This window comes from Ruditapes philippinarum, unplaced genomic scaffold (genome assembly GCF_026571515.1).
Source record: "Ruditapes philippinarum isolate M1 unplaced genomic scaffold, ASM2657151v2 ctg172_1_1_1_1, whole genome shotgun sequence".
Taxonomy (NCBI): domain Eukaryota; kingdom Metazoa; phylum Mollusca; class Bivalvia; order Venerida; family Veneridae; genus Ruditapes; species Ruditapes philippinarum.
In genome coordinates this window covers 312,181-368,621 of record NW_026851682.1, presented here as the reverse complement: position 1 = coordinate 368,621, position 56,441 = coordinate 312,181, and the positions used below count along the sequence as shown (strand labels likewise).

Genomic DNA, 56,441 nt, shown 5'->3' with positions numbered 1-56,441 from the left:
TTTTTTTGGGCCCCCCAAAAGAATTTTTTGCCCCCCCAGAAATAATCAATTTAAATTGGGTGCCAATTTGACATAAACAAGAGGGCCATGATGGCCCTGAAGGTCGCTCACCTGTATAATAGCCCCCCCCCCCCAGGCCAATTTTTTTACCCAAGGGCTTTTATTTGAACAGAACTTGGTAGACACCCCATAAGAAGAAGATGTTTTCATGCTAAACATCTAAGTTCTAGCTCATTGGGTTTTTTTTTTTAAAAAGAAGATTTTTTTAAAGTTTTTAACTATATGCATATAAGGAAAATCAATGACCCCCCCGGGGCGAGGCCAGTTTTGACCCCAAGGGCTTTTATTTGAACATACTTGGTAGACACCCATTAGAAGATGTTTCATGCTAAATATCTTAGCTCTAGCTCTTTGAGTTCTTTAAAAAAAGAAGATTTTTTAAGTTTTTACTATTATGCATATAGGGGAAAATCAATGACGCCCTGGGGCGGGGCGCAATTTTTGACCCCAGGGCTTTTATTTTTTAAACAAACTTGGTAGAGCACTCATTAGAAGATGTTTCATGCTAAATAATATTAGCTCTAGCTTTTTTGGGTTCTTCTAAAAGAAGATTTTTTAAGTTTTTACTATATGCATATAGGGAAAATCAATGATCCCCTTGGGGCGGGGCCAATTTTGACCCCAGGGCTTTTTTATTTGAACCAAACTTGGTAGAGACATTCACTAGAAAGATGTTTCAAATGCCAAATATCTAAGCTTCTAGCTCTTACGGTTCTTTTAAAAAAGAGAAGATTTTTTAAGTTTTTACTAATATGCATATAGGGAAAATCCTATGACCCCCTGAGGCAGGGCCCAATTTTGACCCCAGGGCTTTTATTTGAACAAACTTGGTAGACACTAAATAAGAAGATGTTTTTTAATGCTTAATATCTTAGCTCTCAGCTTCTTTGGGTTTCTTTAAAAGAAGATTTTTTTAAAGTTTTTTACTATATGCATATAGGGAAAAAATAATGACCCCCCGGGGCGGGGGCCCCAATTTTTTTGACCCCAGGGCTTTTATTTGAACAAACTTGGTAGACATTCCACTAGAAGATGGTTTCATGGGCCAAATATCTAAGCTTTAGCTCTTACAGTTCTTTAAAAGAAGAATTTTTTAGTTTTTACTATATGCATATAGGGAAAAAATCAAATGAACCCCCCGGGGCGGGGCCAATTTTGACCCCAAGGGCTTTTTATTTGAAACAAACTTGGTAGACACTTACTAGAAGATGTTTCATGCCAAATATCTTTAGCTCTAGCTCTTTGGGTTCTTTAAAAGAAGATTTTTTTAAGTTTTTAACTATATGCATATAGGGAAAATCAATGACCCCCTGGGGGCGGGGCCAATTTTTGACCCCAGGGCCTTTTATTTGAACAAACTTGGTAGACACTCATTAGAAGATGTTTTCATGCCAAATATCTTAGCTTCTAGCTCTTTGGGTTCTTTAAAAGAAGATTTTTTAAGTTTTTACTATATGCAATATAGGGAAAATCAATGACCCCCTGGGGCCGGGGCCAATTTTGACCCCAGGGCTTTTATTTGAACAAACTTGGTAGACACTCATTAGAAGATGTTTCAATGCCAAAATATCTAAGCTCTAGCTCTTTAGGGTTGTTTAAAAAAGAAGATATTTAAAGATTTTTCTTTCGGTTTGCCCATGGCAACCAGGGAGTTCTGCATGGAATTAAAAATTCTTTTGAACAATTTTTTAAAAGGGTGACCACCAAAGGAACATTCCTGGGAAGTTTGGATGAAATTGGGGCTCAGTGGTTTATGAGGAGAAATGTCATTTAAAGCAAAAGTTTACGGACGGACGGACGCCGGACGAAAAGCGATCACAAAAGCTCACCCTGTCACTTTGTGACAGGTGAGCTAAAAATGAGAGCGATTGCAATACTATTAACTCAATCTATGGGTAAAAATCTCACAAAAAATGTCAATTTTGGATTTAATTTGGAGAATATTGCTTAAATATCTTTTGCACATAGATTTTGTATTTTTCAATTAAAAGTACAACAGTTAAGCTGTGTATGAATTTTCATTTTTTTTAAGCCAAGCTCCTTTAAGGTTAACATTGTAAAATATATACTTCTTACTCTATAACAGCATATGTCATAGGAAACAAACTGATAAAAAGGTTGAGAAGCAGTAAAGCTAGGTAGAAGTTTCCCGTACTGGAAGCTCGGAACAACTGTTGTGGCGGTACCATAGCAACCTGTAACAAAATGATAAATAATCTTGAAAGGAGCATTTTGATGGTGTGCTTTTGAGACCATGGTTTCAAAAACAAGAACAACAAAAACAACATTATATCAAATTTTACTACACAAAATATGCAAAGACATATTCAAACAAACTTCTATAGACAGCATTCCTAAAACTGTGACAGTCCTTTTACCATACACTGAACTAACTCAACAAACATTACCATGTGATAATTTTGATTTATGCATAAAGCTACATTAAAGCTGCATTTGATTATAACGTTGAATACCTAATTTCATTATGTATATCATATATCTATATTTTATTCCATTTTCCTTAATTTAACTAAAACAATGGCTATAATTATGCTGTAATAATTTTGATTTATTTACAAAGCTTCAACCATTTAATTAGTATGCTGAATAATTTCTTTTACGAGTATACATTATATGAAACTAAATGTATGTCAAATATCTGTATCAAATATATATGTGCACATGCATAGCACTTATTGATCTAACAAGTTACTGTAATCAAGTTTATCAAGCTCCGAAACCTTCCAAAATATATACAAATTCTCCAAAATATAAACAAATCTTCATAAAATGTATACAAAACTCACCTTTGCTATTAGGTATCTGAAGTAGAAGACAATGATGAGTTTAAAGACACTTATAGCAGCCAGAAGTGGTGAGAAATACAGACCTAACCATACCAGACATTGTCCATATACCACATCTAATACACTTGATACAACATCAAATTTACTGTATCCTATCTGAAACAGAAAATATATAATTGAGCCGCGCCATGACAAATCCAACATAATGAGTTTGCGACCAGCATGGATCCAGACCAGCCTGCGCATCCGCGCAGTCTGATCAGGATCCATGCTGTTCGCTATCAGTTTTTCTACTTGTTAAAGGGTTTGTAATCGAACAGCATGGATCCTGATCAGACTGCACGGATGCGCAGGCTGGTCTGGATCCATGCTGGTCGCAAACCCATTATGTTGGTTTTGTCATGGCGGGGCTCAAATAACAAAATTGAATAGGAGTCATCCATTGGTCATAGGGAATATCTCTACAATATTTCACATCTGAGGCATTTAATATCTTAATAGTGTACTTTTTTTTTTGATGTTTTTATACAAAAAGTCACTGTAATCGTCACCTTGACCTTAAGTTCAATAGGGGTCAATCACAGGCCATAAGCAATATCCCTACCAAGTGAAATAAACCATAACTTACACCTTCTATAGATAATTAATTCAATTTATTGAACAAGCATAACAGACTGTCTGGATGGACTGATATATGGCAAACACTTGAGAGTCAGATCCTGTTCCCCCATCGCCCTGGCTTAATCTGCCCCTATGAACTGTTAACCAAAAACTTTTAACACAAATGGGGCATCTGTCTTAATCATTTAACTTGTTTTAAAACAATTTTCGCAAAAACTAAAAACTCCCATTTACCATCAAGTTTTTAAAGTTCTTATGTTCTTTCAAGGATATCCAAACAATATGAAACATTTATGTATATTTGATTCATAAATTGTAAAATTATGGGTTTAATTTTTGCAAAACCTAATGGTTGCTACCCGAAATAGTTGTACTATTAATTGTCACAGTTACTTAAGAACAAATATTATGCTGCCATTTTGAGAAGGTTTTTTTTTCTGGTTTTCAAGCATTGGCCAATTTCACTCTTAAGGAAACATACAAACATATTTCTTCTATACAGGTATTTTGGAACTATTGTATTACAAAATTCAAACAATAATTTTGTAAGCTACATGCAGCAGATATGTTTAGCTTTTTAAATTTTCAAAACCTCAAAATGTGTTTTTAAGCCCACTTTCATAAAGGCATTTGAACTCATTAACATTATTTACCAATCATCAAAGACTGGAAAAAAAACTAACCATTTTACAAGTGCAGTTTACCCACAATGCCCTGTGTAGATGAAATAGGATACCAACAGCAAATAGTATGCCTAGGTCAACCAAAACGACCTTGAAAACTTCTTCTCCTACTTCATTCTCCCAACAAGATGATGTACTGTTTCCTGTCCCAGCAACCTGAAAAAATTTTTAATTTAAGTCACACAAACACTGTAAAGGTAAAATAAAACTTTCCAGCTATGCTAGAAATACCTCAGGTGCCCCATCTGTAAATTATTTGAAGCGCAAATGGCCACCTGAGAAGAACTGCTGACATTCTGTAAGTTAGCTGGATAGCTTCCTCACATGCTAGAATCCAAGACACCGGTGGGACTTGAACCCAAAGCAGTAACATGCTAGTGGTTTTACGTCATCAACATTAACAAGTTGGCTATCCACTCTTCTTATTCTTTAGTATACAGAATTTTCTGTCAAGACTCACAGACATGACTTATGATGCAACACTTTTATGTAGAATGGTTTCCTTCATTTTAAGGCAACTTCCAAGGATTTGTTAATTTTAAAGTGCAGCAAGTCAACTGTCCTGCAAAGTATGGTATAGCATTTGCTTCATCACAGAACAAGGGAGGTAACTACCAACAATAATAATATCTGTAAGCTTACTTAAGTTGTTAACCATGGCAATAAAGTCAAAATTATAGACAACATGTCCAACTTAGTTTGAAGAGTGACCATCCTAGTTTGAGTGTTTATTTAATATTAAAAATTTACAGTTAAATTTGTCCAATATATGAAAACAGTGAAATTGACATAAAGTATCAATGGTTCATGGGATTTTTTCCCTGTACATGTTTATTATAATACACATTATATCATTGGCCATCAACCACACTAACTGAAAAACTAACCAATACAAAAAAATTTGCATTTATTTTTAATAAGAGAACCAGCAATAAGCCAGGGGCAGTGTGTATGCCATATCTTCTACAGTTAATATTTGGCCATAAACACTTTTATCTTGGTTAGGTTGTAAGTCACACCAAATATTTAAGATTCATATGGTGGTTTTCCAGCTTTACTATTGGAGCGCCACTTGTAATTAAAGTCCTGACCTAATTGGAAGACTACCTCATACGCCCTTCAATGCTTTACTCTGGTCTTGAGTTGACACCTAAGTAGAACCACTGACATTCCATTAGCTCGCTAAATATCTTGCTCTTATTAAAGAATTCAAATTTCCTGGCAGTATTCAATACCTGCAGCAGTGTTTGGTGAAGGTACTGAAGTCAGCAACCTACAAAACAAACCTACCTGATTTGAATCAGAAGAGAGGTCACCTGTGACATCATACAATGATGTCACAAATATCATTAAACTGGCAATATAGAACACTGTTGTCCTGAAAACAAAACAATAAATCAACTAAAGAAAACTATAGAGCACTGTTGTTCTAATACAAGAAATTGAGATTCAACGAAACACCAGGGAACAGACTTATCATCTTGGCAATATTTTTTAGTCATGTCTGTGTGTTTAGAATCATATGTAAGATGCCTTCACTAACATATGATGAAGATTTTGTGACAGGTTTTATGACCCAGAATTTATGATTACACAACAAATAAACATCCATATAATTACAATGTATACCATCCATATAACTGTGTATAGTTTTTGGAACAAATTTATGATACTGTGTAATGGCTTTCTTTTAACAATGGGGCCATGATGGCACTGTGTTGCTTACCAGAAACAAATGCTTTTCAGTGTTGGAAATTATCCAATATTTTCTAATATTAAATCTGAGCATAGAAAATGATTAAACAATAATTTGAAGAAATGACATGACCTGGGGCATTTAAGCTTTAGCTTAAACAGGGCCATCAAATTAATATGAGTAAACTTGATAAAAGACTACCTAAGAATGCTACAAAGTTTGGTGATCATCTATCAATTATTTCAGTAGGAAATGATGTTCAAAGGTTTTTTCTATTTTTAGCTTTAGTGGCCCCTAAAAGGGGCTAATCAAATTAATATGAGCAAACTTGATAAAAGACTACCTAACAATGCTACGGACAAAGTTTGGTGATCATTCATCAATTAGTTCTGTAGAAGAAGATGTTTAAAGGTTTTTCTATTTTTAGCTCTGCTGACCCCTAAAAGGAGCCAATTGAAATGACATGAGCAAAGTCAAGTGTGACTGTTACAAGGATGCTACAGACCAAATTTGAAGTAAATCTGCCCTGCAATTTCAGAGAAAATTTGACACATAAATATGCAGCAACCATTTATATGTTTATCTATAAAGAATATTGACAGGTTATTTGGCCTATATAAACTGCATATACACAGATATGACGGCTGGTCTTGGTTGATCTTGGTCTGCACTAGTTACATTGGTATATTCTGTTGCCACTAGCAGGCTAAAGGTTAAAATATGTTGTAAAACGCATTTTAGAATTTTACATATCACTTAATTATTAATTTACTTTTTCTCCTCAATGCAAAAATTTGTTTTCATATAAACAATATATTTATACACAAAAACACATCCAGTTTGCAAATGTGTCAATGATTGTTACTGTTGAAAATTTTCAAGCTGTTTTAAAGACAATATTTTCATTAAGGGACTATGTTAACCCTCATATTAGAGAAAAATGCTACAATTTGTAACCCTTAGGGTATATGAGTCACTGATGAAATAATCTCTGTCATCTTACCTTGCTAAAGTGATTTTGGTTTCAATCCTGGGATGCCACCCTTCAAGTCGTACCAACTGCTCAAACACAAGGGGAACAAGAAGCTTGAGCCCTGCCACAGTAGCTGTAAGCTGAAATTATCACTTACCGTATTTCAACATATCAATTAAATTGTAAAGTTCATGTACAGAAGTCTAATGCTATTCATTATGTTTATCACATAGTTTTCGTTTTGTCTACAATAGACTTTAATGAACTGACTCAAAACAAACCAGAGTCTAAAATTTTCATACAACAGTGTTGTTTTCATAGCTGTCCAAACTTTTCTGTTAGTGATACTGATTAACAACATTTAAACTTTGTTGTTTTTAGTTTTTTATTGTTGCACCAACAATGTATAGGTCAAATGGTGATTTTCCAGTTTTACTAGTGCCTCATTTCAGGCACAAATGAGCATCTTAGTAGAAAACAACAAATTTGTAAGCTAGTTGGATAGCTTCCTTACATGAAAAAATCAAAAGTCCCTGGGAAAATTTTAACTCACAGTGGTGATGGGTGAGTGATTTGAAGTCAATGACAACCACGTGGCCACAAACGCCCCTCAAGTTTTAATACAGAACTGTAGAATTTGATGCTGTAAAATCTTAAAAGTCTGCCATGCAAAATACTTCAGAACATAAAAAGCAATTTTCTTTTTAATGTATTTCTTAATATAAGAGCTAAAAGTATTCGTTCTACTTTATTCAAGTTTAGCTACTCATGTAAATTACCTGATATTTTCTGACAAAATCAAAATCAGCAACATCTTTTAGAAGATCTTCATTATCAGCTACTTCATATATCAGGAATCCACTTCCAACCAGTAAACCCAGTACTACAAGGTTACTAAAAATCCTTCCCATATAGTTCCGAAACCTTAAATAAAACCCAGACATAATTCTTATATGCACACTGCAGGTTTGTAATATTACATTTTATAAATCAGTCAAAAATTTGTATCATCAATATACATGACTGGAGCAAAATAATCATTTATTTTCAATCTGAATTAAAGAAAGCAAACTTTTAAAATTATAAATTTGTTTCTTGTAATGACCTTGGACAGGTTATATGGCTGTGTATATATGGTTAGCCCTCCTATAAAACCCTCACATAATTGCTTCATTAATATCACTTTTATTATAACCATTTATATTGGCCATATGACCATATTGGCCATATGACCTGCCAAAAAAACGTTTATAACTTAAAAATATAGTTAACAAATGACACTACAGGATAAGTTAACACATGGTTTAACTATAACTTAGTTAAATTATACTGCACTTAAAATAGAACAATCATCTTTAAATGAACATAACTGACTGGCAAAAATATATCAGATTTTCTACATAAAATGCTTACTATAAGTAATTTAAAATTGCTTAAAAATGAAATAATGATCAACTTTTACTACCTCTTTTGTACACTTTTTATATGGCATACCATGAACCAAACTAAGGCCTAACAATTCTGGCAAAACAATTCCACACAGTATACGATCATAACACTATATAATTTCCAATTTTAAAATAATACAGCGATGTTAATTGCTTTACATACCATATGGTAAGCAGTAACTAAGTAACTCATTTGTCATGAGTACACACTTATTTCTCCACAAATAGTTGCCAAATTCTTGGTAAAACAAGTTCAAAAGGGGCATAATTCTGGAAATAGTCTTGCTAGAGTATTGAACACTCACAAATGTTGAGTGATAATAAGAAACATTTATATGAAGTTTGAAGTAGATACGTTCAGAAAAAAAGAAGTTATTAAAAAAAAACAATGTTTTTTTCATGAAAATTTTAAGTTCCAGGGAGGTAATTCTGATAAATTTTGTGCTAGAGTTGTAAACTTTGTCACATATGATGTGGTTGATGACTAGCAACTTATATTTAAAGTTTGAAGAAAATACCTTTAAGAAATAAAGAACTTATAGTGAAAAAACTGAAAAACTAGAATCAGAAATCTTGAAATTCAGTCTATTTGTTGCCATAGCAACCAGAATTTTCAATACAGGAAGATAAGAAAAGAATGTGCATAATTTTCCATACTGCCATCTACCAATATGTCAAGTTTCATAAAAATATTTTCAGTAATTTTTGCGTTATCACTGGATCCAGGTTATGTGTAAAATTTGCCATATTTTCAGTCTATTTGTTGCCATAGCAACCAGAATTTTCAGCATAGGAAAAAAAGAAAAAGACGTGCATAATCTCCATACTGCCATCTATCCATATATCAAGTTTCATAAAAATATTTTCAGTACTTTTTGCGGTATCGCGGGATCCAGGTTATGTGTAAAATTTGCCATATTTTCAGTCTATTTGTTGCCATAGCAACCAGAATTTTCAACATACGAAGAAAAGAAAAAGACGTGCATAATTTCCATACTGCCATCTATCCATATATCAAGTTTCATTAAAATATTTTCAGTACTTTTTGCGTTATCGCCGGATCCAGTTTTGTGGACGAACGGACTGACGGACGGACGGACGGATGGACGGACAGACAGACGGACGGACGGAGGGTAAACCTAAAGTCCCCTCCGGTAAACCGGTAGGGGACTAATAATTCTTAAGCAGTATTGAAAGCTGAAAAGCTTAATAATTAGAGCCTTCAATACATCCGCAAAAGATAACAAACTCACAAATCTTAGGTTATAAAAATAGACAGGACTGATTTTGAGAATTTGGCTCTCTATAAGATGCTAGAGGCATTTTGTAGTACAAGTGGTATCTTGGTGTATTTTACCTATTTAAGGTATGCTGAATCCGATAAAGGTGGATACCAAACTGAAAAACTTGATCTTGACCATTGAAATGGCCATTTAAAATGACCACTAAAATGGCCGCCACATTTCTTTATCATAAATGGTTGATATATCAAAAAAAAACTTTAATGAAAGGAAAAGCCAGAAATTTGTCACAAAGCATAAAATTATTTAGGTAAAAACAAATAAGGCACCAAAACAGAATTGAAAAAAAGCCAATCCAATATGGCCGAAAAAATCCAAGATGGCGGACATTTTCTTAAGGCCAATATAGGAACCGCCAAATTCTTTATCATAAATGGATAATAAATATATAAAACTTTTTAAAGATAGGAAAAACCAGAAATTTGTCACAAAGCAAGTTAAGGTAAAAACAAAGACACCAAAACTGAATTTAAAAAAAAAACCAATCCAATATGGCCGAAAAATCCAAGATGGCGGACCTTTTTGCTATAGGCCAATATAATAGAAATATAGAAGTAATATTTAAGATAGTACTGAATATTTTAAGGCATTTAAACATAAGAGACTAGAATGTAAGAGATAAAATTGCTAGAAAGTCCCTACTCCTTTGAACCATCACTATATTTAGGGTTTACGCAGCGAACACTACACTCTTCCCTGCCCTATCTGCTAAAAATATAGATATTTCATGTATTTTATCTGGCACTTTATTCAAGCATATAGAGTGGCTACTCAGATTCCTACTTATATTTGCATAGCACTATATGCCAGTATTTCTTTCAACAAGGTTTTTAAACTTGACTAACCACCTAAGAAATTTCTAAAAAGTTTACTCTTACTCCTCAGAGCTGCCCAATTCAATTCACTTATTGCGATATTGAAATTCAGGAAATATTAAGTAGGATGATTAATATTGTCATTAGAAATTTAAAACCAAAAACATTTATATAACAGCTTAGATTTAATTTTGCTTCACTAAAGGATTTCTTATTACTGTCAAACAACCCTATCCTCCCATGCATGCACTGGTTTCCAAGTCAGATGTCAGTGAATGAAGCCGGTGCTAGGGGGCGTGAGGGATGTTGCACTTATTCATTATCGCTCATGTACAGACTCAGTCAAACCGAGTCTGCAATTCTTATGGTATTGTGTTTGTGATTAATGCTTCCGAGGGATCACTTTGTTTCCAGAATTTCATATTTAGACTAATGCATCACCTAAATACACATCTACATATCTACAAGCTGAACTGCATGAGCATCTAGAGGATTATATTTTGATCCCAGTTAAAGTGCCCTATCCAGCAACTTACAAATTTTATTTATTGACCCATATGCATCAACATTAGGAAAAAGCTGTGTTACTATGATGTCAATAATTGGAGTTTGTTTTCATAATGACATTGTTATAAAGCCACAGGATTCAAGCTAAATAAGAGTACAATTATGAAAGACTTTAATTATTATAAATAACGAAATGGCATTGGATTGTTCAATGTTTAGCGTGAGCTTCATAATGGCCATGTTAAAAAGTCAGTCAGAATGTTTTAATCATATAACGGCCGACTTTTCTCGGTATGGACGTGTTTTTTTTTCATAATGGCTGAGTTTTCTATCCTTAATGTCATAGTGAAAATGCATCAGCTCTGAATTGCAAGTGCTTATGCGCCCAATATTGCACAGTTAATTAATAATGCATATTATAAAACTCATGAATCAAAAACCTCCGAACCCTTGGGCCAGACTAAGAAAAAAAGTTTTTTAGTTGGCAGCAACATTTATTGCCCTGTGACTTTGTCATTGAATGAGATGTCATGGTTATGACTTCAAATTCTGCTAAATGCTCGTTTTATTTTCATCACAAGAAACCCTATACCACGCAATTTATGAATAATTAACATTAAAAAAGCCATTATATTATGCAAACGTTTTGGTTTTCTTTTTTTTAATAACAGTTACTTGTACTTGAAGCTTGCACAAAGTAGGTTACGACAGTGTTCTACTTTGATGTCAGCCAAACAGATTAACTACAACATGCATATCAAGGCTAAAATTGCCATTGACCTTCTAATCAGAAGTTATCATAATTATTCATGAAAAAAATATAATGTTATTCTGTCAATCCCTGGAGAAAAGTTAGAGTAATTTATTGTAACTGTTGTAAAAGAATAAGAAATAATTGTGTCTTAATCACTTACTTTTTAAAGTAATTTGCCCAAGGTCTGATTGTGGCTACTACAACCCATAAGATGTAAAATTTGAGTTATTTGTTTCTAAATGTTATGATCCACTAATTCACCGGGTATACTTATATAATTCAGGCACGGCTTTTCTTGCAGTTTTCCTTACTCCCAACATTACTAAATAGTCAGAGGTTGAGCCACTCTTAAACTACTCTTCCCCCACCATTACTCACTGGGAAATTGCCTTTCCTATAGGTACCATAACCACCACTATCGCTAAACCTAAGTCTCCAAGATACTCAGCATCAACGGCAACATTATAGAGCGAGCTTCCCATATAAAAGTTGTAGGGGAGTTATCAGAAGACTGGTATGACCGTATGATTGCTTATCAGTTCTTACCATCACTACTCCATCACTACTCCCTAACCATCAAACAGTTTCTGCTTTTACCCCCCAAAAATATGGACAAATAGTCCTGTCGGTATTTACTGAGCGATGAGATGGCTTCATTAATTGTGTTGGGATCACTTATGTTAATTTTAAGCCACCCGTTATAGATTAACTTGTCCTAATATACTTGTTTTAAAACAAGCCACGCTTATAAATGCTAACAACTTTCTCAGCTCAAGCATATAACCTGTTTGCCAAAAACTTTAAATATTCACAAGGTTCTCAATTGCGTTTTAGCTGATTCTTGTGGGATTTGAAAATGAAAGCGTTACATTTGCGTTTGCTATTGAATAACCAAAGCTCAAATTATCGACAGCTTTGACCAAACTAGGTTTTAAGTCAATTGAGATCATGGCATGATAAGCTCATAGCCTTAGTATTTTACAGTGGAATCCATAAAATCCTAAAATCAAAAAGAATGTCTCCCAAGTAATCTCCAACCCTAATTTTCTTACAAGTCACTGGTTTACATTACCTTACCTTTTGTTCAGGAATGAGGCTTTTTTCACGATTTGAACTTTGAATTTATTTCAATCTGCCCTTTAATCGTTTTTTTATTTGTAAGACCGTCAAAGCCTTTATCACATTTTTGAGCAGTAAACAAAATCAGAAAACAACATATTGAAAGACTAAACGACTTAACCAAACCAATGCTTCAGACTGTGACAAATACTGGCATGTGTACATAAAACGAATGGGCACTCAATTCATGAGTGTGATGTAATATTTACATATAAAACAATATTGAGAGCTTTATTGCATAACACAGTACAGTTTTTTCAAAGCTTCAGTATCAAATTTATTCAGTAAATTCTTAAATATGATAAAAGTATAAAAACGAAATGTAGTTTTAGCTTACATGATAATAATAATCATGCTTTGCGAAATAAAAATATGACCTTGTTTTTGAGTGATTTTTACGTGTTAACCTGATATATTACTATAAATTTGTTATTAATTAATTTAATAATTGTATAAACTTAGAGAATATTGATAATCATTTGATTTTGACAAGAATAATTTATTGCATCATATTGTATCATAGTTTTAATGACCTATTTTAGTATTTTTAAGCGGCCATTTTGAATTGACCTTTTGAAGGTCAAGGTCAATTTTATTTTCTTGGTATCCACCCTCATCGTCTTCAGCATACTCGTATTAGGTTAAAACACTCAAGATATTACTTGTACTATAAAATGCCTCTAGCATTCATATTTTCTTAAAACCAGTCCTGTCTAAAACCTAAATTCCCCCATAATGAGTAAGAATTGATCAGATGGATTCAAATATCAGTAGATCTTTCCATTTAAAAATCATATAAAAATAATTCATTTTGATGGAAACAAAATAACACTCTTACTTGGTACAAGAATCCACTCTAACTGAACTCTTTTCTTCCCTTACTATCTCCTGAAAAAGTTTCATGTTTCAAAACATAATTTAACATTTTAAGTTAAAACGTTTCCAGATCAAGCTCAACAAGAACTGCATGTTGAACTATTCTCAGTGCTCGAGTCTGAATAATGTAGAATTAATATTCAAGAAGACATGTGGAAAGTTGTGAGAGAATACCTTAATTCAGTGATTTAAAACAGAGAAAAAAACCGTGCATTCAGACCAGAAAATGTAGGGCCGATGGTCACATATGTCAGGTAGCTATTTAATTCAGTTCATTTTGGTACGGAATATTTTGGGGGCACTTGAACCAGGTCAGATAAAACAGAGTAGCTCAGGCAGTATAGATGTAGTGCTTTGACAAATTTTAAGTAAAAACTTCACTCATTCACCTGGCATGCCGTAGGTATAGGGAGGTCAAGGTTGCATTTTTCTGGTGCATTATGTAAATTATATAATTGAAATGACTTCAGCACAAGGGCTTTTAAGCTTATGCTACATAAAAATTACTGTTTAATATTTCATTTCATTCCTTCAAAAAGTAAAGTTTTCAGTCACAAGATTTATACAATAGTAAAATTTTGATTACTTTTATATCAGTTTTTAAAGATGTCCTAAAGTCAATAACGCCCTGTCTACTAGTTACAGAATGATCCCAGGAGCAGAAAGTACGCCAAGCAAACTTGTACTCATTTCCTCTGTCATCAGCTAACTTACTTCTGCGATACCTCACTATCATTCTGAAATACAATTAACATCTAAAATTCTTTATCTAACCTGTAACTATATAAAGTGATTTAGTATATTATTTGTTGTAAAGATATCGAACAGGTTATATAGGAGGGCTGTTCAAAAAGTTCTAGGACTAAGAGTCTTGCATCTTCATCTTCAGCGATCGTAAAATGTTTTCTACAATTTGAGTATGAGTTTATTAAATTCTTGTGCTTAACACGTGCTGCCTGTTATATTGAATGACTATGTTAACATGCACTTGGCGTAGCACATCAACAAAGTTATTAAAGCTAAGTTGTACTTCTAGTTTATTCATAATTTATTTTATATTTTTCCATACATTCCACCAACACGTTTTATTATATTAATGTGACATTATGCCCAAAAATGACGTCATTCATACATGAAATGGCTAAATTTTCAAGTTTTGAACAGCAGTGGTCATAACGTTAAATGTAGAAATTCAACATTCGTTGAAAAACTGAAAATGTGTGGGATCCTTAAACTTTCTATGTTGTCTATATTTGATTAAATCCAGAGATTAGAATATTTGGGGGAAATAACTAGCAATAATTTTATGTGTAGGTCTAGTAGAACATAGTGTTTTTAAGTAATGCTCATGTTTCTTCAGTAAACTATCTAGGTCCCTTTCTTCTTACATATCAAGCCAATGCAGCTCAACGGTCACTTTTATAAGTGTTCCATCTGTATGTACATGTATTCCAGGCTAAATAAGGGTCTATCCCGCCTTTCAGGCACTGAGAGTGCAGACCTCAGACATGATACCATTCATTTCCAGAAACATTATGGTTTGCCAATAGGTGACCTATCAATTTTGATTTGACTTAAAAACCTATTAACATCCCAAATAGAAAATACTTTACAATAACTATGTGCTCGACAACGCCACTGTACTTACATAGCTATGATGTAGATGAAACAAACAAGATTGGCTGATAACCAGGTCAGGAAGTATGCTAGAGGTAGATTGTAAGACAGCCCAAGATCCTCCGTGTACAAACCATAAAACATGAAACTGTTGGACAGCTCACCCTGAAAATAAATAAAGTTAATCCTTCTTCCATTTCCCAATAAACAGTGTTTATCCAAAATTATAGCACTATGTTTTGTGTCTGAAATTATCAGTCTTTATTCAATTAAAAAATAACAATGAATTGCTGTTAGTTAATTAGTCTCAAATATAAACACTGATTGGAAAATTACTGAGGGCAGATGATTCTTAGGTAGCCTCTACGCATTATGCAGCAGTAGAAGTTCTAGTTAGATCGAATACATTAACATTTTCTAAGCTGGAAATCTTAAATGGACTTGTCTATCTTTCAATCCAAACAAAACTGATCATTTTTTGGGGAGAAAAAAGTCATATATGTACTGAATGAATAGCAAACAGTGCTCTTATACATCAAAACTCTTCTTGAATACCTTTCCTGTAAATGGTCTCTATATTGTGATATAACTGGACAACATAATTTAACCCTAACCAAGCTAATATTAAAATGTTCTTGTCCATCAATCTTACAATCTGGACAAATCACTAATAATTATTTGCAAAAATTTCAAATTATACCATGACTGAATAGTGAACAGTATAGACCATGATAACACAGCAAAGATGTGCCAGCTGACTGGTTTGCATTTGTAAACTAGATGTATACATGTAGGTAGAACATAAGTTGCATGCAGTTAGAACATTGAGGATTAATGAATTAATTATTTTAAAGCATGAAAATATAGTATGCTATTGGATGTATATGACAATTATATCTGATATTGCATCATATAATCAAGCATGTTTTGTCTTAACAGCAACGTCTTTCTACTACAAATATACATTAAGAATATACAATGTTCAACTTACAAAATGTCCTCCATAAGTCACATCGGTCTGGAAATTACCCTGAATTATCTGAAATAGACAACATTGAATAAGACTGCATTTACAGCCAAGTTAGAGCATAACTTGCCTTTTAGTTGTTGTTCCAGGAAGCACGCTGTCATGTTATTAACCAATACACCATTAAATATTTTGTTAATGTTTACATCTGGACAAAACCATTCATCAATTTTAGGAACAATTACAAAATAATAATGTATTGAACAGTACAGACTATGCTCATACTGTACAGATGTGCCAGCTAGTCTTGGTCTGAACTAGTCCCATGGGTAAATTCAGTTGCCAAAAGCAGGCTTTAAGGGTATATATAATTTTTAAGAACTTGTTATATTTTAAAACATAAATAAATATTTCTGAATAAAATAAGCTTAATAATTTTAGTTTAAAGTCAGTGACCTTTATCTCTCAACCATATACAAGTGTAAGATTAATTATTATTTAAAACTGGCCACATGCCAGAGTGGTAAATGTGTCTGACTAGTAATCCAATGATCGCTAGTCACTTGAGTTCAAACTTTGTCAGGGACATGTTATTGTTTCCTTGGGCAAGAAACTTTACACTCATTTCTCTGTACTGGTTGGTTCCAGGAACAGTCTATAAGGTTATAGCCTCCAACACAATCAAACTAAAACATACTCCGTATAAACCAAGTGATAGAAATATAACTGACACTCAATACTTACCTCTGGTACAATAATAAATCCAACCATCAACATCATCATCATTATGTTTATGTATAGAAGAGTCCTCACAAACTGGAAATATGAGGCTACATTGCTACCAAAATATGCTGAAATACAATAATTATTATGTCACTATTTTTGAGATTATTTTTATGTATACTCATGTATATATATCATTTATAATCATAATTTTCTTATGTTCATGCCATATACATGTATACGTTTAAGTACTGATATCCTTCAAAATTTATAACATGTATTATGCTGAAATAAATTGTCTATAGACAGACAAAATGACGCCATCCGAAGACATACATGTCCCGAAGACATATCTTCAGACATTGTTTTAAATGAAAAGGTTAACTAAAACACCAGTGTAATTCTGTATGCAATTTCTGAAGAGCAAAATTGTATCAGTAAATTTTGCCCGAAACACAAGTCCTAATTTAGGACTAAATTTCAACAAATTTTAATCAGTAAATTTTGCCTGACACACAAGTCCTAATACTGGACTAAATTTCAACAAAATTTATTATTGGCGGGACACACAAGTCCTAAATTACATCAGCAAATTTGTTCTATTACAGTCATACAAAAGTCCTAATGTCCTGAACACTTTTTACCTATGTTTTTTAAATTCTAAACCTACTGAAGATATTCTATAGTAAATAAGTTAGTTTTCAAGTCCCCAGAAACATATTGTATTGCTTAAAGTTAAAAACAAAGATTAAAACATTTAGTAATTAGGCCGCACCATGACAAAACCAACATAATGGGTTTGCAACCAGCATGGATCCAGACCAGCCTGCGCATCCGTGCAGTCTGATCAGGATCCATGCTGTTCACTATTAGTTTCTCTACTTGTTATAGAGTATGTAAGCGAACAGCATGGATCCTGATCAGACTGCGCGGATACGCAGGCTGGTCTGGATCCATGCTGGTCGCAAACCCATTATGTTGGTTTTGTCATGGCGCGGCTCATATGTCAATATCCCTCTTATGATTGAACATACCTTGTGCAATTAAGAAAGAAAGTCAAACGCATGAACAGTCACTACACATTTAACAATAACTGATTTAAAACTAACCAGAAATCTTTTTAATTGTTTCTTCCCACAGTGCAAACATAGCCAAAACACTGTCAGCACCTTTTCTCTGTAAAATAATCCAAAAACAGTTATATGTCAAGATTTATTTGTATTTCTACATCAACAAGTATGACAAAATATGTTTCTCATTATAATTATAGTAGGTTTTAAAACAGGCCGATTTCCAGCTTTACTAGGTTCTAAGTCTCAGTTTAAGTTATACGGCGACTTTCCAGTTATATTGGTGGAGGAAGACCTCTCAGATGCTCTTCTGTTCTTCATTCCCAATCAGACCAATCTACCATCAAAAGACTTGTTGCATAGCTTCTTTAAATAAAAGAGTTTCTGTAAGAGGAGAAGTGACCTAGTGGTAAGGATCAATCATTCAAACCCTAGCTGGATTATGACCAGATTTTCTCCAATGATACCAGTACTGGCATGTTCAAGGAAACATGTTTCATACTTATATATGCTTCAATATTTCTTAAATACAAATGCTTAAGCTAAGAGTTCGCCTGTACGAAAAATCAGCATGGCTTTTATGAAAAACAGGACCGATTCAGGCCTGTTTTGAACCAGAATTGGCAAAATCAGGGTGAAATAGACATGGACCCTGAATTTTCAAGAAATCTCACATGGGAATTCAAGTTTTTTCTACCCCGACATCATCTTCATTTTGGTAAAAGTCAGGGTGGAGGCAGGAATATTTGCACTTTGAAAATATTTTGACACAGATTTTACTGACTTTGAGAAATATAAGCAAACTCTACCCAGATATTTCAAAGTTAGAAAATTTTCAAGAACCGGTTTCAATACAGTCCTTAAAAGTTCTTCAATTCCAGCCAGATTTTTCTTAGTTAGAGTTATTAGAAATGAATATTGTAATACACTAATAGTACAGTTTACATTGCTGTTAGACAAAATAAAAATTTTAATTCAGAAGAAAAGATATTATAGTATATATTTCTGGAAAGTTTCAGTTGATTTATGGTATACTCCATTTAACAAAACTTCTTTTCATTTACTGAATTATTCTTTTATTATTTTTTTTTGAAATTATGTAGATTATTTAGCTCAACATGATTTATTGTTATATATAAAATTGATAATTGTTACTACTAATTGATTGTTTTTATATTTAACTGATGACAAAAAATTTATTATTTAATGCATTTATTGGTCAGCAATAAGACTAAGTAATGTTCAAGAGTTTTAGTTTTTATCCACCATCTCACAATCTGCACAGAATCTCCTACCTCTAAGGTCAGCTTACAGTTTATATAAACAAACATCCTTCAAGTGGAACTTTATCCAGTATTTCAAAATACTTTATGTTAAACTGGGCTATCTGGTAGATGAAAATAGAGAAGTTACCACAGATTGACTGACAACGGTTTAAAATGCCGAACAAATATCACACCCTGAACATTATTTCCAGCATGGTTATTTTCTAAAGAAAGATTGGAGGCTTTAGTTGTGATTTTAATTCAAATAAATCAACTTACATTTATATATTAATACATAAATGAGTTTTGTTAATTACCTTGAAAATGAAATTTTAAGATTTCAACTACCCCAGCTATACAGAACTTTCTTGGGAAATTTATTGTGAAACTTATATATAAAATGGAGCATAATAGATGTGTTAAACTTCATTATTCAATTTGAAAACATGGAGGGAAATTAGCAGCCAATTGTAACAGATCAATGGTAAGTTATAATTGAATTACAGTTCTTAATATTTTTTAATTTTTCATAAAATAATGAATTTTTGTAAGCTCAGTATTCTGAAAAGATTTTAAATAAATTTCCAGGACACCTGTTTTAAAATATGGAGGGAAAATGAAATAATTCTTAATATTTCTAAATAAACTATACATTTTGTAGAAAAAGAAACTACTGAAGTCTAAAAATGTAATAAAAATGATGACATGATTGATAATTGTTTTTTTTTTCTAATTCCAAAATTTAGGTTGAAGCCAAATATTTCAGTAACAATTTGTGACAAGACGATGAAGAAGAAGAAAATGGTGTAGTTGGAACAAAATAATACAATAGAGGAAATATTACTGGTAATTTTTACTTTTTTCATTTTCTATGAAAATTAGTTTCAGTTTTAATTATTAAAAGCAATTATTCCTGCAATTTTTTTGGAATTAATGACTTCATGAAGTCAGTACATATATGTTTATAATGCTGTATCTTCTTTAAAATAATTTCATCAATCATTTCTTCTTTTGATTTTGATGTTTTGATTGCAATTAATGAAATATTATACCTTTAAAACTACACTGTATGGACATATTTCTCTATATTTAGGTGTTACATTTTCTTTTAGATTGATATATAAATTGAAAGTTGTCTACAGAATATTCCTACACTGCTTTCATATGTTTACAGATTGTGTGGTACAGATACTATAGTGTGGAATTATGTAATACAGTGTGCAGCTAACTAGTGGAAATATCAAACAAGAATGACTTTTGAAATGTATTTAATTGTATGAAAATCAAATACAGATAAGTGAAAAAAAAATCTCAATTATTATTTTGTCAATTATCAAAAAGAACAGGAACCTGGGCGGATTTTTATTTTAATTTCAGGGTGGGATTCGCAAAATTTTGGGGCAGGATAATAACAGGAGGAAAAAAGTCTGGCCTGACTTTTTAAATAGAAATCAGGGTGAATTATGGCTCATTTAAATATTTCAAATAAATCCCACCCTGAAATTGCTCTTAATTTAACTAGAAGTAAATCTATTTTTAGAAATCTGTGTGAGTGAAAATTCTGCCCTGGATTTCCATTTCAGGGTGGTATTTTTTCTGGCTCATTTAAATATTTCGTTGAATCCACCCTGAAAACACTATATATTGTATACTAAAAAATCTAAAAATAGATTTCTGTCTTCTCTATAGTCAACTGAATAGTAAAAAAAAACTGGCTGGGAATAAATTTCTGATCCCATGTCAAATCAGGGTGTAGTCAGGGTAGGCATTTTCGTACAGGCATGTAGAAGTGGGGATTTAAATCAATGAAGAAAAAATCAGCAGACAATTGTAACCCACTTGACTACCCAAGCAAAAAGATGTTGAAAATATAAAGTACCTTTTGCATTTTTTGGTCTTTTCCTCTCCTATATTTAATTTTCATATTTCCCTCTCTGCGTAATAACCTGCAATATTTAGAAAATTAATGTTTCAAACATCATTTCTGATTAGAAGAAGCAAACGTTGATTTTAATCTAACTTTATCTGGCTAAAATACACCTGAAGTGTATAAACAAATCTACATCCAGTTACCACACATTAAAATATATAGGCTCCATTGAAAGGTTCAACAAGGACTGGAAGTAACAGGTGTTCATAATTGCAAGACATGGTATGCATTGAATAGTAAAAGGCTCCCAAGACAAGGTACAGTGATTTAGCTTATTTACTGTGAACCCGTTACAGCATTTTTCTTTACGGCTAGATAATTTTTTTGTTGGGTTTTAAGTCTCACCAACACAGTATAGGTCATACGGCAACTTTCCAGTTATACTGGTGGCTGAAGACCTCATGTACTCTTCCCTGCATCATTTAAGGCACTAATAGGCATCTGAGTAGAACCACCAATGTTCCTTTACGCTAGCTGGATCGCATCTTCACATGAAAGTATCCAAAGTCCAAGTCGGGGTTTGAGCCCACAGCTGTGAGTGGCAAGTAGATTGAAGTCAACATCCTTTAAACCATCTGGCCAGAGATGCCCCTTTATGGCTAGATATACATATCAACACTTTATATTGTTTTCAATATGACAAGAAGGTTCTTTTATCTGATTAAGGCAAATTAACTTTACCTTGATATTTCTAGTTTTTGTTGAATTTTCAGTGGGTAAGAGTTTAGACCCTGTAACAGTATGTCTATATCATCTTCATCACATTCCTGTAACAACTGTTGTATGTCTGCCTCTACATTATACCTAGACACAAATCAAAAATGTTACATATTATACTTTATACATGAATCTTTTTTAGTTTGTGTTGGAAGCTATATGCTTATAGAAACATTCTGAAATATATTCCTGGAACCTACCGGTAAGGTAAGTTTCTCACTCAAGGAAACAACAATTTATTTGCCACTGACTTGGTTTGAACCCATGCAGCCAGCAAGTCTTAGACCGACTTCTGAAAAGTTAACCACTCAGCCTTGCCATAATTTAAAGAATTTTTTTTAATTAGAAATATGTTTCACAATAACTGTGATTGAATATGAAACATGTCTTTCAGGAGCATAGTAAATGTCGAGAAAGAAAGGCATTTTTCCCCCAAATAAAAACAGTATGAAATACATGTTGCCACAAGATTCTCTTCCTATTACTAACATGATGGGAGTCTAAGAAATGAATGAATTTTAAGATTCATCATGCAAAAGTAATCCATGGCATTATTTCAACGCGGTGCTCAGTGCAAGAACTCCAACAAAATTTCCACACTGACAATGAGGCAACACACTACCTTTAACCATAGATTAGCTGGGCTTTGAATTTGAAACAGTTAAATTTGTAAATTTATGATTTTGTTATAATGATGGCAAAGGCTAATTATTTATGGTTAACTTAATCTTACTTTGACCTTTTTATGAACATAATTTAATAACTCACCCTTTATTTAAGAAAGCAAACTGAATTCTGTATAACAACTCATCTAGAGTTAATTTATGGTCTATACTGCTAAAACTGCTTGCTGACTCCTTCCTGCTCCCTGTGCATAAATAAAACTTGACTGTATTATATTGGAAATATTGTTTATGGACATAATTATAATGCCTGGTTTTTTTATATTACATCTGCCTCATTTAATCCCTCAACGTGTTACTATATATGGAATCAAACTTGTAATAGGGATAGCTTTCTTTTAAGACAAACAGCTAGCTAGACGCTAAAGAAAGTTATTTAATCATGTGCAATGGCAAATTATAAACTATTAAGACTGTTAAAAAAAAGATTTTTATTTTATGGTGCACCAACACAGTTTAGGTCATATGGCTACGAAACAGATTACAATCACCAAAGCAACACCAGTGGTCAAAACCACTCCACCTGCTGGAGCTATTAGAGATGCACAGATTCAAACCAATTTAGTGGCCTCTTATGATCAAGCAGGGATATAAATGGTGGCTGCAGTTCTGATGTCTCAACCACATTAGGGAACATTATGATTGTAATTAATTAATGTAATAAATAAATGAAATTGTTTTGTTCTTTTAGGAAACTCCTATAACGTTATGGTCATTAATGACATTGGTTAAGATATGCTGATGAATTAAAGGCCAATAAGAGTAAAACAATTGACATTGATAATCTTTTTAGGAAATAGATATCAATTTTGAGTGCATTTTTGTAGAATAAAATGCATGGTTGGAGTTCAAATGCATATAGATATAATCACGCAGGCCAATAGGCTCGAGTGATTTATTACAAGGCATTTGAACAATTAACCTAGCATTATTATACTATAATGCAAGAAAAATTAATATCATATCTATTTCCATTCTAACAGATAATAAAAGAGAGAATTGATAAAATATGTTGAACTACATTATGCATAAAACTAACTTTCCTGACATCATTTGTTTTATTGATGTAATATCTGATGTCATACAACATGTAAGCCTTTTTTTATGCTGTGCATATATCAGCTGCGTCATGACAAAACCAACATAATGGGTTTGGGACCAGCATGAATCCAGACCAGCCTGGGCATCCGCGCAGTCTGATCAGGATCCATGCTGGTCGCTATCAATTTCTCTACTTGTTATAGGGTTTGTAAGCGAACAGCATGGATCCTGATCAGACTGCGCGGATGCGCAGGCTGGTCTGGATCCATGCTGGTCGCAAACCCATTATGTTGGTTTTGTCGTGACGCGGCTCATATCATGATTGTAATAATGCACTTATGATTGCCCTTATCTGTTTGAAAGGGAAATAGTGTGAAGCACGTTAGAATTAACTTTATAAATTTATGTAGAAACTGATCAATTAAGTAAAAGTAACTTACCATAACCAAGATTAGTATACCCCTGGTTATCATGATCCGTCTTGTCCAGCAGTAAGGTATGTTCCCTCAGATCTGCCATAGTCTATGTTGTGACAATGGGCATCTAATTTATTCAAACTTTATGTAAATTCAACATACACCCATTCAAAGTATATTTGGTACTAAGGCCTCGAGCCCATAATTATACAACATTTGTATTTATTCAAAATTCAGTATTTATTAACTTGTACACTTTGTTCTTTAGTCACATTGTTTGATCAATTGAGGTAGCAAATTTCCTTAAACGATTTGAAAAACCTGTACAATTTAATAATGGTCTATTCAAAGTTAAAGGCTCGTGCAGACATTCCAGTTTGAAAAAGGTAGTGATTTAACTTTTTCCCTTATATAAGCGTGTTTCGACGGCTTTTTGCCCCCCCTTTTTGAGGCCTCAAACAGTGAAAAAATGCCCTATTTAAGCGCCAAACACTGTTTTTCGTTTGAGAAATGTTGTTAAAAAAAGTGACCACTTTTTCGGCGCCGTCCCCCATCCAAATATTACATCAGGGGGTTGCCAGAAGGGGGATGTACCCCCATTCTGTTTGGGGGGTTTGAAGGGGGGTGGAGTCCCCCTTGTCGCCAAGAAAATTTTGGACATGTGACAGGCTAAAAGCCTCAGGTCGATCTTAGGGTAACTAGTAACCGACGCTGAAAAGCCTTTTACTCTATCTCAATTCATTGAGAAGTTGCAGCACTTTGAAATCAGTTTTGATGGAAAAAAACAAAGCAAAATAGTGATTTTTGGCAATTTTGGAGACTTCGCCCGTTGCCATGGTAACATGAAACTTACCACTGAGCATGCTGTTACAGACACTATGGTGTAGTCAACATTTGTGCCAAGTTTCATTAGTATTGAAGCATTTTTCATAGTTTCATAGCAGTTTGAACTTGTTACAGGAGGCTTTTCAATGAAAACGGCCATTTTTCGCAATATGCTCATGGGGTAAAAGGTTAAGCCATTTTGAAATCGGACAAGGTTCTATTCTGTTGGTAGCTCAAATTTTTGTATTCAGTGTACACTGATACTGAAATCCCCTTAGCTTTGGAATGGACTGTTCCAAAATTCAAAGCTGGGCAAATCTATTACACATTTTTTTAATTCAGCCGGTTAAGGGCTGAGCTTTACTTGTAAAGGTAGACCTCTTTCCTTTCAGACATTATTTTAAACACAAGCATGTACCCAAAAAGAAACACCAACCTGATGTCCTTGGTAGTATACTAAATTCTAATCAATAATCCCATAGAATTAATTCACCAATTTGTTTTTCTGGTCTTTACACACGATTTCAACACATCCTTGGTCATAAATTGGCTTTCAGTCCACCTTAGAAAACTTGCCTGGATAACTAACCAGTAACCATGAGACCAAGAACTTACCAAGAACAATACTGTTTTATAAATTTTTGTGAGAAACAAATGACCATTTAAGACTCACTGTCTGAGATCTATTGTCACAGATTAATTGGCCTCGTCTTGGGATCGACCAGTGACCCCTTGATTATTTATCTGATGCTTTCCCTATTCAGCTATTAGGGGGCAAGAAGAAACTAGATCAAAACAAAATTCATACTAAACATTATAAATTCACTGCACTAAATATCACTGGTTACCTTATCAATTTCACTAGTTTGTCAAACTAAAAACAAATACTTTAATATCCCTTTCAAAATTTTTATTCTTTTCACTTTTCTTTGATTTTAACATATAAATCTAAAACATTCTAAAATATATGAGCATTAAAATTATACACGTTTATCATATTAACAACAAATTACAGTCATAACAAGATAATGTAACTTATCATATTTATAAACAAATCATGTGATAATAGGATTTCATTGTTAAACATGTTAAATTACTGATAACATTGATGAATGTTGTAATCTATTTATATCTAAATAACATTATTAAAGGCCCATTATGCCTCAGAAATGCTATCATTTTATTTTCACAAAAACTTTGGATTTTTGGTATCTAAATGCTACCAAAAAATAGTCTTTTGTTATAAAGATTCTTTTGCTTTGTTGGCAATTGGTACAATTATAATGAATTAGTATTTTGTATGGAAGTCAAAATACTACTTTGTTTACATTTGCTACCTTTAAAACACATTAACTGCCCTGAAGATGCTACTTTCTTAAACTGTTAAACATCCAACATGCTCTAAATCCATTATTTAAATATTATTTAACATGTGTTTGACATTTCTTAAGGATTTCATAAATATGAATTTCTGCGGCATAATGTGCCTTTACAGCTAGAATGATCAAATAAGGCTCATTAAAATGGTGAAAAATTGACCTAAAGAAAAATAAATGTTCTGTACAATGTTAAAGCTACATGCCTTTAGATGAACCAAAATATTTCAAGAAAATCAGATTTGAGAAAAATAATGTACTAGATCTATATAAGATTTGAAGAAAAGTAAAAAGGTTCAAGTAATAATTTACATGTTATGTACGATATACGACTGATTTTAAAGTATCTATACCACCATCAGGTCCTTTTTGGGGTGTAATTTACGTTAATTAATTGAATTAGCACAATTTGCAATAAGTAAATTACTTTTTTTGTTCACTTCACAATATTTTACTTCACTTTCAAAATTTTCATGAAAATTATCAGGAATGTGAAGGCAAGCTGCTTTAAACTTTTATATCATAAGACTAAACAATATATAGCAAAAACTATCAAAACAGAGAATCTTAACTAAATAAATAAAATAAAACAATAAATTCAAAAGAAAAAAAGCCATTTTCTTTAAAATTTAAGTTTAAAGGGGGTTAAATCTTTCAAAATTATGTTCCAGACTTAAACAGAATCATCATCCTTGTTGTAAGATGTTAATGAGGAACATCTATTCAAAGTTTAAATTTCTTTAAAGTTTTATTGGTATAATTCTTACACTCATATAGGTGCCAGTAACTGTCAAATAAAGACAATCAGTTAGTAAGTATTACTTCAATTTTGAAATAAAATCCTATCAGTAATAAAACAGTTTGGTAAATAAATAATTAAGTTTTACATGAAATTCTACATTCAAGGGGAACAAAAGTTTTGAAAATATGATCCTTGTCAATATGTGATTATATATGCAGAAGATAATTGAGAAAAACTTATATAAAGTTTATCGTGAATTCTATAAAGTGGCCTTTGGCTTTTCTAAAGGTTAATTCATTTTATATTTAGAGAAATTGTTTCATATAATTGTCAAAGAAAAAGAATTAAGGCAGAGTATTTTTCTTCCACAAAATGTATAAATGCGTGTAAGGATGGATGGGGGGGGGGGGCTAATTAGAGGGAGGGACTGTTAAATGGAAACAATATGGTATATCAAATTATATAATTTCTTAACACTTTTACTCTTACTTAATTATCTGCTCCAGGTGAATTGAATGATGTTACAATTATTATTTCTCATAAACAAATTTGATCAGATTTTATCATGTTTAATGTCTATTGCTTTATGCACCTAAAGCTTTCACTGGTGAGAATTGTGATACAAAAATTTGAAACTGGCATTTGAAGAATTTGATGTTGTTATGTCAAAGAATGAATATTTAACCATTAAGTAAGTGAATAATTAAGCATTGCCACTCATTATCTGACTGGGCTACAAAGACATTATATGTCCTTATTAAGATGATTATGACCCCAAAAGTAACAAAATACACTGTGAGTTGTTTTCCTGGCAATTTTTGTGCTTGCTTAAGTTGAAAAATTTAATTTTAATACATTTGCAAACTTTTTTTACAGATATTTTGTATTAGTGTTATGTTTTTTAAAGCTGCATGATTACCAATCTAGAACATTTGTGCATATATACATAATAAAAATCATTTTAAAATAAATTTTTTCAGGATGCAGAAGAGGTATTCCCAACATATAAAATCAAACCAGCATTGTGCCAGTGAATCTGTTTGGAAAAGACTGAAAGTGAAGGACATGTATAAATTGAAATTTAATAGATGTTACGCTTATAAGATGTTTTATAGTGTTATACCTTTATGCATGGAACCGTATTTGTTAATGTGGGTGAAATGACTGAATAAATTTCTTTGATGTAACATTTAATGAATTATTATTGTTTATCAGTTGAAAGTTGATACTGCAATGCTCACCTGAACAAAAAAAGTGCTCAGGTGAGATTTTGTGATTTACTGATGTCTGTAAAACCTTAATTGTAATTAATCCATTAAAATTAAAGATTCAAGAGAAATCTAAAAATGTTAACTGATTTTGGAGCTTTTAAGTTCTGTAGTGGGGCTTCAATAGTACTTTTTTCACTGGGACTTAATTTGTACTTCATCAATATGCTTCATGTGTGCTTCAAAGAAAAGCTTCAGGTATGCTTCTTAACTGAGACTTCATCTGTACTTCTTTATGGGCTTCAAGTATGCTGCATAATTACACTGAATGCCCTTAATATGTAAGCTTCAAATGTACTTCTCAAAGGGTACTTCAAAGATGCTTTAAAGAAGTACGGTTGAAGCCTAATTAGCATAATTCAAACGGCACTTCAAAGGAGCTTCACCTATGTGTTGGCCATTAGCATTTCTAACGAATAGATGAAAGCACATATGAAGCAGGGACTGCAACTAAGCTTCTTATATATTTTACCAAAGAGCTTCAAATATACTTATAATATACTTGAATTGTGCTCTATTTGTGGCTGGGTTGGCATATTTTTGGAGTTACAGTCTGAAATGAATAATAATGGAATGAATGACATTTGATAAATGGACGTTTTTGCACAAAGTACAGGAGAACTAGTTACAGTACACACAAATCAAATAGAAGGTACATGGAAGCACTGCAAGGACCACTTTCGATGTATGTCAGGGACAAGAGTCCACAGTGGGAAGGTCATATGGCGGAAATGATGTGGAAGGCAGAAGTGAAGGGCAATACATATGTTTAGTTCTTTAAACTCATAAAATCGGTGTACACTTTAAACAAACCTCCAGAGTACAACTACACAACCTCTCTATTTGATTCATGGAGTGGGGTTGATGATGAAAATCAACCTTTTGATAAATGGAATCTAAATCCAACAATGACCGATGCGGAATCCACAGACCCAGACTTAGAAACGAGTAACATGCATGCAACAACATTGCAAATCAGCCATTATATCATCTAATTAGGCTAAAATGATGAAACTTGAATCAATTGTCAGGGCGAAAACAGGCATGAGCAAGGAACTGTTTTATAAAAAGTTTGAAAATTTACAAAAAGTTTTGCGGAGGAAACAAAACAATTAGAAGAAAAAATTAGAAATCCAAATAAAACACAACCAAAAAAAAACTTGAAAGAAAGACATATGAATTACTACGTGTGCAGTGTGAAATAAAAGCTCATTTGAATGACAAAATAAGTTATTATATTTTTCTACTCACATAAACAGTTTCTGCTTATATGAGTTTTTGTGACTGGTATTTGTCTGTCAATTTTCTTGTCCTACATCTTTATGATCTTTTTTGCTCTTTTGAAAAGCAAATAAATATGGAAATTACAATCAAATATTACAAAAAAATCTTTGCCATCAGATTTTTAATAAAATTTGAATTTTCAAAAACTGTTTATCATGGACTGTTCATGAGTAATGGTCCTTGAAATGTTCTATTGCTGTTCATGTAGTGAAAATGACAATGAATTTGTGCTAAATTGAGTCCTTGAAAAGTAACATTTTAGAGAAAATGTAATGAACTGTTCATGTCCAGGTAGTAACTGAATAGTTCATGAGCTTTGTACAGATATTTCATCATGAACTGTTCAAGGAAAATTCATTGATTCATATGTCATGAACTTTTTAAGAACCAAGTACTTTTCGTGAACTACAAATTTATGACCTTATCAAGAATTTGTGCCATTTTTACTTCATGTACATCTCCTGAACAGTTAAAAAAAAAAATCATGAATTTGTATGAACTAATCATGAATAGTTCATGAATAGTAAGCATTCATTTTGCAGGGGTCTAAGGGCTATAATTTGTACAATCTTGCTAGAGGTTCACTACATAATGTTTCATGCAAAATATCTTTACTCTAGCCTTTGTAAATTTAGAGAAGATGATTTGACAAGTTTTTACTATATACATATAAGGAAAACCTATGGCACCCGGGGCGGGCCTAATTTTGACACTAGAGGCAAAATTTGAACAACTTTAGTAGCGTACCTATGGATGATATCATTAAACAAATATTAAAGCTCTAAGCCTTGTACCTTCAGACAATAAGATTTTTTGATTTTTTACTATATGTATATATTGAAAATCAATGACCCCCGGGGAGGGGGCAATTTTGACCCCAGGGCTATAATTTGAACAATCTTGCTAGAAGTTCACTTCACAATGTTTCATGCAAAATATCTGTCAATTGCTAAAAGAAATTTTTTAAAGCTTTTACTATAAGTTTTACTATATACATATAAGGAAACCAATGACCCCCGGAGCGGGACCGATTTTGACCCCAGGGCTATAATTTGAACAATCTGGGTAGAAGTCTACCAGACAATGCCTTATGCAAAATATCTAAGCTCTAGGCCTTTTGGGTCTTTACAAGAAGGTATTTTAAGTTTTTACTATATGTACATATAGTGAAAATCAATGACCCCCGGGGCGGGCCGATTTTGACCCGTGGGCTATAATTTGAACAATCTTGGTAGAGGTCTACCAGACAATGCCTTATGCAAAATATCTAAGCTCTAGGCCTTTTGGGTCTTTCCAAGAAGATTTTTTAAATTTATTCTTATAATTCCTTTTGGTTGCCATGGCAACCAGATTTCAGCATGGAATGAAATTCTTTAAACAACTTTGGAAGCCCTTCACCCAAGGATCAATCCTGCCAAGTTTGGTTGAAATTGGACTAGTGGTTTTTCACAAGAAGATTTTTTAAGTTCACTATATAATCTATATAACACACACACACACACAAACAAACACACAGGTAAATCGCTATATGCCACAGCATCGCAGATGCTGCGGTGGCATAACAAACTTTCTCAGTGTACTTTAACATCATTTGACCCCAATGGAACTCCTCCAGCCAGTAGAAAGTTGTTTTCAATAAAAGTTGGTGAAGTTAACAGATCACCTTTCATGTATCTGTTACGTCTAGGTGCATGTTTATTATAGTGTCTATTACATGTGTCCCAACCAATTACGATTCTGATGTTCATTTCATGGAAAATGTTCGACTGAAACATGTGATTTCTATATTTAAGCCCTTCTTTACATAAAATCCTGGCAGAGGATTTCAAAGAAACTTCAGCCACACAGATGTTGTATAATATTTTAATACCAAACAGTTGTTAGACACTTCCAGATGGAAAGATGAATGTACAGACCAAGCCCACGGTATACTGTTTAGAATGTTCTTGTCTAATTTGAATTTCACTTTTGTTAAAATTTCAACATTATTCTGATAAAGTGTATGTTCTTACTATATTATTCTTTTTTTTATATAACAGGAACTTGTCACTGATTCATCTCACATCTGATGGCATACGGATGAGAAATTACAATACCGTGCCCAAAGAAACCTGTCAGTAGAATGACTGGTCTCTGGGTGTATGGCGTGATAATGGACCAAATTTCGGAATTTGGTTGCAACAACAAAAACAGAGCCAGGCTATCCATTTCAAGAGGACAGACAATTGAAAGACAAACTTTTTGATTTTTGGATTGAAATCTGGAGATTTAATGAGAGGAATGTTTACCCCAAAAATACTTTAATGCAAATAGATTCTGGATTACAACGCTACTAGTATAATATATTAAAGACAGAAAACCCTCAATTTTCAGGATTTAGAACAGCCCTTGATACACGCATGGAAGAATTACATGCTGATGGTGTTGGCATTAGTATATAAACTCTGCAGCACCTGAAACTCAAAATGAGGAATTAAAATTTTGGGATTATTAAGGAGTATGTTTGCTTTCTTCCTGGGTATAGCAATGCCAATGGTAAAGCGAATAAAAAGTGCTACTTTTAACAAGAAGTGTATTACTTGCATACTAGAATGCAAGCATGAAAACCAATAAGAAATGCTTAATCAAGAAGAATTATGCTTGCATACTACCAGGTTATGGGAATGCAAACATGAAAATAAATTAGCTAATTATGCTTGCTCAGTATTTCCAGGTAATGGGAATGCAAAACAAGTAAGAACGATGCTACATCAAGAAAAAGCTATGTTTGCATGCTACCAGGGAAAGAAAACATAAAAGTGAGTAAGAAATGCTACATCTAGCATAGTCATGCTCGCTTGTTGACTGGTAATGGGAATGCAAACATGAAAACAAATATGTCAAGAAGAGTTATGGTTGCATACTACCAGAATATGGAAATGCCAAAATGAATAAGTCAAACCACATCATTAAGGGTTATGTGTGTATACTACCAGGATTTGATTCAGCAAATTCGAACCCACAGTGGTGAGGGGCAAGTGGTTTGAAGTCAACGACCTTAACCACTCGGCCATGGACGCCCCCTTTCAGCAAATGTGAAAAGGAACAAGTCATGCCATATCAGCATGGCTATGCTTGCTAATTGCCAGGATATGGGAATGCAAATGTGACAATAAATAGCCAGTTCCAAATGGTTATGCGTGTTTACCAACAGGCTTCGGAAAAGAAAACAATAAAAGTGAATAAGGAATGCTACATCTAGCATAGTCATGCTTGCTTATATCCTAGTATTAGGAATGCATACATGAAAAAAAAAAAGCTGCATCAAGAACGGTTACGCTTGCACACTACCAGGATATGGAAATGCAAATGTGAAAATGAATAATTCATGCCATATCAGTGAGACCCTAGGGTTTTTATTTGAACAAACTTGGTAAACATCCTCTAGAACATGTTTCATACCAAATGTCTAAGCTCTACCTCTTTTGGATTTTCGCAAGAGATTTTTTAGGTTTTTTTTACTATATACATGAGAGAAATCAATGACCCCTTGGGGTGGGGCCAATTTTGACCCCAGGGCTTTTATTTGAACAAACTTGGTAGACATCAAGTAGAAGATGTTTCATGTCAAATATCTAAGCTCTACCTCTTTTGGATTTTTACAAGAAGATTTTTGTAAAAAATATTTCGGTTGCCATGGCTTTATGGAATTTAAATTTTTACTGCATATTTACTAAAGGACATTATTTTTCATAAAGCCTTTGGCTTTCACATGTACAAATAGCATTTCATCTTGGTCGTATGAAAAACATCGCAAATTTAAAGGATTTAAATTACCCGCCAATAATCACGCATGCGCAATAAGACCACGTGATCAATACCGGAAATAGCGTGAGAAATCACTTTTTCATTTTGCGGCGTGGTGAATACATTGTGTTTTCTCTTTTCGACTGTTCGAATTTATTTTGATTCTTCTGGGTCTTTTGAGGTACGTATTTTGTTACGTATTTTGTTATGTCGAAAGACGATACCCTAGATATACTTGCTTCGGGGAGTTCTTCTGAATTTGAAGGTTTTTCAGATTCTGATACGGTTCAAAATCCTGAAAATGACAGGGGTAAACAACCTCTTGCCTCGACGTCTTCTGCTGGCAAGAAAAAGACTAAGGTTAAATCAGTTGTTGTTAAAGCTAAAAAAGGTAAGAAAAATAACAATTCTGAAAAAAATTAAGAAAACATCTTCGGATGGAAAAAGGGGGCGTTCCTCGGACCCTCCTGTGGGTACTTCGGACCCAGGTAATATTTTAGATTTATCTAAACTCTCGGAGCATGATATAGAGAGTCTTAGGACTGCTCTAGGTATTACTCCACAAGAAAGAAATATTGGTAATTCCTCTACAGTTGATGAGAATAACAATTTATTATATGATGAGAATGTGGAAGATTCTGATTTTTACAGTGCCCATCCTATAGATAATATTAGAGTTCAGGTTGATGCATGTGACATTTCAGATTAAGAAGATGATTTTTCAACTTTTCATAATCAGGGCCCTAGGGACTTGAATAAGGATTTTCATACTGCTTTTGATTCAAGCACTGTTGTTGATGACGATGCTGGTTTTTCTTGGGATTTACCAAAAGAGAAGGCCCCTGAGAGGGGTGATGCCATTTCTGACTCATTGTCAAAATTGATAAATACTGCTTGCACAGTACAGTGTGACACCGATTCTCTTTTCAATAGATATTCTGTTCCTTCAAATTGTGATTTGGCTACACCTCCTCTTGTTAATCAAGAAGTGTGGAGATTTTTAGATAAAAAAGGACACATGCAGGATAAGTCTTTAGTTGATATTCAGAACTTATTGAGTACAAGTTTTGTTCCAGTCATCAAGTTAATTGAGATGCTAAAGAAGAATAAGTCTTTAAATGAGGAGATGAAAACTTTGATTACAGACTTGATTACAGGCTTAGGCCAGGTGCAGTATAATATAAGTTTGCGCAGGAGGTATTATATAAGACCTTATCTTAAAAAGAAATACAGTCCTTTGTGTAATATGTCAGTGCCAATTACAACAAAGCTCTTCGGAGATGAAATTTCAAAAGAGGTGAAATCTTGTGAGAATATTTCCTTTCTGGGGAAAGACAATTTCCAAACTACAAATTTTAGAGGTGTGATGAGATCTAGAGGTAGATTTAGAGGAAGTCGTGGTTATGCAAATGCTGGAAACAATGTTTATGCTAGTTCTTATCAGCAGTCACAAGGATTTCGTCCATACCCTTATCCTATGAGAGGTAATTCTTTTAGAGGCAGCAACGCTGTAAGATCGAGAGCTCCTAGTAGACGTCCCACTGCCACTGTAACCTCTGATGCTGTGCGTGACCCAAACGAGAGAATTTAGTTGAGAAGGTAGGTGGTGTTGGTAAGACAAGATTTTGTTTAGACAATTGGTTAAAATTTACGAAGGATCCCTTGGATCTTGGGTGCCATTACAGGTTATAAGATTGATTTTGTTTGTAAACCTTTTCAGAGCAGAGTTCCAGGAGAAATTCCATTTGCTTTTGGTCAAAAAGAAATTGTTGATTGCGAAGTTCAGGAACTTCTAAATAAAGGTGCTATAATAGAGTCTAATATGGAGGAGGATCAATTTATCTCAAACAATTTTTATTGTTCCAAAGCCTAATAATAAATTTAGGCCAGTTATTAACTTAAAATTTTTGAATGAATTTGTTCAGTTACAACCACTTTAAACAAGAAACATTCAAATATTGTTTTTAGATTTTGTTGAAACAAAATGATTACATGACAAAATAGATTTGTCTGATGCATACTTTTCTATTCCTATTTCATCCATCTTATTGGAAATATCTTAAGTTTTCCTGAAACTCTACCTTGTATTCTTTTGTTTGTCTACCTTTTGGTTTAAAGATAGCACCGTATTTATTTACAAAGATTATGAAAACCAGTTTTTGCTTGGTTTAGGCAACAAAATATTAGGTCATCTTATATTATATAGATGATTCTATAAAATATGGATCAATCAAAGATTGTTTGTGAAGGTAACAGTTGTAGGATTTTAGAACTTTGCAAAGCCTTGGTTTTACTATTAATAGGAAAAAAATCAGTATTGGTGCCCTGTCAGAGGATAGTTTTCTTTGGACATGTTTATTGACACGGTCTGTTTTAAAGTTTTTTCCTTACTGATGAAAAAGTTGAAAAAATTATTAAAAAAGCTGGTAGTATACTAGAAATGTGAATTAGTTGTTGTTAGAGAAACTAGCTTCTTTTATTGGTTTGATCGTAAGTAGCTTCAATGCTATTTTGGAAGCTCCTTTGCACTATAGGGAGTTAGAAAGAGATAAAATTTGCGGACTAGGGTCCGCATATGAATTTTGATAACAAGACTGTTCTATCTATTTTTAGGCAGACAAGAAGTTATTTGGTGGTTCAATAATGTTAAGTTAAAAAATGGTAAGAGAATAAGGCCTGTTACTGTATCTAGACATTGTAGAACTGATGCATCGTTTGAAGGCTATGGGGGTATAGACATAGATAATAATATACATTGTAATGGAAGGTGGAGTTTAAGAGAATTAAATAATAGTATAAATTATTTGGAGCTCCTTGCTATTTTCTATTCTTTAAAGGCTATGTTTGCTGAATGTAAGGATTTACATATACAGGTTCAGTCAGATAATACGACTGCTATAGCCTATATTAATAATTTTGGTGGTATGGAGTCCAGAGATTTGGATAATTTGTCAAAATTAATTTGGAAATGGTGTTTAGATAGAAATGTTTATATTTCTGCTGTTCATGTTCCTGGAAGATTAAATTCAGCAGATTTTTATTCCAGAAATTTTTCGGACTCCACTGAGTGGATGCTTAAAGATAATATTTTTCAGAGGTTATGTAAACATACTTTTATTCCTGATGTCGACCTTTTTGCCTCAAGGTTAAATAAACGTTTACCAAGATTTGTATCTTGGTTTCCTGAACCAGGTGCTTTAGCTGTTAATGCATTTGCTATTTCTTGGAGTAATTTCACTCCATATATTTTTCCACCATTTAACCTTATTGGGAAGGTAATTAATAAGATCATTACAGATGAAGTTGATAAGGCCTTAGTAGTTATCCCTTACTGGTTTACTCAAAGCTGGTTTCCCTTATTATTAGATATTTTATCTGATTTTCCTATTAGATTACCAAGGCATACAGACCTATTAGTGCTTCCGCACGACGGACAGAAACATCCTTTGTCAAAAAGAATGAAGATGGTTGGTGTTGTGTTGTCAGGAAAGCGTTCAAAGATACAGGACTTCCGGAAGAAATTGCAGGTTTCATATCCAACTCATGGTCTAAAGGTACACGTAAACAGTACACAAGTGCTTGGAGTAAGTGGTGTATTTGGAATTATCTCAGAGGTTCCAATCCACTTTGTGCCTCTGAAACGGTTGTAATTTGCTTTTTATATTTTCTTTATAGATCCAGTAAATCTTACTCTACAATAAATATTCACAAGGCTATGTTAATTCAGACTTTATTAATTTTGGGAAATAAATGGTGTAAAAAACTTTCTATGATAAATAGATTTATGAAAAGTGTTTTCATTCACAAACCAACAAAACCCAGATACAGTCAACTATCGTTATCTCGACATCGCTTTTCTCGATATTTCGTTATCTCGATGAAATTTTGAAAGTCCCGATTTTCTTCCCTATTTATCTATATTGGAAATATTTGTTTATCTCGATATTTCTATTTCGATATTTTCAGTATCTCGATGTAAAATTTCAGCCCCAACAGTTATTTTCACACTATTATCCTTTGTATATCTCGACTAATTGTTTTCTTTCGTCTGTTCCCGTCAGACGTGTGAAAAACACAATCTAGACGATAATTGCTCAATTAACAGCGCGTGTCATAATGCCGATTATGTTTGTAACAAGTTTAGCTGTTTTTATAAAAGTTAATCTATATAGCGTAAATTGGATTGGACTTATGTCCAAAATGAGTGAATTTTACATTCATTTTAAATATTCGAACACTGTATCAATTCATTATGACTTTAAATGTAAATGAAAAAGTAAAAGTATAGAAACGCTATCGTTGCAATATTGTTTCACAACATCACCACCAAATCAATCAGCGGTCGAATAATCTCGAGAAAGACCCGATAAATAACCCGGGAGGATATCCGAATCAACCATATCCGATTCACTATATTGGTGTATTACTGAGTAAACTTCATTATGTGTTTTTATCACAGACACCCGTTTTTCCGCTGGTAAACATCCGCTAATGTTACTTTGTCAAATATTGACTTGTGCTATGAAAACAAGACATAGGGATATTATAGTTTATTTGACATAAGGTATGCACATGTCTTTTGTAAAAATTAGTTTCGCTTTATTCTAACCCTAATATGTTTATCTCGACATTTCGTTATCTCGATATTTTTTGGAGGGTCCCAATGACTTCGAGATAACGAGAGTCGACTGTATTTCTTAACATGGGATGTTTCCGTTGTTCTTGAATATTTAGGAAGTCTAATGCCTTTATCAAGTTTGTCGTTAAAATTGTTGACTTTTAAGACATTGGCTTTGGTTGCGTTGGCTACAGCACCCAGAGCACAGACTTTGTGTGCTTTGAACTTAAATAATATGATAGTGGAACAACAGGCAGTTGTTTTTACTTTTTCTGATATTTTAAAGACTTCAAAGGCAGCACAGTGTTATTCGTTAAAAGTGGAACATTTTAGAAATGAGAAGATTTGTGCTATGCATACTTTACTTTATTATATAAAAAGAACGTCTTCTTTAAGATTAAGTAGAAAGGTTTTTATTTCTTTCATTTCGTATAAAGAGGTTACTACTTGTACTTTAGCCAGGTGGCTTCGAACAGTGCTTGATTTATCTGGTATAGATTCAAATATTTACAAAGCGCACTCTTATAGAGGTGCTTCTGCTTCGGCAGCTTATAACAAAGGTTGTTCCTTGAAGACAATTATTTCTCATGCTAATTGGAAATCGGACAAGAATTTTAAGAAGTTTTATTGTAGAAATATTGACAAAAATGTTCCTTATAGTAATGCGGTATTTGAGGGTTAAAATAAAATTATTTGTATGGTAAGCTGGAACGTCGCGATATGACCTATACTGTGTCAATGTGACGTAAAATTCGAGACAAACAAACAAATAAAATTTGTTTTGTATTATGTATGTTATATATTTTGTTGTCTTTAAAGATGCTATTTGTACATGTGAAAGCCAAAGGCTTTATGAAAAATAATGGACCCCCATCCAAGCTTTAGTGCATTTATTTGAGTAAAGCCGGAGGCTAAGCATGTACAAACCCTGCCCTTGATTAATTATATTAATAGTGTATTTATACCCTCCTCTGTTATTTGTAACAACAAAATATATTGTCTTTAAATTGTGATTTCTCACGCTATTTCCGGTATTGATCACGTGGTCTTATTGCGCATGCGTGATTATTGGCGGGTAATTTAAATCCTTTAAATTTGCGATGTTTTTCATACGACCAAGATGAAATGCTATTTGTACATGCTTAGCCTCCGGCTTTACTCAAATAATGCCCTCCATCCTGCACTAAAGCTTGGATGGGGGTCCATTTTAATGATTCACCAAATCGTTTGCACAGGCTGATAGAAATGCTTCTCAAAAATAAGATGTGGAATTATGAAATAAACTAAACAAGAGGGCCATGATGGCCCTGAAATCGCTCACCTGTATGTAGGCCTCTGGGCCAATGCCAATTTTAAACCAGGGACTTTTATTTGAACAATCTTGGTAGACACCCACTAGAAGATGTTTCATGCTTAATATTTAAGCTCTAGCTATTTGGGGTTTTTAAAAGAAATTTTTTTAAAGTTTTTACAAAATACAAATAAGGAAAATCAATGACCGTCCGGGGCGGGGACAATTTTGACCCCAGGGCATTTATTTGAGCAAACTTGGTAGACACTGACTAGTTGATGTTTCCTGCCAAATATTTTAGCTCTAGCTCTTGTGATTTTCTAAAAGAAGATATTTTAAGTTTTTACTATATACAAATATCGAAAATAAATAACCCCCCGGGGCGGGTCTAATTTTGACCCCAAGGCATTTATTTAAACAACTTGGTAGACACTGACTAGTTGATGTTTCATGCCAAATGTTTAGCTCTAGCTCTTGTGGTTTTCTAAAAGAAGCTATTTTAAGTTTTTACTTTATACAAATATGGTAAATTAATGACCCACCATGGCAGGGCCAAATTTGACCCCAGGGCATTTATTTGAACAAACTTGGTAGACACCTACTAGAAGATGTTTCATGCTTAATATTTAAGCTCTAGCTATTTGGGGGTTTTAAAAGAAGATTTTTAAGTTTTTACTACATACAAATATGGAAAATCAATGACCCCCGGGGCGGAGCCAATTTTGGCCCAAGGGCATTTATTTAAATAAACTTGGTAGACACTGACTAGGTGATGTTTCCTGCCAAATATTTCAGCTCTAGCTCTTGCGGTTTTCTAAAAAAGATTTTTTAAGTTTTTACTATATACATATAAGGACAATCAATGACCCCCCGGGGCGGGGCCAATTTTGACCCCAGGGCTTTTATTTGAACATACTTGGTAGACACCCAATAGAAGATGTTTCATGCTAAATATCTTAGCTCTAACAGTAACTCTTTGGGTTCTTTAAAAGAAGATTTTTTAAATTTTTACTATATGCATATAGGGAAAATCAATGACCCCCTGGGGCAGGGCCAATTTTGACCCCGGGGCTTTTATTTGAACAAACTTGGTAGACTCTCACTAGAAGATGTTTTATGCCAAATATCCAAGCTCTAGCTCATTGGGTTTCTTAAAAGAAGATTTTTTAAGTTTTTATTATACACATATAGTTAATAAATGACACCCCTGGGGCGGGGCCAGTTTTGACCCCAGGACTTTTATTTGAAGAAACTTTGTAGACACTTACTAGAAGATGTTTCATGCTTAACATCTAAACTCTAGCTATTTGGGTTTTTTCAGAGAAGATTTTTAAGTTTTTTGCTATACACATATAAGGAAAATCAATGACCCCAGGGCGGGGCCAATTTTGACCCCCGGGCTTTTATTTGAACATACTTGGTAGACACCCATTAGAACATGTTTCATGCTAAATATCTTAGCTCTAGCTCTGTAAGTTCTTTAAAAGAAGATTTTTTAAGTTTTTACTATATGCATATAGGGAAAATCAATGACCCTCTGGGGCGGGGCCAATTTTGACCCCGGGGCTTTTATTTGAACAAACTTGGTAGACACTGACTAGGTGATGTTTCCTGCCACATATTTTAGCTCTAGCTCTTGCGGTTTTCGAAAAGAAGATATTTTAAGTTTTTTCTTTCGGTTGCCATGGCAACCAGAGTTCTGCTTGGAATTAAATTCTTTGAATAATTTTTAAAGTTGACTACCAAAGTTACATTCCTGTGAAGTTTGGATGAAATTGGCTTACTGGTTTATGAGGAGATGTCATTTTAAGTAAAAGTTTACAGACGGCCGGACGCCGGACGCTGGACAAAAAGCGATCACAAAAGCTCACCATGTCACTTTGTGACAGGTGAGCTAAAAATTTATGAAACCTTACCTGACTTTTAGGTATTTTAAATGATTACCCGGGTGTAGATTTTCCAGGGTAAGCCTGGAAGAGAGGCTGGTAAACCCTGGAAAACTATGGAAAAGCATGAAATTGCATGGAAATTCATGGAGAATGCAGTATTTTTACCATGCTATGTGGACTTTTTTTGTCCATCCATTTTCAGCATGGCTGGAAAAGACTGCAAATTGGCTGGACATTTGTGGTAAAAGACTGGAAAACCATGGACTTTACTTTCTTGTAGCATGGGAAGTGGAACTTAGATTTTTTTTGAAACTGGAAATGTGTTAAACATTCTCTAAGCATGCTGGAAAAAACTTGTAAAAATAACAACAAGAAATCTGACTTTATATATTCAGCTCAATATTGTAAATTTACAAAGATAATATGAAATCATCATTTATTTTAATGCAAGTTATTGTAAATGATTTGAACTTTGACACTTTTAACATTTCATGTAGGTATAAATTAGGGTATCTCAGAAAAAATGCTAAAAAAAGTAAATTAATTGATTGTTAAATACATATTATTATTTAATAAATCTACATGAAGCTATGTACAATGAAAGAATATCCATTTAATTACAGGCTTTAAGTTTAATTACAAATTAATTAAAGTCTGCGATTCAATCATTCAGACACTAATAATCAAGATGGGATTGCATTGCTTATTCTGTTTTATTCGGAATTTCAGTGTTCAAGAAATAAAGGGTGCATCACCAATGTTAAGCCTGAAGTATGTGGATTTGACTAAAGTATTCCCTGTAGATTGGATGCACTGTGTTCTTCTTGGAGTTTCCAAGTACATGATGAATCTCTGGTTTGGCCATGCAAACAAAAGCAGAAACTTTCACATTGGTGAAAATGTAAGTATCTTTCTTTATTGTATAATTCCATATTATTCCATACTAATTGGCAATTGTAATAAAGTATGCAATATTTTTTTTTTAAATTACAAACTTTGATATTACCTAGTACTTCAGAGCTTTATAGAGTGCTACTTGCCATATGTGATTAAATTCTGGAGTATTTTTGAAACATTTACTTGTGTAACAAGGCCAGCAACATTATATTTAAACAGACTTAAATTTTTTTGGCGTTACTTTGATCTCAAATCATCACTTCACACATCTATCACTCTTTCTATATTTTTTGTAAGATACTTCACTAGCAGGGTTGAATCAACTTGGAATAGGCCATCTTCACAAACAACTAAATAACAAACAGCCATAAGACAGACTTATGGCATAGGTTTGTCCACTACATCAAATTGTAGAGAAGAAAATACATGATTGGCCAGAGTCATAGCAATCATGAATGTTTACATTGTCAAGTCATCACCAATTCAATTCCTTTTTATAAATATTTTTGTGTTTTAAAGAAATGAGAGGTAAATATATGAGATATTGCTGAAAAAAAAAGGTTCAATTTTTTTTCATTGATTAGATTACATTAATGGACAAAAAACTACTGAGCATCCAAGTACCAGATTTCATTGCCAGGAAGCCAAGATCACTTGAGGAAAGTCAGCAGTGGAAAGGTATTTGAAAACGAACTTTAGCTCTGTGGTTTATATTCAACAGTGAATAATAACATATGATAAAACTTTTAAATGGAAATTAATATTCGACTGTATAATGGTATACACATATTGATTTTTAGCCTTTTGTTTAAAAAAATGGGCTTACATCGTAACCCGAGTTTCATCTGTGTTGGCAACAGTATTCGCGTCCTTTTATGTTTTGTGTTTAAGAATTATTATTTTAGCAGTGTTTAGATATTTCTTGTAAAATTTACTTGTTAACCAAAATTTATCAAGCGAATGCACAATGCAACTCTGACTTGCATTTTGATTGAATATGGCCTTTTCCGGACTTAAAGACTCCTAAATCTTGTTTAAACTTATAAGAACAGATGAAAAGTTGGTACTCTTGTTTAACTATGGGAAAGATTTCATGTTCAGTAAAAACTAAAACACGAAATACTGTGTTCAATTAAATAATTTTAAATTTGAATACAACTTAATTATGATGTGCTTTTAAATTATTACTTAAATAGCAAATTGATGATAATTGCAGCAACAGAATGTAGAGAATGGCTCCTGCATTATTCCATCTTTGTCCTACAAGGAATTCTGGATCAAGAACTTCTAGTCCACTACAGCCTTCTTGTCTCTGCAGTGGCAAGACACTAGCCCAAGACTGCATTACATCAAAGGATATACAAGAAGCAGAAGAAATGCTCATCGACTTCTGTAGAGCATTCCCACTGAATTATGGTATGCATTTCATGTACACCGTTTTTGATATATATATTCAAATAAACACAAGTTCATATTTTTGTAATTGAAGTAAATAATACCTTTCAAAAAGAAATATTGCTCATTCATCAAGTTTCTATCCCAATGACCTTTATTAAATTACACTTGTAATACGCATGTAAGTAAGTTCATGATGCCACAAACAGGAGATATATTTAGGAAGTTTAAAATTTATAAGTTAAGTTTAAAAGGAAATGCTGGCCTCTATCCACCCCTTGGTCAACCCTCGCCTTCTTTATACTCCTTTTATATATCCAAGGTTTTTACATTGTATCTTAATCTTTTAGTTAATTTTTTCATTAAGTTTTATTTCAAGAACTGGATATGGCGCATACTGCATAATTCTTTGGTGTTTTTCAATTCATTAAATAAATGGCCTTGAATTCTCTTTTTTTCCAGAATTTACAGACAATTCCCTGAATTTTGCTATATTTCAAATTTCTTTGATATTCATAATTTCTTGTTAATTCCATGACCTGAAAAGAATTTCAATTTCCCTGACCATGGACAGCTTTGAATTTGTGTATTACAATGTTCTTCTTTAATTAACAGATGTATGAGATCCCCATGTTCTCTTTAAAATTGCAGGTGAAGTAAAACAGACTATGAATATCCATATGTTGAAACATCTCCCAGATTGTGTTCGGATGTATGGACCATTATTCACATTTTCATGTTTTGGTTTTGAGTCTATGAACAATTATATAAAAGGACTGGTTCATGGTACAGGTCATGTGAATAGCCAGGTAAGAGTATTGTCAATTCACAAATACTACATATTTATATAATGATTTGTTTCTGTTGTGTTTAACACCTCTTTCAACAATTTTCAGTTATTTCTTGGAAACAGTTGCAAACCAGTACTCAGAATAAAGTCCCTATTAAAGTGGCTAAAAAATGCCTCGGGTATCAAAACAGTGTCTTCAGAATTTGAAAATTAAAGCATGACTTCACTGATTGTCTACTTCCATCTCAACAAAGAAAAACAACACAATAATCTGATTATCTCAGATAAAACAAGGAGGGGTGCATTGTTATCGCTTTCATATCACTGACAGTTTGGAAAATACTCTTTCACATTAATGAGCCACCTACAATGTGACAATTGTGTAGAGGCAGAAAGGATATTTTCTTGTGCATTATGCCGACGAGACATTTATCCCAGCAGCAACAGGGGAGAAGACGGAGAAGAAATGCTTCATAGAATACCATTATTTCTTCCGTGATTATAAAGGTCACAATTTATGGTCAGGCTAAAATCCATAAGTGGTAAAAAAGGCACCAATACCAGTTGTAACCATTGCAAAAACTGCACAACAAAATAAAAGGTATCACAAATGATAACTATAATTCAAGTTAATTAAATTGCTTAATTTGAAATAATATCGTAATTATGACATTCCAAATCAGGTATGCTTCATCAAGAAAAAATACGCTTGCATACTGCCTGGATATGGAAATGCCAATGTGAAATCAAATACAAAAAGCTACATATAACTAGAATGCAAGCATGAAAACTAATAAGAAATGCTTCAAGAAGAATTATGCTTGCTGTTGTGTTCATATCCAAGTAGTTGTGTCTGACCTTCAGTTAATTTAGTAGTGTATAATCTTAACTTAATAACAACAACAACAACAAATATGTCGTAAATAAATTTGTAAAGTTGATGCGACTTATTTCATGTGAAATCCAATTTAAATAAACACATGTGCTGTGTAAATGTTGAATGATACATGAGCATTAAATCTGGCAACGAAGATAAGAAATTCTCTTCAAAATGGCTATTGCGCTACCAAATTTCAAGCAATGCCAGGCCAGATGTGCACTGGATGTTGCAGTCTGGCGATAATGGCTGAAAACGTTAGAAAATCTTATGTGAATAATAGACAGTGAAGATAAGCGCTAAAAGGCACTGCTTTTGCATTATTATGGGGAGGAAACTTATGAAATATATGACAGTTTCACTGACGCACAAAAGGGGATAAGTGCAACAAGGGTCGTTCCAGAGATCCAGAGATCACCAAGCTATATAAATATGAAACACTGAAAAAATCATTAAGCAATTATTACACTCCAAAGAACGCTACATTTGAAGTGTACAAGTTTCTCAAAATCAGGCAGGAATCTGGTGAGACCATTGACAATTTTTTTACCAAGTTACGAACCCAAGCAAATTTGTGTGACTTTCATAACAAAGCTGCAGACATCTTAAATCAGATTTTTCAGGGATGCACACCATCCAGACTTAGAAGGCGTGCCTTACGGGACAATTTGAATTACGACTTACAAAAAATCATTGACAAGGCCCTTGCATTGGAACCGGCTGAAGTTTATGCCTCTGAAATGGAGGTAAAACAATCAGTTACGCAATGTCTATGGAACAAATTCTTGGTCGGGGGTGATCTCTTGGAACTAGGCATGGCGGTGTTTTTCGGAGAGATTCTAGCTCACATGGCAGTTTTCGGGGGCACTCTAGCACTTGTCTTTCATGTTGTATGATACATTAAAATTTAACTGGTATACTACCAGGTAATGGGAATGCAAACATGAAAATGAATGAGTTATGCTTGCTCAGTATTTCCAGGTAATGGGAATGCAAAAACGGGTAAGACATTCTGCATCAAGAAGGATTATGCTTGCATGCTACCTGGATATGGGAAAGCAAACATTAAGGGTTGTGCGTGTATACCACCAGGATGTGAAAAAAAACAAGCATACAAGGGAATAAGAAATGCTACATCTTTAAGCAAGGTCATGCTTGCTTATTTCCTGGTATTAGGAATGCATACATGAAAACAAATAGAACTAGAGCTATCACTGAAAGTGATCAATCCCCCTCCAGCAACTTTGACTTTTTTTAAAAATAAGTTGTCTGAATAAAAGTTTGAACTCATCCATTAGTAAATGAAGTACCAACTGTTAACTAAGAATTATTTCAATTACTTGCAATACCAACTGGGGTCTTCATATAAGCTTTCTATACACCATGATTACAATATCTCATTCCTAATTTTAGTTATTGTCTGAAAACCATTTTTCTAATTTTAGTAATGGTGACCTTGACCTTGAGCCAAGGGGGGTCCAAATGCCACACCAATCATGGTTTCCACATAAGGTTGCTATATACAAAGTTTGATTACAAGAACTCATTCCAAACTCTACTTATCCAGAATCCATGATGTGGACCTGTTGGAAAAGGGCGTAAAATGACACAAACAAACAAACAAAATGATGTGGACTGACCAACTGACTGACAAGCTGACTCCTATATACCCCCATAAACTTTGCTTGTGGTGGCATATGAATATTTCCCTTAACAGTTTTACAAATAGCTCTTAAATGTTTTATTTTCCTTTATAGCAATGCAGAAAAATCTGGAAAACATTACAGGACAAATTCTACTCGAATTTGTTTTCTGTAAAAAAATCACTTGCGGAAGTTTGGACATTGGAAGATGTACAGGTGTGTTCACAATGACAACAAGTTTAATTATACAAATATAATTTTAATCATACTTAATTTTATTTCTTGGAAGAGGCTGCAAAGACAGATGGTATACTATATTTATTCTCGATAAAACACGTATCTTTATCACTTTTTTTTGTAAACCATATCAAAATTTCATTTATTTTGATTTTATTGACATTTTTGATATTGTGAAATATCTAATAGGTAATTGTTTATTCAGAACATAGAACTTGATCTTTGATGAAGGAGTTCTCTCATAGGCCAGTGACACTACCGTAGAGAGATATACAGACTTGCTGTATACTGGCAGTTTACCTTATGGACTCAAGGGCGAATCAGGGAAGGTGTACCAATGGTAATACCATCATACTGTGTTTTGGGCAATTCGAGATGATACGATCCATGATTCATCACTTTTGATACACAAATCAAACCACTAATCTTTTATTAAGACACACATAAAAACATGAACATTAGTTAACATGATCAAATAAGTCAAGCCACATCATTAAGGGTTATGTGTGTATACTACCAGGATTTGAGAAAGCAAATGTGAAAAGGAACAAGTCATGCCATTTCAGCATGGCTATGCTTGCTTTTTGCCAGGATATGGGAATGCAAATGTGAAATATATAGCCAGTTCCAAATGGTTATGCGTGTTTACCAACAGGCTTCGGAAAAGAAAACATAAAAGTGAATAAGAAATGCTACATCTAGCATAGTCATGCTTGCTTTTATCCTGGTATTAGGAATGCAAACATGAAAACAAATAAAAAATGCTGCATCAAGAACAGTTATGCTTGCACACTACAAGGATATGGAAATGCAAATGTGTAAATGAATAAGTCATGCCATGTCAGAATGGTTCCGCTTGCTTATTGCCAGGATATGGGAATACAAATGTAAATATATAAATATAAATAAGTCCTGCTAAATGGAAATGCTTGTCTACTACCAGGTTTTGGTAAAGCAAACATAAAAGTGACTATCAGCAAAAATTTCTGATGAAGTGAAAAGTTACTGAAATATCACCAGGAAAAACTGATGAAACGCTAACTATTTACGTTCCAAACTTTGTGAACTATTTACGTTCCAAACTGTGTGAAGAAAATATTATAATCAAATCTGATGGTAAACGGATGCTGATTGGCATTATAAATTTATTTTTGTGAGTTTATACCTTCTGAATAAAATTATAATAAGATCCAGATTTAATATAAAACAAGCATTTGTTTGTTAAACACAAATGCCCCCGGCTCCGATTCTTGTCAGTAGCAATATTTAAAAAAAATGTTTACCGGCATTCACTCAGTTATGGACAGAAACATTGCCAAAAAATTGTAAACACAAGTTATATAAGCTTGACAGAGTCAAGGCATTTTGTAATTGTGAAATATATAAGTTGCCAAGTCATTGCTATGACTTGTGAAGTGATAAATATTCAACTTTATCAAATATATATAAATGTAAGAAATCTATACTTGGCACCCTTGACCTTGACCCACTGACACCTATAGAATATCATGCAAGTTATCTTCCTACCAAATATGAAATACACCTGTCAATAAATTAAGGCTGTATGGGCAAAAATGTTAAAATCTATTCTGAGCATTGATGACCTTGATCAAACTGACCCCTAACTAGTGATGGAAATCGGATGAAATTTGTCCCAATCGATCATCGGTTCAGTCGGATGGGACATAATCGATAACTTTTCGAATAAAGTCGCATTTAAAAAGAAATAGGGAAGTAACATTTCTTCCCAAGGCACTTGATTATATTCAGTAACATGAACTTCATTTAACACTTTTCAACACAGTTTTAACCTTGTATAGTCATAATTTTACGAAATAGCTTTTATTTTTCAATGTATGTCAAATAATAACATTCAAATCACATTACATTACTATTGTTTACATTACGTATTGATTCTGTTTAACTCCAAATTGTCTCTGACATTATTTTTTGCGATCGGCGAGGTGAAAATTACTGTCAGAATAATTCCCTTTGAAACTTTAAACATTTTCGACGACGTCGCGGAACAAATTTTTATGAATCGATTATTGTCGCTTTACATAACAGTAAGTGATTTTCGGCAACTGGCGACAATCGGAACATCACTACCCCTAACTCCATCCAAAGGAAGAATACCATGCAAGTTATCTTTCAACCAAATATGAAATAAATCTGTCAATAAATAAAGGCTGTATGGGCAAAAGTGTAAAAATCTATTTTTAGCACTTGTGACCTTGACCCAACTGACCCCTAACTCCATCCAAAGTAAGAATAACATGCAAGTTATCTTCCTACCAAATATGATGTTATATTTGTCAATAAATAAAGGCTGTATGGGCAAAAGTGTAAAAAAGCTATTTTTAGCACAAGTGACCTTGACCCCCACTGATCCCTACCCCAATCAAAAGGATGAATACCATGCAAGTTATCTTCCTACCAAATATGAAATATATCTGTCAATAAATAAAGGCTGTATGAGCAAAAGTGTAAAAATCTATTTTTAGCACTGGTGACCTTGACCAAACTGACCACTAACTCCATCAAATTTTATGTTCCTATCAATTATAAATGACATCTGTCTATAGAATATGGTTAATACACCTGTAAAAATCTATTTTTAACATTGGTGACGTTGACATTGGTGACATTGACCTTGACCCAAATGACCCCTTACTATACCCAAAGAGGGAGGACTTCCCTTGGCATGTTTGTATTAAACATGAAAGACATCAACCAATAAATAAAGGCTGTATGAGTAAAAATGTTTAAATTTATTTTCTAAACCAGTGACCTTGACCCTAGAGACCACTTACTCCACAAAAAATTAGAGGACCATTAAAGGTATCCACCTACCAAATATGCAAGATATCATTAAATAAATTAAGCAATTAAAGAGAAATTTACGATAAATCCAACTTGCCGGAATAGGCGTTAACCAGACAAGGCCCTATTTTCAAAGTGAAAAAAAGCGGAAATAACTGGGAAATATGGATGACACAGTTATATAACTTGACAATATCATGTACTTTGTATTGATAAGTAAGTGTGGAAACTATGAAGCCATTAGAATAGATAGAACTTAAGAAAAGTCCAACTTGCCGTTCTAGGTTAACCTCGTAAGGACGGACAGACGTACGGACAGACGGACGGTTCAATTACTATATGCCCGGGGCATAAAAAAAGTTTGGTTCTGCCTCTATTTCTCCTTTTACATTATAAATAGAACAAAATTAATGGATAATGAATGAATTAATGTTGACCTAGTTTATTTTCTCTCCACTTTTTGACATTCAAAATTAAATGTCATGTCATCATATTTAAAGCAGGGCCTTCTACATACAGCTTACACAATGCAGGTATGTTTGACTGCTTTTTCATAATGATTGTCGCGCAAGTAAAAAAAAAAAAAAATTTCTTGTATCGTATATTTTAGTTGATTCTAGTCTTTTTCATATTTTGTTTGAATGTTTGTTTTTAGTGCAGAACTGTAAACTTCTTAATGGTGACGCCGATCCTTGTGGAAAATGAGTTCCTTTTATCAAACAAGAAGGGCCATGATGGACCCTGAAGTCGCCCTCACCTGTATATTAGGCCCCCGGAGCCGGCCAGTTTTTAAAACCCCAAAAGGCTTTTATTTGAACAAAACTTGGTTAGACACCCATTAGGAAGATGTTTCATTGCTAAACATCTAAGGTCTTAACTCGTTGGGTTTTTTAAAAGAAGATTTTTTTCTTTACCATATTAGTTTAAAAACAATGACACACCTGGGGCAGCCAGGGCTTTTATTTTGAACAAAATCCCTTTGTAGGACATCTTACTTGCAAATGTTTTCAAATTTTGCTTAATACTCTAAACTCTAGCTATTTGGGTTTTTTCAAAAAAGATTTTTTAAGTTTTTGCTATACACTGTATGATATAAGGAAAATCAATGTCCTCCGGCGCGGCCCGGCCAATTTGATCCCCCAGGGCTTTGTATTTGAACAAACTTTGTAGGACACTCACTAGAAGATGCTTTTCATGCTTTTTAAATATCTAAAAAACTCTAGCTTATTTGAGTTTTTGAGTTTTTTTCAAAACGAACAGAAAGATTTTTTAAGTTTTTGTTATACACATATAAGGAAAATGAATGACCCCATGCTACATATCTTAGCTCTAGCTCTTGGGGTCTTTAAAAGAAGTCTTTTAAGTTTTTACTATATGCATATAGGGAAAATCAATGACCCCCTGGGGCAGGGCCAATTTTGACCCCAGGGCTTTTATTTGAACAAACTTGGTAGACACCCATTAGAAGATGTTTTTATGCTAAATATCTTAGCTCTAGCTCTTGGGGTTCTTTAAAAGAAGATTTTTTAAGTTTTTACTATATGCATATAGGGAAAATCAATGACCTCCTGGGGCGGGGCCAATATTGACCCCAGGGCTTTTATTTGTACAACTTTGTAGACACTCACTAGAAGATGTTTCATGCCAAATATCTAAGCTCTAGCTCTTTGGGTTTTATAGAAGAAGATATTTGAAGTTTTTTCTTTTGGTTGCCATGGCAACCAGAGTTCTGCATGGAATTTGTTTCTTTGAACAATTTTCAAAGGTGACCACCAAAGGAACATTCCTGTGAAGTTTGGATGAAATTGACTTGGTGGTTTATGAGGAGATGTCATTTAAAGTAAAAGTTTACGGACGACGGACGGACGCCGGACGAAAAGTGATCACAAAAGCTCACCCTGTCACTTTGTGACAGGTGAGCTAAAAATTCAAAGGTTTTTTTTTTTCTATTAGTGAACTTTTGATTTTAATATGTAATGAATACTGAAAGTAGTTTCTATAAGTTATAAAAGCAATTCATTGCTAGTTTCATAGTGACTCATTGAGCACAGAGGGTATAAGGGCAACACAAGTATTTAAATGAAAATATATCAAATGCATTAAAACTCCTGAAATAATTTGATACATCTTTCAGATAATTTGAGGTCAGCTGGTCCCTACACAACACACCAGTAAACTCTGGAAAGACATGGAAAACAGATTAGGAAATGTGATTGACAAAATATAAATCGACCTGACAGATGTGGAGAATGCCATGGAAAAGAGACAATTTCAAAAAAGATTGGAGGTTTGAAATTATTTGTAGACCTTCTTTAAGAGGAAAATCTCATGTCTAAGACAAGAGGAGAGGGCCCTGGATCGCTCACCTGAGAAATAGGTCAAAAGGTAAAACTGGGCCCTGTTTCACCCCAGAAGCACAATTTGAAAACAAGGGACAGTTTTATCTGAACAATTGTGTGTACTGTCACCAAGGAAATTTTTGTGTAAATTTATTTCAAAATTGAACCAGTGGTTTAGATGTTGTTTAGATGTTGTTGTTTTCTAATTTTAGCTGTGATGCAATTTTATTAAACAGTTCAGCCTGTCAGTAAGTGAGAGGTGAGCTTATAAAAAGATGACAGAAAAAGAGAAGTAAAACAACAAGAACTGTCGGAGGACAGTAACGCTCGACTATTCGAAAATTTGTCACAAGGGTGTTTCATTGAGTATAATAATGCATACCTATATGAATACATAAAATTGTCCGAAAAGGTACAAACCCTTCAAGTTTCAATACATTCCCTTCAGTAGTTATGGAGATACAAGCTTACACACAAAAACTTAACCAAGAATTTATGAATCGAAAAAGGGGCATAATTATGCGAAAAAGTAAATCAGAGTTATGGGACTTGTGCCAATCATCTTAGATAATCACAGACAACAAGAGTGTGAAGTTTCAATCCATTCCCTTCAGTAGTTATGGAGATACCAGCTTACACGCAAAAACTTAACCAAGAATTTCTAAGTCGAAAAAGGGGCTAATTATGTAAAAAAGCAAATCAGAGTTATGGGACTTGTGTCAATCATCTTAGATAATCACAGAGAACAAGTGTGTGAAGTTTCAATCCATTCCCTTCAGTAGTTATGGAGATACCAGCTTACATACAAAAACTTTACCACAGGGACGCCGACAAATGGTCGAATAGTCGAGCTAAAAATTGACCTGGCTGGGAATTGAACTGTCCACTTAAATTCCCTTTGGCTGGATTAATTTTGAACCTAGGGGTTTTATTTCAACAAACATGGTAGATTGGACTTTATCAAAAAAATTTTTAAGTTTTTTCTATATACATGTTCAGTGTAACTTTTGAAAACTGAACACCTGTGGGACTAGCCAAAAAGTTCGGAATTTGAAAGTTTCCAGAATTCAGAAGTTTGGAATTATCTGAACTAGTAGAAACATTAGAACATCAACATTGAACATCCGATATGAAAAAATATACGAAAGCTTATTAGAATCATAAAATGGCAAAATTATAGCGCTTTTAAAAAGTTATAACTACATTGTATATTGAATTTCATTATCACCTAAAACTGAATTTGTAGATACAAAAGCATAATTTCATGTTGTACCAGCTATGAATAAACTGTGTTGTTTTTGTTTTTCATTACAATATACTTCTCATTTTTTTATTTTTCACACTTCAATCAAGTGTTTGATTTGCTTGACAGGTTGTGATTGTAATAGTTGTCAAGATAGATGGTTTCTGCTAATTGAAAGATCCTGACATTTTAAAGGTTTTAAAATCTCAATTATGATTATATCAGATATTCCGTCAAAATTTTTTTCAATGTCCGGATTTTGGAAGTAAATTTGAATTGATATAACCCAAATTTTATACGAAAATAATTCGGAATTCAGAATTTAGAAGTTCCGGAATTCAGAGGTATTTATTATATAGAAAAACAGAAGGAGAAATTTCGGGACCCTGAATATGTTCGGATTTCAGAAGTTTTCGGATTTAAGAAGTTCCTGGGAATTAAGAAGTATAAATAAGGAAAATCAATGACCCCTGGGGCAGGACCAATTTTGACCCTCTGGCATTAATTTGAACAAACTTGGTAGATATCCACTAGAAGATATTTCATGCCAAATATCTTATCTATAGTGCTTTTGGATTTTCACAAGAAGATTTTTAAAATTTTTACTATATAAATATAAGGAAAATCAATGACCCCCTAGGGGCCGGGCCAATTTTGACCCTAGGGCTTTCATTTGAACAAACTTGGTAGACATCCACTAAAACATGTTTTATGTCATTTATATAAGCTCTAGCTCTTGGATTTTCACAAGAAGATTTTACTACATACATGTTTATATCAGGAAAATCAATCACATCATGGGGCAGGGCCAATTTTGACCCTAGGGCTTTTATTTTTACAAACTTGGTAGACAGTAGAACTTCGGTGAGTCGAACTTCGATTAGTCGATTTTCTCGATGTGTCGAATTAAAATGAAAGTCCCGATTTTTTCCCCTATATATTCCTTATAAAAACCTACAAATGAGTCGAACTTTTATGTGTCGAATTTTTCGATGTGTCGGGTTTTTTCCGTGGTCTGTGTAGAATAAATAGAGTGCAATTTACCACAAATAAGTCGAAGTCCTTCAATAATTTTTACACCTTTAATCTCTAGATATTTTTCACACCTTTTCCGCCCGCGTAGATGATTGCCAATCATCTTATCTGACAGGTGTTAATAACACACAGCCGCTTGTTTTAACAGCTTTTGCATGCGTTTCTATGTGTGAAAATATCTTTTATTATGTCTTCAATCGTTATCACTCTCAATGTCATATGATTCGAATATAAACCTCTATGAATGTTGACAAATTAGTTCCATTATGGATATTTCTACTGATCATAACGTGTTGGTAAGCAAAGGACCCGGTACCCAACCCGGGGGGGATAGTGAGCCGCACAAACGTCACCGAAGCATCTAGTGAAGGACCCGGTTATTCCGGGGGGATAGCTAGATCGGTCAGATCAGAGCAAGGAATAAAGCGTAAACTGAATGTGCAGACTTACGAAATTAAATACCAGGCAATACTAGAAGTAGAAAAGGGAATAAAGAAAAAAGATGTCGCAAGTAAATTTGGTATTCCACTTAATACACTTTCAACTTGGTTAAAAAAAAGAGATGAAATTAAAAAGAAGTTTTCAGAGGCAGACATTGGCCCACAACGCAAACGTGACAAAAAATCAAAATTTCCAGAGTTAGAAAGTGCCCTCTTGCAATGGTTTTCTAAGGCCACAGAAAATTAATTTTTAGACTCTCATCCTCGCCCGCCCGTATCAAAATCTTTCCGCCCCAAAATAATTTATTTTCATAAAAAAAAATTGTTCATTTCGCAGACATCTTTGGACGAAAATTCGTCCGAAAATCGTGGTCGAATATTCGCGGGACAAACGCATAAAAATCAGACTGAGGTTAACAGCGTCTAGTGATCAAGATTTTAAATACGTTCGTTTTCGATCAGTAAAATTGTCAAAATGTTTGTCATATTTGAAATATATGCTGCAGTAAACAAGAAAACTGTTTGTGATTGGTTTGGGTTTAGTTTTGATCAAAATCTGGGTGGAAAATGATGCGACGTTCATCAATATATTCATACATTACTGTTTTTTCAGGTCTTAAAAGTGATGGATAAAATCAATTATAAATTATAAATTCCACCCACCCGCCCCAATTATTTCTTGAAACCTGGATGAGAGTCTAAAGATTAATTTTCTATGGCCTAATGCAAGATCAAACAAGAGGGCCATGATGGCCCTGAGGTCGCTCACCTGTATATAGGCCCCCCCCCCCCCCCCCCCCAATGTTGCAGGGCCAATTTAACCCAAGGGCTTTTATTTGCAAAAACTTGGTAGACACCCATAAGAAGATGTTTCATGCTAAACATCTAAGCTCTAGCTCATTGGGCTTTTTAAAAGAAGGTTTTTTTAAAGTTTTTACTATACACATATAGTTTAAAACAATGACACCCCTGGGGCCGGGCCAGTTTTGACCCCAGGGCTTTTATTTGAACAAACTTTTGTAGACACTTACTAGAAGATGTTTCATGCTTAATATCTAAACTCTAGCTATTTGGGTTTTTTCAAAGAAGATTTTAAGTTTTTGCTATACACATATAAAGAAAATCAATGACCCTCTGGGGCGGGCCAATTTTGACCCCAGGTCTTTTATTTGAACAAACTTTGTAAACACTCAATAAAAGATGTTTCATGCTTAATATCTTAACTTTAGCTATTTGGGTTTTTTTCAAAGAAGATTTTTTAAGTTTTTGCTATACACATATAAGGAAAATCAATGACCCCCGGGCCGGGCCAATTTTAACCCAAGGGCTTTTATTTGAACAAACTTGGTAGACACCTATTAGAACATGTTTCATGCTAAATATCTTAGCCATAGCTCTTTGAGTTCTTTAAAAGAAGATTTTTTAAGTTTTTACTATATGCATATAGGGAAAATCAATGACCCCCCCGGGCGGGGCCAATTTTGACCCCAGGGCTTTTATTTGAACAAACTTGGTAGACACTTATTAGAACATGTTTCATGCTAAATATCTTAG

The 56,441-nt window shown here is 33.5% G+C and overlaps 3 protein-coding genes across 3 annotated transcripts; 2 read left to right on the top strand and 1 right to left on the bottom strand.

Annotated features, from left to right (window-relative positions):
* Positions 1–2,136: 2,136 nt before the first annotated feature.
* LOC132736718 (transmembrane channel-like protein 1) lies at positions 2,137–24,405 on the bottom strand (the record flags this gene model as incomplete). Its single annotated transcript, XM_060723916.1, has 16 exons — positions 24,114–24,405; positions 22,718–22,817; positions 21,914–22,036; positions 21,182–21,248; positions 18,077–18,143; positions 16,989–17,095; positions 16,269–16,316; positions 15,309–15,442; positions 14,247–14,397; positions 13,623–13,672; positions 7,620–7,764; positions 6,871–6,980; positions 5,462–5,549; positions 4,172–4,327; positions 2,868–3,023; positions 2,137–2,255 (listed from the first exon to the last, which is right to left on the bottom strand). Coding segments are annotated over exons 1-16 (1,700 nt in total), but the record flags the coding sequence as incomplete, so codon positions are not given.
* Positions 24,406–33,577: 9,172 nt separating this feature from the next.
* LOC132736709 (uncharacterized) lies at positions 33,578–35,016 on the top strand. The gene is made up of 2 exons (XM_060723904.1): positions 33,578–33,761; positions 34,081–35,016. Exons 1-2 carry the CDS (start codon positions 33,578–33,580, stop codon positions 34,959–34,961), a joined length of 1,065 nt encoding a protein of 354 aa, XP_060579887.1. The 3' UTR covers positions 34,962–35,016.
* Positions 35,017–35,591: 575 nt separating this feature from the next.
* Positions 35,592–37,020, top strand: LOC132736700 (uncharacterized). Its single transcript, XM_060723893.1, has 2 exons — positions 35,592–35,619; positions 35,984–37,020. Exons 1-2 carry the CDS (start codon positions 35,592–35,594, stop codon positions 37,018–37,020), a joined length of 1,065 nt encoding a protein of 354 aa, XP_060579876.1.
* The last annotated feature ends 19,421 nt before the right edge of the window (positions 37,021–56,441 follow it).

Excerpts from the sequence above, each read along its gene's own strand:
- LOC132736700 (XM_060723893.1), top strand. The coding sequence starts at position 35,592 with ATGGATCAATCAAAGATTGTTTGTGAAG. Across the intron at positions 35,620-35,983 it reads ATCAAAGATTGTTTGTGAAG|GCAGACAAGAAGTTATTTGG; the intron begins GTAACAGTTGTA and ends ATCTATTTTTAG.
- LOC132736709 (XM_060723904.1), top strand. The coding sequence starts at position 33,578 with ATGTCGAAAGACGATACCCTAGATATACTTGCTTCGGGGAGTTCTTCT. Across the intron at positions 33,762-34,080 it reads TGTTGTTAAAGCTAAAAAAG|AAGATGATTTTTCAACTTTT; the intron begins GTAAGAAAAATA and ends TTTCAGATTAAG.